This window comes from Rosa chinensis, chromosome 2, assembly GCF_002994745.2.
Source record: "Rosa chinensis cultivar Old Blush chromosome 2, RchiOBHm-V2, whole genome shotgun sequence".
Lineage (NCBI taxonomy): Eukaryota > Viridiplantae > Streptophyta > Magnoliopsida > Rosales > Rosaceae > Rosa > Rosa chinensis.
This window is the reverse complement of record NC_037089.1, coordinates 38546591-38618399: the sequence shown is the minus strand read 5'-3', so window position 1 is coordinate 38618399 and position 71809 is coordinate 38546591. Positions and strand designations below refer to the sequence as shown.

At 38.1% G+C, this 71809-nt stretch overlaps 5 protein-coding genes and 2 pseudogenes across 11 annotated transcripts; 6 read left to right on the top strand and 1 right to left on the bottom strand.

The window, feature by feature from the left end:
• Nucleotides 1-179: 179 nt before the first annotated feature.
• Nucleotides 180-4018, top strand: LOC112183409 (annotated as a pseudogene).
• A 14019-nt stretch (nucleotides 4019-18037) lies between these two features.
• Nucleotides 18038-19468, top strand: LOC112184266 (UPF0481 protein At3g47200). The gene has a single exon (XM_024322534.2). It carries the CDS (start codon nucleotides 18038-18040, stop codon nucleotides 19466-19468), a length of 1431 nt encoding a protein of 476 aa, XP_024178302.1.
• A 692-nt stretch (nucleotides 19469-20160) lies between these two features.
• LOC112189564 (lycopene beta cyclase, chloroplastic) lies at nucleotides 20161-22311 on the bottom strand. Its single transcript, XM_024328910.2, has 2 exons — nucleotides 22154-22311; nucleotides 20161-21948 (listed from the first exon to the last, which is right to left on the bottom strand). Exon 2 carries the CDS (start codon nucleotides 21845-21847, stop codon nucleotides 20354-20356), a length of 1494 nt encoding a protein of 497 aa, XP_024184678.1. The 5' UTR covers nucleotides 21848-21948; nucleotides 22154-22311; the 3' UTR covers nucleotides 20161-20353.
• Nucleotides 22312-22483: 172 nt separating this feature from the next.
• LOC112190625 (bidirectional sugar transporter SWEET3a-like) lies at nucleotides 22484-28271 on the top strand. Of its 6 annotated transcripts, none has more exons than XM_040514010.1 (8): nucleotides 22484-22734; nucleotides 23781-23843; nucleotides 25034-25097; nucleotides 25886-25947; nucleotides 26508-26639; nucleotides 27259-27331; nucleotides 27778-27897; nucleotides 28130-28271. In XM_040514010.1, exons 3-8 carry the CDS (start codon nucleotides 25080-25082, stop codon nucleotides 28133-28135), a joined length of 411 nt encoding a protein of 136 aa, XP_040369944.1. In that variant the 5' UTR covers nucleotides 22484-22734; nucleotides 23781-23843; nucleotides 25034-25079; the 3' UTR covers nucleotides 28136-28271. The 6 variants fall into 6 exon arrangements, with proteins under 6 accessions (XP_040369944.1, XP_040369942.1, XP_040369945.1 ...); XM_040514008.1 differs by having other exon boundaries at nucleotides 23718-23843; XM_040514011.1 differs by having other exon boundaries at nucleotides 22484-22809.
• Nucleotides 28218-29571, top strand: LOC121048864 (annotated as a pseudogene).
• A 1251-nt stretch (nucleotides 29572-30822) lies between these two features.
• On the top strand, nucleotides 30823-33253 carry LOC112184265 (UPF0481 protein At3g47200-like). Of its 2 annotated transcripts, none has more exons than XM_024322532.2 (2): nucleotides 30823-32358; nucleotides 33023-33253. In XM_024322532.2, exon 1 carries the CDS (start codon nucleotides 30921-30923, stop codon nucleotides 32337-32339), a length of 1419 nt encoding a protein of 472 aa, XP_024178300.1. In that variant the 5' UTR covers nucleotides 30823-30920; the 3' UTR covers nucleotides 32340-32358; nucleotides 33023-33253. The 2 variants fall into 2 exon arrangements, with proteins under 2 accessions (XP_024178300.1, XP_040371430.1); XM_040515496.1 differs by lacking the exon at nucleotides 33023-33253 and having other exon boundaries at nucleotides 30823-31788; nucleotides 31993-32574.
• An 18791-nt stretch (nucleotides 33254-52044) lies between these two features.
• On the top strand, nucleotides 52045-54628 carry LOC112189946 (ganglioside-induced differentiation-associated-protein 2). Its single transcript, XM_024329344.2, has 3 exons — nucleotides 52045-52393; nucleotides 53568-53832; nucleotides 54086-54628. The coding sequence occupies exons 1-3, from the start codon at nucleotides 52132-52134 to the stop codon at nucleotides 54318-54320; spliced, it is 762 nt and encodes a 253-aa protein (XP_024185112.1). The 5' UTR covers nucleotides 52045-52131; the 3' UTR covers nucleotides 54321-54628.
• The last annotated feature ends 17181 nt before the right edge of the window (nucleotides 54629-71809 follow it).

The following is a 71809-nucleotide window of genomic DNA, read 5'->3' as shown; positions in this document are numbered from 1 at the left end:
AAATTGTACAGTCTGAGCCCTATTGGACAAGGCCGTTCAAAATAACTTAAATCTCTTTAGTTCTCCCATAATAATCCATTTGAACTATTAATTGATGCTAGTTGTGAGGCAAGTAGCTTGGCAAAGTAGCTCCCTCGTAGTGAGTATTGGATATTTTACACGCTCACAACGAGGCAAGTAATTTGCCATTTTGTCAACAGACACTCCACATTGATGTTCATTACCGTCTTAACCTATATATATCACTTGGGATTTCATTTGGATCAAAATGCATGGTGCACTTTTTTCCAGTCTCTTTGCCTATATGGTTATTATGCAACATCATTGTGATGTAATGAAGATTCTCTTTGCTCTTGCCTTAATGGGAAGGCCCCCAAACAAGCAAATGCTCTCTCTAAGTTGTTTATGCACGCCAAAACAAAATGTTGGGTCTCTGGCATTTGCAAGGTTGGTAACTGAGGCCTTCACAAACATCATTGAACTACTATGGTGGTCAAGTAATGTTGAGTTGATTGAGTGACCTTGGGAGTCCAAAATGTCCCAAGACCCACACAGCTAGGCAATTAGGTCTCAAGTACCTATTCCAAAACGCCACCTTCACAACACTCGAGTCGCCACAGCATAAAAAGAAAGTGAGATAAAAGGTGTTGAAAACTTTTTCTTTCGTTATCCCGAAACAATGGAGGCGCTACCCATCCCGACGGAGACCTACAAGCATGGGTTCATCGGAGCAGGTAAACTGGCGGAGAGCATCGCCAGAGGAGTCATCCGATCAGGCATTCTTCGGCCAAAAATCGCATCACTACCTGCCACTCCAGCCCCATTCGACGCCAAGCCTTCGAGTCCTTCGGCGTCCACCTCCTCCCTCGCAACGACGACGTTTGCCCCCTTCCCCTCCTCTTTCTTCTTCTTTTTCTTTGTCTCTCATCATGTCTGTAATCTGCACCTATCTATTTCTTTGGACTCGTGTTCATAATGATATTTGTATGGTGATAACAGGTGGTTGAAGAGAGTGATGTCATCATTTTCGCGGTCAAACCTCAAGTTGGTATGTATGCCCTTTTATGACAGAAACGTTTCTTGGTTCTGGACTTGATGATGTTGTGCTTGTATAGTGAACATTTGTGATAATGGTTTATGCAGTCAAAGATGTAGTTTTGCAACTGAGGCCATTGCTTTCCAGAAAGAAGCTGCTTATTTCAATTGCAGCTGGAGTCAAATTGAAAGATCTCCAGGTCTCTCACTCTCACCATCCTAATACTCTTATCTGCATTCAATCTCCATTGTTGTTGCAACTTTCGTTATTAGGTGAATTATTAACGAATGGTTGTGTTTCATGTGAAAAAAATAAAAGACAAAAAGAAAAGAAAAAGAAGACTAGTTGTTAAGCATCATAATGACTTACGAGGCACACACTATTAGTTGGTTGATGATGACTGTAGTAACTGTGCTCTCAATACCAGGGAAGGCCTGATCCAGGAAACAACTTATGTTGATCAATATGTTATGCATAAACATTGTTGTCATCTTCAGCTTTTGAAATCATAACATGAAAGAGTATAGCTGCTCATTGTTCCTTCCTGTTTGCTCATGTTTTTGTGCATTGATTTCTACCTGTACGAGTAGTCTCGTGGTTCGTGCGTTTAATTCTATTTTTAAGTTTCGCATATGACTTTGAGCTCTCAGTCTTTCTTACAAATGTATGAAATTCAAGTCCTTACCCTTCAGGCTTGTTGTATTTTGCTAACCAATTTATTCCATCTTCCTAAGGATTGGGCCGGTCACAGCCGATTTATCAGGGTAATGCCTAATACTCCTTCTGCTGTTGGTGTTGCAGCATCAGGTACTTTAACTATCTTTTTAATGATGTTTTTTTTTTTTTTTTATCATTTTATTTTAATGATGTTTCAAATTTTTATCATTTTATTTTAAATCTGAGGCTTAGGCTCGATAAAACCAAAAATGTGTAATACTATTATTTATAAATTATTTGTAATCTATGAATAGTAAAAGGATGCTGTTTTAAATTCATTAGCTTCCAGCAAAGGATATGTATAGGGGCAGAACAAGTTGTCCTTTGGAGAACCAATCTCTTATATATATAGTTAATTTGTTTGTTTATGAGGATTGGTTCATCCAATCAGCTTTTCAGTTCTTATGTAATGGAAAGCATTAAAGGTAATTTTATGTCTACTAGGTTGATAACATTTCTAAAGCCTATATCATGGATTACTCCAGCGGCCTTCAGAACTCTCACAATATCATAAGGTAGCAGACTCTAGCATACTGAACCCTATTTCCTTTCTCATTGTATTTTCAACAAAAGCTTGCAATAAGAGAGCTCTCCACCCTAAAACATGCTGGTATGACATGTGACAGTGGTGAGAAGACTTCTAAAATGCGGATTTTCTTACTGTGTTTGGTTAAATGACAAGTTTATAATATGATATTGGAGAAAATTATACGTTTTATTGTCGTAAACTTCATGGTCCCTCATGGTTAGCATATGAGTTTTCAAACTGTTGCCTCTCGTTGTTCTAATTTGCTTTGCCCTTTTATATTGTTTTTAATATGGTGTTGAAGGTTTGTATAAATGGGATGAATATGGTGAAGTTCTTAATCCTATGTTCAAACAGTTTTGAGCTTGGGAGGAGCTGCAACAGAACAAGATGGAGACTTAATAGCTGAATTATTTGGATCAGTAGGCAAGATTTGGAAAGCCGATGAAAAATTGTTTGATGCAATTACTGGCCTAAGGTATGTAACTTGAAGTCATGAAATAAACACATACTGATTCATACTCTACTGTACAGTATCTTTACTTTATCTCTTATTGCACCTACACAACTTCAAAAATAAGTGAAATGATAATTCAGTGTTCCTCTTTCCGTGCATCTTTCAGAGAATGCAATGTTTCTCATTCAAGCCTTTTGAGTTTTAAATTTTGTTTTAATTAATATATGTTGGAAATTACAGCGGCAGTGGTCCTGCATATATATATTTGGCTATAGAGGCTTTGGCAGATGGAGGAGTTGCTGCAGGTCTACCGCGAGAACTTGCAGTGGGTCTAGCATCTCAAACTGTAAGTCAAATGACATACTAAAGCAGTCACGTAGTATCACACCATCGTGTATATGTGCGTGCGTATGACATGTGCCTGTTATATTTCTCAAAATTTTGACAATGCAGTTGCACAAAAGGGACATGTTGCATGTAATACATCCTAGTTATAAATCATGCTTTAAGAAGTTAAACCCTATTAACTGCACACAAAAAGTAACTAAAGAAGTGAATTTTCTCTTTCTTTTTTAAATCTCAACTCTTTATGAACATTCAGTGGCTTTCAAATCTGAAAGGTAAATCTTAAATTTTTATTTGTTTTCAAGACATTTTAAAAATATTTGCACGTTTACAGTTTCTATAGTAATGATGTCCACTTAAACTTCATCGCAATTTCCATTGATTCTTCAGGGCATTACTCATTATGCAATTTCCATTTATTCTTCTTGGATTCTATGTTGTGAGGAGCTCTGATTGTTTATATTGTCTTTTATTTATTTAGGTATTAGGAGCAGCATCTATGGCTACTAGTTCTGGGAAGCATCCAGGTCAGCTAAAAGATGATGTAACATCACCTGGTGGAACCACCATTACTGGCATTCATGAGCTGGAGAAGGGTGGATATCGTGGAATATTGATGAATGCAGTTATTGCTGCTGCCAGGCGCAGCCGAGAACTTTCACAGAACTAGTCATTTCGATATTCTTGTATCAACGCATATTACTGGCTAAGCAATGAATTCACTTTTTTTTGGTACCCATAATTAGTTAGAATTATGTCCTTATCAAAAGTTGGTTCAGAGACAAGATTCTTATATGTTGTCCTTTTGGACGGTCGGTTGAAGTACAAGATTGATTGAATGTTGAAACACTTTCAAGGATGGATTGTAGGTATATATGATGCTTATTGTGGCAACATTTATTTATTTAGAATAAAATATTCATCTTGTTTATGTTCATTTACCATACAAGTCTTGGTAGTCTACCAGGTTATCGCAAACTTTTTGTTTGCTCTAGTTGTCTATGATCAGATATTGCTTTTTCATTCTTTTGAGTTTAATAAACGACCCCAAGTAATATTAGTCGGTTGGATTTGTGGGGTTTGAAGTTAATTGAATCATCAGGTAGAGTGTAGGGTTTGTACCAAAGATGCTCCCTGCTAGATAGGGAATAAAGTTAAAGGAGCTCATTCTCCAGCTCCTTCATCATAATCAGTGACTTGAGATGCACTTAAAGTGCAAGTTTTCGTCATAAGACTGTCTACATATAGTACCAAGCTTCATGTGCAGATTCTGAGCAATGTGCATATTCCTACCCTATATGTTTTCCATATGTTTTCCTAATGCACAAGTTAATGTGGCATGTCTTAGTTCTTACTATACAAGCAAACACTAGAACTAGTACTCAGAGCGAAAGTTGTCCTAGTTATAAGTCGCTATACTTTTAAGAAGTTAAACCTTATTACCTGCACACAAAAAAGTAACTAAAGAACTGAATTTTCTTTTTCGTTTTTAAATCTCAACTCTTTATGAATACTCAGTGGCTTTAAATCTGAAAGATAAATGTAAAATTTTTATTTGTTTTCAAGATATTTTTAAAATATTTGCACGTTTACAGTTTCTGTAGTACTAATGTCCACTTAAACTTCATCGCAATTTCCATCGATTCTTCGGGGCATTCCTCATTATACAATTTCCATTTATTCTTCTTGGATTCTTTGTTATGAGGAACTCTGATTGTTTATACTACCTTCTTATTTATTTATTGTTAGGTATTAGGAGCAGCATCTATGGCTACTAGTTCTGGGAAGCATCCTGATCAGCTAAAAGATGATGTAACATAACCTGGTGGAACTACCATTACTGGCATTCATGAGCTGGAGAAGTGTGGATTTCGTGGAATATTGATGAATGCAGTCGTTGCTGCTGCCAGACGCAGCCGAGAACTTTCACACAACTAGTAATTTCAATATTCTTAATCCGACGCGTATTACTAGCCAAGCAAAGAATTTCACTTTTTTGGTCCCTTAATTAGTTTGATATATGTTACGTCAGCATTTGGCCCTTATCAAAAGTTGGTTCAGAGACAATTGAAGATTCTTATATGTTGTCCTTTTGGTTTGTCGGTTGAAGTACAAAGATTGATTGATTGTTGAAACACTTTCAAGGATGGATTGTAGGTATATATGAAGCTTATTGTGGCAACATTTATTTATTTAGAATAAAATATTTGTAGAGAATTGAAAAAATTGTATTGTATTGCATTCAACTCACTATGAGGTTTATATAGGGTTACATCATGTATACAAAAGGCAAAACCTAATAACTATACTAATCAATCGCACATTACAAGTATGTCAATCGCATACATTACGAGTCTGTCAATCACATACGTTAAGCAATACCTATTGCATGAATAGTCATTATCATTTACAACACTCCCCCTTGGATATTCTATGTCAATAGTGTTGCCTCTGCTATGCGTTTCTAAGTTGCTTCGTCAAAAACGTTGCCAAGTAATAAAAACCCTGTGGGAAAAAACAACTTTGGTCGAAAGAGAAAAAGAGCACAACGCGCGTGAATGTGGAGTAGTCGACATCCTTCAACACTCCCCCTTGTGCTGCTCAAACTCGGTGATGACGCTTTGATCGTTTCCTCACTAAAAACCTTGCTAGGTAACAAAAACCATGTGGGACAAAAATAACCCTGGTTGAAGGGCAAAAAGAGCACAACACGTATTTCACTCTTCGAGATCGAACATGTAGACATCATGCCTCCCCCTGATGTCAAGGTCTCCACCTGATTTCTACAATTATGGGAGTTTGGATAACTTTCTTAATCTAATGCTCTTCACATGTTTCTCGAAGGTAGATTTAGGTAACGACTTGGTAAACAAGTCTGCTACATTATCCTCTGAACGGATTTGATTCACTTCAATATTTAGAAATGTTTGCTGTTGCTGATTGTAAAAAAACTTAGGCGATATATGCTTGGTGTTATTGCCCTGGATGAAACCTAACTTCATTTGCTCAATACAAGCTGCATTATCTTCATAAATACATGTAGGTTCATCTGTGGTAGACTTCAAACCACAAGTTCCTCGAATGTGTCTACTACAGACCTTAGCCATATGCATTCTCGCACGGCTTCATGTAGAGCGATAATCTCTGCATGATTTGAAGAAGTAGCAACAAGGGTATGCTTTGTAAGCCTCCAAGATATCGCAGTGCTTCCCATGGTAAACACATAACCCGTTTGGGAGCGACCTTTGTGAGGGTCAGAGAGATACCCTGCATTAGCAAAACCCATCAAGACATCGTTGTCATTTTGATGGAGGGGAGGAGGAGCACGGAAGATGGCGTTTTGCCTTGCGGAGGCCGATCCCACACTTCCGCTATTTCTTTTCTCTCTGTAGGGATAGAACAAGCCCATATCAATCATACCTCTTAAGTATCGAAAGATTATCTTTATGCCAATCCAATGGCGGCGTGTTGGGGCAGAACTGTGTTGAGCTAACAAGTTTACTGCGAATGAGATATCCGGTCTTGTGCATTGAGCTAAGTACAATAATGCGCCTATTGCACTTAGATAGGGCACTTCAGTCTCTAATAAGTCTTCGTCCTCATCCCTTGGACGAAACTGATATTTTTCAGGTTCAAGACTACGACCGATCATGGGAGTACTCACATGCTTTGCTTTATCTTCATTAAATCGCCTTAGTAATTTTTGAGTATATGCTGACTGATGGATCATAATCCCATCGCTACGGTGCTCGAGTTCTAGTCCGAGACAAAACCGTGTTTTCCCAAAATCTTTCATCTCAAATTCAGATTTCAAGTACTTAGCAGTTTCCTTTAACTCATCTAGAGTTCCAATTAGGTTCATGTCAACGACATAAACTGCCACAATTGCAAATCCGGAACTTGTCCTTTTTATAAACACGCATGACCATATTTCATTGTTCTCATATCCCTTCCCAATCAAGTAGTCACTTAGACAGTTATACCACATCCATCCGGATTGTTTCAATCCATATAGTGAGCGTCTTAATCTTATTGAAAACACATTCCGTGGTTTAGAGCCACTTGACTTGGGTAAGTGAAGTCCGCTTGGAACCTTCATATATATCTCTGAATCTAGATCCCCATAGTGATATGCTGTAACCACATCCATAAGCTGAATGTCAAGTTTTTTGGAAACTATCAAACTGACAAGGTAGCGGAACGTTATAACGTCCATTACGGGAGAATATGTCTCCTCGTAGTCGATTCCAGGGCGTTGTGAGAAACCTTGCGCCACAAGGCGGGCTTTGTATCTAACAACCTCATGTTTCTCATTATGCTTTCTAACAAAGACCCATTTATGGCCAACAGGCTTTATACTCGGGGGTGTCAGCGTTATAGGCCCAAAATACCTGTCTCTTTGTTGGTGAATCCAATTCAACCTGGATAGCATCTTTCCATTTAGGCCAGTCTGCTCTTCGTTGACATTCTTCAACGGAGCGAGGTTTGATATCATCGTGTTTTATAATTCCTTGAGCAATATAATATGCGAACACATCATCAAGGATAATAGAATCTCGATTCAACGTCTAATGTACACTAGGGGTCAGCGTTATAGGCCCAAATACCTGTCTCTTTGTTAGTGAATCCAATTAAACCTGGATCACATCTTTCCATTTAGGCCAGTCTGCTCTTCGTTGACATTCTTCAATGGAGCAAGGTTCGATATTATCGTGTTCTATAATTCCTTGAGCAATAGAATATACGAACACATCATCAAGGATAATAGAATCTCGATTCAACGTCTCATGTACACTAGTGTAATTCATGGAGATCTCCCTATTCCCTGGAATTGGTTATAACATTGGAGGGTCCCCCAATGATGTCTCTTGGACATAACCATAATCCCGAATATCTTCATGAGACGGGCTATTTATGTCGATGATTAATGGATCTTTCTGTGCCAAACTCGCTTTCTTTCTCCAGCGAGAATCCATCGAACCTTTGGGCCTCCCACGTTTCCTTGCTGGGAGTCCGGCCAAAACCACATTACCATCACTATTAGTGGTGGCGGCGCCATGCCCAATACCCCTAGGGGTGGTGCCATGTCCATGATTTTTAGGTACATCAATCCTTGCAGGCACGTTTACAACAGGTATATGTGATCTTGTCACTTTAGCGATATCAAAAAACGCATCAAGCATAGAGTCTGCTACATTCTGAAGATCGAGAATTCTCTGTACTTCAATTTCGGACTGTGTGGTTCGGGGATCAAGATGAGACAAAGTGGGGACAGACCACGACAACTCCTGTCGTTCATGTTGAACATTATTGTTCGTATCTCCCCCTAACGACGGGAACACTGTCTCATCAAAGTGACAATCCACAAATCTAGCAGTAAATAGATCGCCTGTCAAGGGTTTTAAGTAGCGGATAATGGTTGGAGAGTCATATCCAACATAAATGCCTAATCTTTTTTTAGGACTCATTTTGGTGTGTTGTAGCGGCGCAATTGGCACATAAACTGCACACCCAAATATGCTTAAGTGTGAGACATCAGGCTCATATCCAATAACCATCTGGGACATAGAAAAGGGTTGAGTGGCAGTAGGTCTCAAACGAATGAGCACAGCTGCATGCAATATTGCATAGCCCCAAGCAGAAACAGGGAGATTGGTGTGCATAACCAATGCTTTAGCGACCATTTGAAGTCGTTTAATGACAGCTTCTGCGAGACCATTTTGGGTGTGAACATGAGGAACAGGGTATTCAACCTCAATCCCAATGAACATGCAATAGTCATCAAATGTTTTTGATGTAAACTCTCTAGTACTGTCAAGACGAATTGACTTAATGGGATGATCAGGGTGGTGAGCCCTTAATTTAATGATTTGTGCTGGGAGTTTAGCAAATGCAGCATTTCTTACAGACAATAGCATGACATGTGACCATCGTGTCGATGCATCAACCAACGCCATAAAATATCTAAATGGTCCACAAGTTGGTTGAATAGGCCCACAAATATCACCTTGGATTCTTTGTAAGAATGGAATATTTTCCTTAGTGTCCTTTGCATAGGATGGTCTCGATCTTAATTTTGCTAAAAAGTAGGCTTTACAAAATGAAAAAGGGGCTTTATAAGCAACCAGGGAAGTATCCGGTTGAGCCACGAAGTCACAATTGACTTTAGAAGTAGAAAAAGGAACAAATGAGGTATTGGTGGCGTTAATACCACTTTTGGGCCGCAGAGGGTAGGCGACGCTAGCCCTTCCTTGGACCAAATTTCGGTTTTGACTTCTTTTCGTTTTGAAAAATGGATGTCCGTGTGAAGTTTTTAATATACGGATCATTATATCACGACCTGGGTGTCCCAAACGGTCATGCCAAAGCCTATATATTTAAGAATCCCATAAGTTATCTCTCATGATATGGTTGGATTCAATAATTAGAATAGTGGTTGCATACAACCCACTAGAGCGACACATAAGTTTCTCTTATATTCGTTTATGTCTGTAGTCATTAGAGGTGGTGCAAAGGAACTCTTGTTCATTCTCACAAAACCATTGGCTCTTATATCTTTAAAACTCAATAGGGTCCTTCCAGTCCTAGGTGTAATGTCCTAAACCTAAATTCACCTGTTTACTATTCATTTGGACGGTAAACGACAACTACTTTAACTTTTTACGTTGTTTCGATACTTTTAGTGGCCCTAAAAGTTGACTTTTTGTTCGGGTCAAAATTTGAGAAAATGTTCTTCATGGAAGTTGTAGATGACGTTAAACCGAGCGCGTGCATATGTGGTACATAAAAATCGGAATTCTTATACGAAAGTTATGCCTTAAAATGTGGAAGTTACTGTTCATGGTAACTTTCTATATATATAGAAAGTTACTGTGGTAGATTTCCATTTCTGGAAACCTATCCCGACTTTCTCTCTGTTCCTCTCCCTCTTTCCCCTGCGTCGGCCTCTCTCCTTCTCCCTTTCGTTTTGCCGCCGTCCGGCCACCAATCGGCGAGCCCAGGGTGACGGTCGACCCCTCTCTTCCTCTCTTATACGCCTGTGGTCGTGGGTCGTCGTGATTTGGACGGAGAAGCTCGAATTCAAGCCAAGAAGATTACTTTAGCAGTTTGTTATTTCCGACGATATCTTCCTATTCCGGCTGTCTCCGGCCACCAAACCAGCGTCGAAGGTGCGGTTTTTGCCAAGGATCATTTCCCCCCTAGCCTTGAGCCACGATTTGCTATGTGGAGGTCAAATCGAAGAAATTTCAAATCCTAGGGTTCTTGAATTTTCTAGAAATATTTTACCGGCCAAATTGGAGCTCTTCCAGGTAAAATTGGAACATGTTGTAGTTGAGAAAGAGGTTGGGTTTGTTGAGTAAATGGTGCTGCCAAATTTTGGTGGCCATCGGAGGTGGTTGACGGTGGCGCGTGGGGCCCACGCGCTGCCACTGTTGGTGGCCCGTAGAGGTGTGTAGGGCAGTGTTATAATTCCGGTTTTTAGCCCATTAAATTGTATATATGTTGTAGAGCTTGTATGTGAAGTTTGGTGATTTATGGAGGAGTTTGGAATTATTTGTGAATTTCCGAAGTTTGAAGTTTTGTGATTGAATTGTTGGAAATCCGGCCGTCGGATTTCCCTCGTTTTCATTGTGGAATATGTTAATTGGAGAATTGGTGTTGTCGGAGAGATTTGGGTTGAATTTGAGTAGTAATAGAGATAGGGATTTTCAGGTTTTGTTTAGGTTCGTAATTATTTTATCGGATTGCCGTTTACGGAAATATAATTGTGTACAGGGCAATGCCGCGAGCTACGGTTAAATGAAGGAACTCGTTTGCGTGGTCGCCCAATAGTACTGTGAGTGGACCTTATGGATGCATGCAAATATTTTTCTTGAATTAATGCTTTATTTAATTATCATATTACATTTTGAGCATATGATTTGAATTCGGAATTTGATTTCGATTTATCTCGTGGATTTGCTTTCAATAATGATTTTCATGAAGAAATTATGATTTATACCGGTTGTGAATTTCGGATATTAATTTGTTATGCTCCGATTCGAATTTATAATTTATGTTGAATTTCGACGAATTAATTTTCTAAGGTCATTTCCGGAATTAAGTATATTTCTATTCGTTGTTTTGAGATTTTGGAAAGGTTTTCGAAATGGGATTTCGATAAAGTTATTTCCTATTTATTTATCGACTTTCGGTTTTGGCATTGGGAATGCCTTGTTGATGATCTAATTATTCTTTTAGCGTGTGGGACACGCTGTCGATTTATGTGACTTTCTACAAGAGTTTCCGGGTACGGTTGGGAATCGTACCCGTGTTTTCTTTATTCTGGGGACTTATGGGGAAGCCTTATTGATTTTCGATTTTTGTATGATTTTAACCCACCATACCTAGGTCGTCATATTTATTGCTAGCTAGGCTATTAGTAATCCTCCCTGCTTACTATGTGTTCGTGGGTGAGTAAGAGCAGAGCATGGGATGCTCCAGAGTGTGGGACACTCCGACTCGAGCTTGGGAGGCTCCCTTCTTTCGTATGGTGAAACTTCTTCCCCATATTTTATCGTTGCTTGACTAGCAGGGCTAGTCCGATTTTCACTGTAGCCAGCCGGGCTGGTCTTATCTTCTTGAGAAACGAGATTTCGGTTTTACAATATAGTTTTTCGAATGTTGTGACTAGCGAGGCTGGTTGGTTTATCATTTTTAAATCCTTGGATTTAAAGCTAAATATGTTTTACCATTTGTGCATGCATCGAGGTTTTTAATGAAATAAATGTGGGAAAGTATGAAATCCTTTTTTCTTTTAAATTGTTTATTTTTGTCCACTCACGCTAACGTTTTTCTTCTACTTTCCCCTGGGCCTTTAGGTTTCTAATGCCCAGTTTGCAGGCGAATTAGTGGAGGTCTAGTGTACATGACATTTGAGGCATAGTTGTCACTACTTCCGCAGTGTAGGATCCCTTGATCCTGTACTCTTCTTTTATATCCCTGTACATAGTAGTATTGCTCTGATAACCTTTGGGATTAGTATTGTTGAGTTTTGTGTTTTGTGTTATGTGAAAGTAGAGTTGTTGGTAATTGGGAGCAGGGTGGCTCCAGGAGTAAAAGGTTGGTTTGCTTGAAGTGTTTTTGTGTGCTTTACAGGTTTTTGGGTAGTCCATTTTAGAGGTGACTCTGCCAAATTTTTGGTAGAGTTATCCCTAAGGTGGGCCCCACAGGGCCACCTCGGATTTCAGGGTGAAATTCGGGGCGGGTCCTGTCACTAGGATCATATAGAGCTTCGGTGACATTAATACTTGTGCCATTTGGCAACATAAATTGAGCTGGTCCTCGACCATGAATCAATTGTGATGGTCTAGCCATCGTAGTCACAGAAGATCGACTAGGCGTCATCCATAGAAATAGTTGCCTATGTCGCAATATAGTATGTGTGGTGCCACTATCAACAAGGTATTCCAACTCTCCAGGAAACATATTGAAAAATAATAAAGTTCGGAATTAAAACATGTCCATGACATCTAATAATAATACGATACTTTATTAATAAAGATAGCCAATGATTACATCAAAGGTCCCAAAAAGTCTAATCCAAAATAAAATCAAACTAAGACACATTGTAGTCACTCTATCCGTTTGGTAACTCCAATCAAATATGACCAGGAAAGAAGAGAGAGATGTTGGTGGAGCGAGGCTCTCTTAAGTACCATTCATCTCAATGACTTTCCTAGACATCATATTTCATTGGGTGCACCACATAAGAAAGAGTTTAATACAATTGTCATTTATTGACTAAGACATATTGCCATTACAAAAATTCTTGGAAAATAAGAGGACTAATCTAATCAAAGTTTGCGGCATCCTTGTGCACTTCATCGTCAGCTTTGAAGTCTCTATGGTGAGATGGACGTTTTCACCATTTTCTTCTGCTTCTGCAAGGTATACTTCTTGCTCCCTTAGGTCCCTGTATGCCCTGTATCTCCTGTATCTTGTAGCTAGTTGCTCGCTTGCCTTGCATTGCTTGAACCAATGCTCACTTGATCCACATCGATGACACACATCATTGTGGTTGCCTCTCTTTAATTGAGGTGCATGTTGTGCACATGCACGTTGTGGGCGTTCCCTATTGTGGTGGCCTCCCTTTAATTGAGGTGCACTTTGTGCACATGCACGTTGTGGGCGTTCCCTAGGAGGGTTGGTGCCACCACCACGGGCCATGACGCCGCCACCACGAGCCATGATGCCACCACCACGGCTAGGGTTGCCCCGACCCCCTCTCCCACTTGTGGCATTGCCACCACGTGTATCCGCATCAAACTTGCAGTTTTCTTCCTAGTTAGGGCGGTTATATGGACCCATACGTCCCTCATATCCCTTATTCTTAGGGTACCGCTCCTTGCGCCCTCTTTTGGGTGCATTACAATTCGCCTCATGAATGCTCTTAGTTCCAATGGGCCTTGAATTATAATTCCTCACGAGTATGTTATCATGTTTCTCAGCTACAGATATGAGATTGATAAGCTGATGAAACCTCGTGATCCGTCCAGTATTGACTTCAGTGCGGTATTGCTTTGATACCACAATGGCTGAAACAGGGAAGGTGGAGAGAGTTTTCTCAATTAGCTCTTGCTCTGTGACAGGTGTCCCCTCAACATGGACTGTAGGCGAAGAGTTTCTGAATTATATTTAGCAACAGACTTGAAATCAGCAAAGCACAGATTGTTCCATTGAACCTTCAAGTCAGGGAGGAGGGAATCTTGGATATTGCTAAAACACTCTTCTAGCGCTACCCATAGCTCTCTTGCATCTTTGATCGACATATAATCCAATCTGAGTGTCTTGTCCATATGGCATCGCATCAAGATAACTGCTTGAGCATGCTTTGTAAGTGTTCACACGAACACATGATCCGGGTTAGGTGTCTGGATTATGGGTAATATTCTCTTTGAAGAGAGGTGGTTCTCAACATTGGTTACCCAACTGTGGTAATCTGAGCCTGTTGAGTCAAGCATGGAAAAGTCGAGTCTAGGTTCATTTCGACATCCTGAAAATAAGAAGAGAAGATATATTAGTTTCAGAGCTAAACTTCCATGAAAACTAAAATAATAAGATTTCCGAGCTATGCTACCAAGAAAATAATTTCCAATAATCTCTTTTGGATTAGACCAAACAATAATGTTTTAATATAGTCACAATATGATGCTTACGGACGCTCTTAGTCCGAGCATTACGTACACTCTAAGTTCGTTAAGCGTGAATCCCTATAATTCAGTTTTATTAAAAACTCAAAATCCTGTTCATATATTCCAAAATTGTGCAAAAAATAAAAGGAATTTAAAATACAAGAAAGCAGCAACCTTAATTACAAAACTTACGTATTGAAATTCGGAGCAGATTCTCTTCTGAACAGCTTTCACTTTGATTATTGTATCGGTTTCAAAATAACTCCAATAAGGCTGAAATTCGGAGGTCAGATGGAAGAGACGGAGACGAACAACTCTGATGAGGAAATGATTTTGTTCTGAGGTTCCAAACTAGATGTTTAGGAGCCTGCAAGCAGACGAACGTGTACAGGAAAGGAGAAGGACGCAGTCAGTGTGCGTTGGTGCTGCAGGGATGCGTGCACAGGGGCGTTTAGGTGCTGCAGGGGCAGGTGTATAGGTGAGGCTAGCGTGGGCTAGGAGTTGGGGCAGTCAGGCTCGAAGGTGGCAGTGGCAGGTTTTGAAGAATTTTCTGGTTTGGTTTTTTTTCTTGTTGACAGGACCTGCCCCTGATTTCACCTTGAAATCCGAGGTGGCCCTGCGGGGCCCACCTTAGAGATAACTCTACTGAGAATTGGCCGAGTCACCCCAAAAGTGGACTACCCAAAACATATTAACTCACAATATATCATAGCCAAACGAAGAAGTGCGGAAGCTATTCATCAACTATGTCTCGAACCATGTACACTCGACCTCAACTAATAATGCCTGCAAACTGGGCATTAGAAACTGAAAGGCCCAAGGGAAAGTAGATGAAAAACGTTAGCGTGAGTGGACAAAAATAAACAATTTAAAAGAAAAAGGATTTCATACTTTCCCACATTTATTTCATTAAAAACTGATGCATGCAACAATTAGAAAACACATTTAACTTTAAATCCAAGAATTTCAAAACGATAACCCGACTAGCCTCGCTAGTCAGGCAACGATAAGATATGGGGAAGAAGTATCACCATACGAAAGAAGGGAGCCTCCGAGGCTCGGGTCGGAGTGTCCCACACTCTGGAACATCCCATGCTCTACTTTACTCACCCACGAACACATAGTAAGTAGGGAGAAGTACTAATAGACTAGCTAGCAATAAAATATGGCGACCCAGGTATGGCTGGTAAAAACCATTCAAATCCAGTAAATCTATAAGGCTTCCCCATAAGTCCAGCGAATAAAGAAAACACGGGTACGATTCCCAACCGTACCCGGAAATTCTCATAAAAAGTTACATACATTAACAGCATGTCCCACATGCTAAAAGAATAGTTAGATCATCATCAAGGCATTCCCAAGAAATAACTTCATCGAAATCTCATTTCGAAAATCTTTCCAAAAATCTCAAAACAACGATTAGAAATATAATTAATTCCGGAAATAACCTCGGAAAATTACTTCAACGAAATTTCGCATAAATCACAAATTCAAAATCGAGCATAACAACTTCAATTCGAAAATCCAATTGACATAGTAATAAAAATATTTAAATCCGTTTAGTATGCTCGATAAATTAAAACAAAAATTTAAGTCACTAATTCATTTCCCAAAACAAATCAAGACAAATAAACAATAATTTCCTGAAAGTAAAATATAATAACATGGATTAAAAAATTAAATAATTAATTCGGGAAAAATATTTGCATGCATCCATATTTAAAAGCAAAGGTCCACTCATAGTACTATTGGGCGACCACGCAAACGAGCTCTTTCATCTAGCCGTAGCTCACCACATCGTCCTGTACACAATTATATTTCCGTAAATGACAATCCAAATAAATAATTACGAACCTAAACGAAACCTCGAAAATCCCTATCTCCATTACTTCTCAAATTCAACCCAAATCACACCCACAACACCAATTCCTCAATTTACATATTCCACAACGAAAATGAGGGAAATCCGACGGCCGAAATTTCCCACAATTCAATCACAAAACTCCGAACTTCGGAAAATCACAAACAATTCCAAACTCCTCCAAAATTCACCAAACTTCACATACAAGCTCTACAACAATTCTACAATTTAATGGGCTAAAAATTGGAATTAAAACACTGCCCTACACGCCTCCACGTGCCACCGATAGTGGCAGCGCGTGGGCCCCACGTGCCGGCGGCCACCACCTCCGATGACCACCAAATTTTGGCAGCACCACCTACTCAACAAACCCAACATTTTTCAATACTACAACAAGTTCCAATGTTACCTTGAAGGGCTCTAATTTCGCCGGTGAAATTTTTCGAGAAAGATCCAAGAACCCTAGAATTTGAAATCGTCGATTCGACCTCCACACTGCAAATCGTGGCTCAAGGATAGGGGCAAAATGATCATTGACAAAAAGCGAACCTTCGACGCCAGTTTGGTGGCCAGAGACGGCCGGAATCACTGAAAATCGATGGAAATCCCGATCTGCTACAGTGACCGTCCTCTTCTTTTCATTGCTGCACCCTCCATAGTTTGGAATCAATCACCAAACCGCATAGAAATGAAGAGAGGGAAGAGAGCTTTCCAACGACATCTTATACGTCAAAATACGTTGCCGGATGAAGGAGTTATGGCCAGAAGAAGGAGAAGAGGTCGGAGAGGATGACAGAATCGGGGAGAGAGAAGAGAGTGAGGTCGGTAAGTTTCCGAAAATGGAAACTTACTATAGTGACTCGGCTGTTTATAGAAACTTACTATAAACAGTAAATTTAGTATTTTGGCCATAACTTTCGCATACGAACTCCGATTTTACATATCACATATGCACACGCTCGGTTTAACGTCCTCTACAACTTTTATGAAGAACTTTTTCTTAAATTTTGACCCGAACAAAAAGTCAACTTTTAGGGCCACTAAAAGTATCGAAACAATGTAAAAAGTGAAAGTAGTTGTCGTTTACCGTCCAAATGATTAGTAAACGGGTAAATTGAGATACGGGACGTTAAACTTGTGGTTAGGGCTCGTGCTGATAACGTGTTGTAGAGAATTGGAAAAATTGTATTGTATTGTATTCATCCCACCATGAGGTTTATATAGGGTTACATCATGTATACAAAAGGCAAAACATAATAGCTATACTAATCAATTGCACATTACAAGTATGTCAATCGCATACATTACGAGTATGTCAATCGCACATTATAAGTATGTCAATCGCATACATTACGAGTCTGTCAATCGCATACATTAAGCAATACCTATTGCATGAATAGTCATTATCATTTACAACAATATTCATCTTGTTTACGTTCATTTACCATACAAGTCTTGGTAGTCTGACAGGCTATCTCAAACTTTTTGTTTGCTCTAGTTGTCTATGATAAGATATTGCTTTTCATTTTTTTGAGTTGAATAAACGACCCCAAGTAATATTTGTCAATTGTCAGTTGAATTTGTGGGGTTCGAAGTTAATCGAATCATCAGGTAGAGTGTAGAGTTTGTACCAAAGATGCTCCCTGCTAGATAGGGAATAAAGTTAAAAGGAGCTCATTCTCCAGCTCCTTCATCATAATCAGTGAGTTGAGATGCACTTAAAGTGTAAGTTTCCTTCATAAGACTGTCTACATATTATACTAAGCTTCATATGCAGATCCTGAGCAATGTGCATATTCCTACCCTATATGTTCTCCTAATCCACAAGTTTCTGTGGCACATCTTAGTTCTTACTATACAAGCAAACACTAGAACCAATACTCAGAGTGAAAGTTGCCTTATTTAGACAGGAACTTTGAAAATGGCACGAAATGAAGACACTTCCATGAATGAAGCTCCATTCTGGAGCATCACAATTGATGACAAGTTATCCAGCGAGGAGTTGTTCAAACACATAAAAGGAGCAAAGGAAAGGCTAGCTCAGTTTCAAAGACCAAAACCAAAGATCCAAAGGGTTCCCTACACGCTTAGAGATCACAAAAAATTTGAGAAATACTATGAGCCAAGGGCAGTAGCAATTGGTCCTTTCCATCATGATAAACCAAGGTGTCAACTGGCAGAGAATTTCAAGCTTGCAATGGCAGAAAAATTTATCGAAGACAGCGGCCGTCAGGTTGAATATTTGCACAAGATCATTGAGGACAACATCAACACACTAAAGGACTGCTATGATGAGGAAGCAACAAGGTACTACACCGACGAGGCCCTCACAAACTTGTTATTCTTAGATGGGTGTTCAACCTTACAGTTCATATACTCATTTGTGAATAACCAGTTAGCAAATTTCATGATCAAGAGGGATCAGGTGGCTTTTGCAGAACAGGACTTGTTCCTGCTAGAAAACCAACTCCCTTACCAAGTCCTCAAGCTGTTGATGAGCGCAAGTGCCAAAGAGATGGACTTGAAGTCTGCAATCGATGGATTTGTTGGAAGGAACATCATGGCAGAAGAAAAAAAAGGGAAACGGGACGAACCCAAAAAATGTAGTCAACAAGGATATGGTGTCATAGACAAGGAAGAGCCCACTCATCTTCTCGAGCTTCTCCGGACAAAAATGCTAGGCCCCAAATCTAACAACAGCACGGAGACTCATCTTCTCGAGCTTCTCTGGACAAAAATGCTACGCTGCAAATGTGACAACAGCACGGAGAAAAAAGGCCAACAATCATTCCGCAACATACAGGAGCTTAAAGCAGCAGGGATCCATTTAAGGCGTAGTAAGACAGGGACTTTGAGGGACATATCTTTTACTCATCCTCTAGGGCTTCTAGGCTTTCAAGGATTCCTAAATCTTCCACCACTATCTGTAGATGACTCCATGGGGCCCAAGTTCTTGAATTTGATAGCCTATGAGATGTGTCCTGATTTCCAAAATGACTCTGGGGTCACCTCTTACATATGCTTCCTGGATTCACTAATTGATCATGCAGATGATGTTAAACAGCTAAGGAAGGCACACATACTACACAATTTACTTGGGAGTGATGAAGAGGTGGCTAAACTTTTCAATAAGATAGGTACTGATTTGGTGCCTAACAGTGAAACATACCACGGTGTCAAAGACAAATTAGAAAAGCACTACAAAAACATGTGGAAAACCTGGATGGCTCAATTCTGTCACGATCATTTCAGTAGCCCCTGGACTATCCTGGCTTTCCTTGGTGTTCTAGCAGCTCTAGGGTTAAGCGGCATCCAGACCTGGTACACAGTCAATTCTCCCTCCTCTTCCTGAGATGCTGTATGCGAGTACTTAAAGAAACAACTAAAATAGAGTGATACACACAAAATAAAGTTTGGTTCTTCCTAAAATTGTTTCTGCTTTTGGTTCGTTTGATTCCTAGCTTCAGCTCTCATTAGGCAGATATGAAGCTGAACATGTACTGTTATTTCTTCGCTTGGCTTAAGTTTTTGTCATAATGTAATTCAATATTCATGTGTGGAACGATGTAATTTCATATGATGAGTTTCTCGAGTTTAATCAGCACTTCTGACAAAATCAAGTCTGATGTTCTTCATTTTGCCTGACCTTAGCTTATATTGAATTTGTTGTTCAATTAAGAAGATCAAAATCAGACTTGAGCAAACCAGCCTCAGTTTGCTCAATTTTAAGAAAATGTAGCAGAAAAAATTTCAGATATCCATTTTATTTTTCAGGCAAATGAAGCTGAATGTATTCAGCCTGAAAATCAGTTATTAGGACTCTCTTGAACGTTCCAGACCTTTTTTCCTTACGGTTTTCCAGGCTTGAAGTCACCATATATCAGTCACAAATTTGGTATATCAGCATTCATAGCTTATTTCAAACTAAGGTTTCCTTTATGTCAGCTCACTTCCCTGTTTTTCCCTTTAGTGGTTGCATGTTGTGAACATTAAGTAATATATTTGAAAATTGAAATACTTAAAACTAATTTCAAACCACAAGAGTTTTTGTAAGCCAACTTTCTCACATATAACAACGTAGTGGCAGTACACATGGAATCTTCTTCTTCTTCTTCTTCTTCTTCTTCTGAAAAGTAGCTGATTCGTACTGATATTTTCCACATATTAGCTAGTGTAAGTATTTTGAAGACGCAAACTTCCCAAAACAATCTGCATTATACAAATAACATCAGTTATCCTAATCTCTATCCTGTATCAAGTTGTTGATCATCTTTACCAAGGGAATAGTTCCCTTTCCCATTATTTCTAATCTACTAGCATTTGAAGCATGAGAAAACAGTGAAAGCCCGAAAAATACAAGATCGGGAAGAAACAGTCGAGATGACAAGAATCCATGCCAATAACGAGGTTCTAGATCAAAAAATGCATTGAAAAACCTTCTTGTGGCATTCAAATCCAGCTTGAGCAGAATGGACATGCCGAAACAGAAGAACTCCCTTTGTCTCCTCCTTTGTATGGGCCATAAATCTTTCCAAACTTCTGCTGAAAGTTCATTTCCTGAAAGACTTTTATCAGAACCAAGGTACTGAACTATGGCATTTGCAACAATAGGAGCTGCTGCCAGAGTCCTCGCAACCATATACCCTGTTGAAGGGTGCACCATCCCAGCTGTACCGCCAATTCCAACAACTCTTTGAGGGAGCACCGGGAGGGGCCCGCCCATTGGAATGACACAATGCTCATCCTCTTCAATGCTCTTAACTTTTATGCCTAGGTGCCTCAATCTAGCAACCATCCTTTCCTGGATATCTTTCATGGGTAGTCCAGGCCGAGCAACTAGAGAGGTTTCTTCAAGAAATATCCTGTTGGATGAAAAAGGCATTGCATATAGAAAAGTAGGGATCTTACTATTTCTCTCTTTCAGTTCAGGACTATTCTTCAAATGCGAATCTCTCCAATCCATGAAAACCATCTTATCCACATCAAATGGATGCTCTTCGACCTCTGCCAAAATTCCATACGCCACTTGGTAACCTGGATTGTAAGGCTTATCATACTGTACAAGGCATCTTGAAAAACCTGTTGCATCAAGAACCACAGAAGCTTGAATTGTGACGCCATCATTGCAAATCAAGAGCGATTTTTCCTCCTCGTGAATAACGTTATTGACTTTAGCTTGATGAAACTTGACACCATTTGAAATGCATTTCTGCAGCATTTTGGACTTGAGCTGCTTCCTATTAACTCTCCCATAAGGCCTGTCAAGATCCTTCTTCGATTGCTCATCTATGAACACAACAGCACCAGACCAGGTAGTGTCGAGGCAATCAAGCAGATCCATGGCCTCAAACTCATCCACCCAAACACCATAATTATTGGGCCAGATTAACTTGGGAGAGGGATCAATCGAGCAAACAGATAGCCCTGCCTCGGAGACTTGCTGTGCCACCGCAAGCCCTGCAGGGCCGCCTCCCACGACTGCAAGGTCCACCACAAGACCCTTTGATTGGTCATACAAGGGAAGCTCAAAGTCGAGATTCTCCTTCTTGGTTTCAGGCACAAGCTCCAGAAGAGCACTACTACTAGCCTTAACACGACCAGTTCTATAGGACTTCCGGAGACCACATCGAAGCTCCTGCCTCGAAGAGTTCCAATTACTCACTTTCTCTGAAAACCCATGAAGTGGGTGCAGAAACTCGAGCTTGTTATGTGTTTTGAGTAATGTATCCATGAAATTCCAATATGTCTGACAATTCCCTCAAAACTTCAAACCGGAGCAGCCACAAATTTCACAATTCCTCGACTGAGAAATCAATTTCAGGGATGGGTTGTCTGGAAACACACAGAACACGAAGTGGGTCTCCTTAGAAAATTTAAAGTTCACATATAGATGAAGCAACTAGAACAGTGATACTAAAGCCGGAATAGACTTGAAAAATTGTAAACAAGTAAGGGGAATTTACGAGGAATTGAAATATGAAATTCTACTGGTAAGCAGTGAACTACTTACAGAGTAGAGAGAAGATTGAATGCTTACCGAAGACGGGAGAGAGGAGAGAAAGAGAGCATCACGCATTATGAATGTCTCCAACTGAATCCAGCAGATTGGTGAAGGTGAAGCTTGTGTGGCCTGCATCCTCCACGACAAACTCAACTCATGTGGTTTTGCCCTCTTGTGGACAATCCGCGACTATCCGAGTAACAAGTAAACAGCAAGTCAATTATATTATATAGTACACATGTATAAAAGATGAGTTAACTGTTTCATTCCTTTTCACTGTTCATTGGGAGGCGAAAAGACGATTCTGCCCTCTCACTTGAATTTTTTATTGTTTTTTTTTTTTTTACGCCTCTGCCACTGGCCCCCGGACGGCGAGACCGACTGTTTTTGCTCTCTCTCTCTCTCTGTTCTTCCCTCTGCCTCCTTCACTCCCTCAGACGACTACCTCCTCAACTGTGGCTCTTCCTCCAACCGCATCTTCATTGGAGATTCCGATTCCAATTCCGGGTCGGGTTTTGTCTCTACTGGCCGGTCCACCTCCAAACTCACCCTCTTCTTACAACACAGCAAGAGTTTTCACCACTGCTTCAAGCATCAAGAAAATCGGAACTCGCTTGGTATGTTTTCGGCTCAGGGTTTTGATTTGAGAGCAGCAAACTTTACCTTCCCTTTAAAGCTTTTATTCAATGAGTGTACGTATCTCTCTCTATTCTGCAAACAGAGATTATTGACTGCTTGTTTTTGCTTCATCCTTTTTCTGTATATTCTACTTTGCCCTCTCAGTTCTCCATGGACCTGCTATCCCTGTTTAAAAAAAAAAAAAAAAAGATGAATAAAAATGGCTTAGGTAACATCACATGCTTGCTAGAGAACCTGCAATTCAACTGGAGTCCAAAGTCCAGAGAAAAGACAAATGAAACAAGACTAGAATTTCCTTTTTCTTTTTTTTTTCTTCTTTTAATTAATATGGAATGAAAGCAGTACGGCACTGAAAACATTATGAAGTATGGGCAAGTCAGGAAGGTGATGCAAACTATAGTTGCTTTCTGTCGTCTAAAAACTTTGGAACAAATTATTGCTTGCAGAAAGGAGATTCCCAATCACCTATGACTTGACCCTACACATACAAATATCTACACTATCTACATTAGCCTTTTCTGGCCTAATATCTTAACAAAGCTTACAAAGTGCTCTTTGAGTATTTATAAGCCCATCATATTGAGACATAGCAATTATTCCAAGCATTGGTTGAAGCATGTTCTGTTTGTATTGCTGTTGTCGGAATTTGATCGACCTTTTTAAGTTTTAGGGTTTAGTATTCAGAAGTAAAAAAATAGAAGGCATAATATACAACTAAATAACATGAATTTGGATATAAGTACATATATCACAAATTTATCAATAGTTACATAAGTACATAACTACAAGAGATCAGTACTTATCAGATGAATTCACATAGGATGCCAAAATATCTGTATAGTTCCTAATTGGAAGTTCTGATACAAATATTTGAACAAATTTGCTTATATACGTTAAGTTTAAGGTCTGAAGCCATCAATGAGATTCATCACACGTCTTACTTTTACCTTTACATCTGCAGCTTCAGTCATTTCACCTTGCATCTGCTACACCATCATTTATTTATTTTTGCTCTTCTCATTAGATCTTATTTGAGGAGGAGACTTGGCATTTCATTGACTCGGTTGTAAAATCCCGGCAAGCGCAAGTATTCTAACCTCTCTCAGGCATATCTTATGTTTTTTCATCTGTATATGTATATGTCTGTGTGTATATTTGAGCTTCTGATCAATCAGTGATTGAATTTCTTTTTGTTGGTTATGATTTGAAGGAAGTTTTCCAGATTGCTAATAGATATTTCCCATTAATGCAATTTTTTTTTTTTTGCATTCTTTGTTCTTTTTTATCTTGAACAGTTGCTGGGTTTGTTTTTTAATTTTTATTTTACGAATTGGTTCTCTTGGTCAGGATGTAATGACAATATTGTAATGAGAAGCAGAAATTGGTCACTGATCCAAATGGAATATAGGTTTCTATAAAAAAAAAATTCCAAACACTCAACTTTACTATACTGTCAAACATACACATGAGTGCACAGACAGATAAATGACAGTATCAAGGCCCAAGTGATTGATGTGTTCGATAAATTTCTAAAAACAGAAAGAGAGAAATAAAGGGGAAATATGAAATTCCTAAAAATATAAAAAAAAAGGTTGGTACCTCAAAAACGCTGTTTTTCAGAGTGCAGCATTAGTTTGCAAAAGCAGATGGTACCAAAATTAGATAAACTTCTTCTGTTATAAGCAAAACACCCTATCATGGTCTTTCGTTGGCTGTATGAAAATATGAATGTGGATCTCAATTTTTAGATTTTCTTTGTTTCAGGAAAAAAAAAATGTGGTCTTATTGAGGTCTGTAGGTTGAGTAATTTAATATATAGAGGAAATCTGTATGTAGTCTTTTGTTGGCTGTATGAAAATATGAATGTGGATCTCAATTTTTAGATTTTCTTTGTTTCAGAATAAAAAAAAATGTGGTCTTATTGAGGTCTGTCGGTTGAGTAATTTAATATATAGAGGAAATCTGTATGTAGTCTTCCATGGTATTGGTTAGTGTTTGTTGTCACTATCTACCTAAATAGATTATGATCATACGCGGGTTTAGTTTGTAGTTTGTTTATTGCACTTGATACATTATATCATAGCATTTGTATTTTATCTTTGCTGTGATATATGGCATATAATGAATGATTGTATTAAAAAAATGCCAGATTACATATACGTTTTATCAATATTGGAACGCTATTTGTGAAACAATTTTTCTTCATAGTAATGCTTTGATACAGGCGATAATACATGTTAAACGAAATACTAATTACCTTTTATTTTATCTGGACAGGTTGGACAGCGTTTTGAAGTTCAAGTTTGAGGTCATAAGCTTTTGTATGGTGCAATTTCTAGCGGTTTGTTACCAATTTTTTGAAATTGTAAATAAATAAGTCTGGCTTAACTTTTACTTTGGATTTCCACTTTTATGATATGTAATTATACAAATTTGGTAAAAATATCAGCTTTTGAAATATGTAAATGTACAATAAATGCATAAAACTTATCAAGCAAACAAACAAACCCGCGGCATCGCGCGGGGAATTACCTTGTGAATCTTCATATATCACTTAACATCATATTGATTACATATCCGTATTCAACTCATATGTAATAGCATTTTTCTTTTTTTGGATATTCTCGGCGGTGTTAGAGATTTTTTTTTTTTTTGAATAGGTGCTAGAGAAGTTTTTTTATGTAATCGAAAAATATATGCAAACACTAAAGCCAAAACTGTTCTGTATGGATTTCTCATTTATCACACCAAGATATGTACCTCTATATATTAGTGAATTATTATATGAAGAACAAAGGTATGAGATCTGTTTGAATACATAGTGGGTCGTTGTTTTTGTAAATTTTGAAAGGTTTATCATTCACTGTATTGTTTTATTCCTTTCTATGTTTTTTGGTTTTCCTTTGATTTTTTATTGGGGTTGGCTATCAATTGCTGTGCGCTTTGATGTTTTAGGGGTATTATTTGTTTTGGAGTTTGGGATTTGAGTGATTGATTGGAAGAGGTTCGAGGTGAGGTTTTGATTTTGGGTGATTGCAAGACATTGGCTTTGAGCTAATATGGGTTTTGATTTTTTCAGTGTTTTCTTTGTTTTGGAGTGCTGATAATTGTTTTGTTTTCATTTTGTAGGTTCTATTAAAAACCAAAGAACCAAGTCTTTACTTCTTTCGGGAAGCATTGGTCAAAGCCGGGTAAACTTTTCTATTTGATCAAACATCATAAAACTCCTTTTGTTTTCCAGTATCACCGATCTTATTCTCTCTTTCAAAATCAATCGATTTCACGCTACACTTTTGTCATTTGCAATCTTTCATTAATATTGATCTGAGACTCTCTAATCCGATTTTGTTTCTAAAAATTCGTCAATTTCAAACTTTGTTTTCGCACCTTACATTCATTCATTTGTATTGATCTATCCGTTAATCTTTCGCTTAGGACAGAGATCAATTTATATAATTTTTTTTTTTTTGAGTTAGTGTTGTGTTTATGATTGAAACAATAATTTTGATACAAATATTTGAAGTAAACATTGATACGTTGCTGGGGTAGTCTCTCGATATTTCTATATTGCTTGAGTTTGTATTTCAGTCTAGAGTAATCATTTAAGTCTCTTGCCCCATCAAAAGTATATCATTAGAAAGGCAGTTTAGCTGATAGCAGTATAAATAATCAAGTTTTGTGCAAGTACTTCAAACATATACACAGGAGACCTAAATGGCTTCTACTGAGCCTCATGTTCTTTACATTCCAGGTCCACCTCAAAGCCACGTAAAGGGAGTGCTCAAGTTTGCAATACTTTTACACCACAAAGATTGTTAGACGACAAGAAGAAGCAGAAGAGAATTCAAGCATCGTTAAAAACACCACCGGTTTTGACTCTCAGGTGACTTTCTCTTTCTGAGCTTTTTGTTGTTCTCCCTCTCACATTGCTATGCTTTGCTTTAATTGGATTAGATTTTATATGTCTGTTGGAATATTTTGGATAAAAAATTCAATATAGTATGCATGCATTAGTGGTAATACAGTAAGTAATACATAAGATAATTTTGACTATCCATATCATAGTTGTCCAATGTGATGCCAACTGTACAATGCAATATTTTACATACAATCAGAGTGAAACCCATGCCAGTTCTCCCTTATTATCTACCTGGCCTTTGATATTTGAAAGATCATGTTGCCACTGGAGTTGTTGTCTGTGTATTTAGATTGCTGGTGCTCTTTTGTTTAGATTGTTGTTTTTGATATTGCGTAATTGGTTGATTTGTTGTTTTGCACAAAGAGTAATTGATTGTTTAAAACTTTCAAGATCAATAGCTATTATGTTCTCCTAACAATGCTTTACTTCTGAATTTGATGCAAAACCCGGTACCTCAATGCTATTATTTTTATGGGCACACAAATTTGGATGCCAATGATGTTGGAACCAATAGTGAATACTGTTAGTGTTTTTATGTTCCTCCATGTTTTTCCTGTTCATTTTCACCTTACTTTCCTCACAGATGTTGTGTACTCCCTAAAAGCATTCAACTTATCGCAAAGCATTTTGGCCTCCCTTCTCTTGACTCCTTTCAGGTACTCAATTCTTTCTGCTCTAAATTTCAGAACATTGCAGAGTTTCAATCTTTTACATCATTGAATTTCCAGCTATTTGTCATAATGATGATGATTCTTTCATGTACAGATTGATTGGTCATGTGTGATATTTACTGGGTTTCATTTACTTTTTCTGAATTCCTTGGTTCTGTCTATTAGATTATTTCTTTGCATGTAATCTGGGTCTCTCTTAGGATGTTTGGATTAATAGTCTTTGTGAGCTTAAGAGTTTTACACTATGATGGAAGGCAAACATTTATCAGATATGTGTTTTTTCACTCATCTCAATGTTTACTTCACAGCTGTTTATAGTAGTAAATTCATCCAAACACATCACTTTTAACGTCCTTTCACACTGCAATTTCTGTGTTGCTTTAATTTCACATTAACCACACATGTGATTTAACATATATCCATTATTTCAGAAATTAGTGATCAAGACAAGGAGCATCGAGTTCATGCCATTCTATCTTTCTCTTGAAACCTTGTTGATGAGTCTTTCTTTCTCTGCATACGGACTTTTCAGAGAGGATCCATTCATATATGTAAGTATTGTGTTTCCTGCTGACAAAAAGAAATTTTCAATTCTAAAGTGTAAATTTCAGCAGTTAAATTATCACGTCAGGCAGCAGACACATCTCACTTTATTTTATTTCTTGGCAACATTCTACATTTCAATTGGCAAAACAAATATACATTTACAGTTCATCATACCTCCACTGATAACATATCTGATTCACATTTTCTATAAGTCTGATTCTCTGGTTGATTATCCAGGTTTGACGAATCTGTGAATGTCAAGCAGCTTGAGAGCATATTGTGACCCATTTCAACTTCCACTATCAGATACCCTATCCGCAGAAAAGCGCGAGCACGTTTTCTAGTCAAAATCCAATTTCACCATGGGGAAGAACGACTTCCTCACGCCCAAGGCAATCGCAAACCGAATCAAAGCCAAGGGGCTGCAGATGCTCCGGTGGTACTGCCAGATGTGCCAGAAGCAATGCCGCGATGAAAACGGCTTCAAGTGCCACTGCATGAGCGAGAGCCACCAGCGCCAGATGCTCATCTTCGGCGAGAACCCCAACCGCATCGTCGAGGGCCTACTCTGAGGAGTTCGAGACCAGTTTCTTGGAGCACATGAAGCGCAGCCACCGCTTCAGTCGCATCGCCGCCACCATCGTTTACAACGAGTACATCAACGACCGCCACCACGTGCACATGAACTCGACGGAGTGGGCACGCTGACGGAGTTTGTGAAGCATTTGGGGAGGACCGGCAAGTGTAAGGTGGAGGAGACGCCGAAGGGGTGGTTCATTACTTATATTGCTAGGGATTCGGAGACTCTGTTTAAGGAGAGGGAGAAGATGAAGAGAGTGAAGGCCGATTTGGCGGAGGAGGAGAAGCAGGAGAGGGAGATTAAGAAGCAGATTGAGAGGGTTCATCAGTCAATGCCGAATGCGGATAATGTAGGGAGTTGGGAGTTGAAAGTGGAGAGTGGTGTGAAAATCGGGTTTGCGCTTGGGGGATTGAAGAAAGAGAAGGGGGAGAAAGGGGAGCGTTCGAAATTGGTGTTTGAGGAGGTGGAGGATGAGAGGAAGAGTAAGAAGTCGAAAACCTAGGTTGGTAACAGTACTGGTACTGGTGGTGCAGGGGGTTTGGCATTGGAGGAGTTGATGAGGGAAGAGGAGAGGAAGAAAGAGATGGTTAATAGGAAGGACTATTGGGTGTGTGAGGGGATCATTGTGAAAGTTATGAGTAAAGCTTTGGCGGAGAAGGGTTACTATAAGCAAAAAGGGGTTGTGAAGAAAGTGATTGACAAGTATGTTGGGGAGATTGAAATGCTTGAAAGCAAACATGTCTTGAGAGTTGATCAGCCGGAGCTTGAGACGGTGATTCCTCAAATTGGGTGCCTTGTGAAGATGGAGAATGGCGCGTACAGAGGATCGAATGTGAGGTTGCTGGCAGTGGACACGGATAAGTTTTGCGCTAAGGTGCAGATAGAGAAGGGCGTATATGATGGTAGGGTGCTTAAAGCTGTTGAGTATGAGGATATTTGTATACTTGCATAACGTGTTTGCATAACTTATTTCACGCAGAAACTATATCACAGTGTGCTCACTTGTGTGTTCGGTGTCGTCAGTGTATTTCAAATTTGGGAAATTACATGTCACTTTTCTTTATATATCAAACTTATACTACCGTAAATAATTGCCAAATTCAGATGTATCATTAAGATGTTAGTTTTCATTTTTCACAGAGAGATTTGATGTACTGCAACCAAAAAGAACATTTAGAATACAAACTGGGAAAGCCTTACTTCAATGCGGACAATTAGTCCAAATAATTGAACTCAGAGAAAGCTTGTACAGAAAAATCGTGGTAAAATAGAACAGATTGTACAGAAGGTAGTAATCAATAAATTTTCCTTAGTAGTGGTCCTCATTAGAAGGACTCGCAACATGTAGTACCTAAAGGAAATATTGTACAATTAGAGCACGTAGCATTGCCTGCTTTGAGAATGCTTTGCATACAAGTTAACATTTGAGAATGCTTTGCACACAGAGTTTCATATCTGAACAGCTGGGAGAGGCAACGCAATGGGCTTATGCGGAGAGTAATGAATGGCAGAGGTGTAATCAATTAAAACACAAATACCATTCTAACCAGAGCAACGGGGTTAGAGCACAACAGTTAACATATTGGGCATTATTAAACCCTATTGTACACAAACCATTCATAATAAACTCAAATGACTTGCAGATTTATGTGGATGAGCTGAAAGAAAAGATGAGAACTTGAAGAAGTAAAGAGGGGTCTTTGGCTCTTTGCCACATAATTACCACACATAGAACAGTAAATAAGGACATACCATGCACAAAATAGGATACAAATTAAGACCCACTATCAATGACCAAAGAAAGCTGAAATCTTTACGGAGTTGCTCAAAATCTAGAAGGCTTTGAAAACTAGATCGAGCGCATTTTCTGGGGTTAGGTTTTCACTCCACACAATCCCTTCAGAAACTCCCAATTCGATTCGAAATTTACAGCAACCTCTATTCACAGCAGTTTGACGGAGAGACGCTGTCACCTAGGCGCCGACAAACGGAGGCCACCAGTGCAAAAGCAGCGTATCCCGTGATTCTTGTCGTCTATGATAAGATATTGCCTTTCATTCTTTTGAGTTTAATAAACGACCCCTGGTTTTATTAGTCATTTGGATTTGTGGGGTTTGAAGTTAATCGAATCATCAGGTAGAGTGTAGAGTTTGTGCTAAAGATACTCCCTGCTAGATAGGGAATAAAGTTAAAGGAGCTCATTCTCCAGCTCCTTCAGCTAATCAGTGACTTGAGATGCACTTAAAGTGTAAGTTTTCTTCATGACTGTACGTTTACATATAGTACCAAGCTTCATATACAGATCCTGAGCAATGTGCACATTCCTACCCTCTATGTTTTCTTAATCCACAAGTTTCTGTGGCATGTCTTAATTCTTACTATAAAAGCAGACACTAGAACCAGTACTCAAAGAGCCAGAGTTACCTTATTTAGACAGGCACTTCAAAAATGGCACGAAACGAAGACATGGCTTCCATGAATGAAGCTCCAAGTCGGAGCATCACAAGTCTTGAACAGTCATCTAAGGAGAAGTTGTTCAAAAACATAGAGGAAGCAGAAGCGAGGCTATGTCAGTTTCAAAGCTCGAAACCAAAGATTCAAAGGGTTCCCGACATGCTTCGAGATCACCCTAATCTCGAGAAATACTATGAGCCAAGGGCAGTGGCACTTGGTCCCTTCCATCATGATAAAGCAAGATGTCAGCTGGCAGAGAAGTTCAAGCTTGCACTGGCAGCAAAGTTTATCCAAGACAGTGGCCGTCCAGCTAAAGATTTGCACAAGATCGTTGAGGACAATATCAAGACACTAAAGGACTGCTATGATGAGGAAGCAACAATGTCCTACACCAACGAGGCCCTCACACACTTGTTATTCTTAGATGGGTGTTCAACCTTACAGTTCATATACTCATTTATGAATAACGAGTTGGCAAATTTCAAGATCAAGAGGGATCAGGTGGCTTTTGCAGAACAGGACTTGTTCCTGCTAGAAAACCAACTCCCTTACCAAGTCCTCAAGCTGTTGATGAGCTTAAGTGACAAAGAGATGGAATTGAAGACCGCAATCGATGGATTTGTTGGAAGGAACATCATGGCAGCAGGAAAAAAATGGAAATGGCACAAACACAAGAAAACGAGTCAACCAGCAGATATTGTCGTAAACATGGAAGAGCCCACTCATCTTCTCGAGCTTCTCAGGACAAAAATGCTAGGTCCCAAAGAATCTATCGACCCCAAGAAGAAAAAACCTAAAGATCGCCGACAATCATTCCGCAACATACAGGAGCTTAAAGCAACAGGGATCCATTTAAAGCCTAGTAAGACAAGCACCTTGAGGGACATATCTTTTACTCATCTTCTAGGCTTTGCAGGATTCCTATATCTTTCACCAATATCAGTAGACGACTCCACGAGGCCTAAGTTCTTGAATTTGATAGCCTATGAAATGTGTCCTGATTTCCAAAATGACTTTGGGGTCACCTCTTACATATGCTTCTTGGATTCACTGATTGATCATGCAGATGATGTTAAACAGCTAAGGTCGGCACGCGTACTACACAACTTACTTGGGAGTGATGAAGAGGTGGCTCAACTTTTCAATGAGATAGGCACTGACTTGGTGCCTAACAGTGAAACATACCGCAGTGTCAAATCCAAATTAGAAAAGCACTACAAAACTAAGTGGAAAAACTGGATGGCTCAATTCTGTCATGATCATTTCAGTAGCCCCTGGACTATCCTGGCTTTCCTTGGTGTTTTAGCAGCTCTGGGGTTAAGCAGCATCCAGACTTGGTACACAATCAATTCTCCCCCCTCTGCCTGCGATGCTGTATGCGAGTACTTGAAGAAACGGCTAAAAATAGAGTGATACACACACTCACACAGAGGTACAAAATCAAGTTTGGTTCTTCCTAGTATGGTTTTTGCTATTGGTTTGTTTGGTTCCCAACTTCAGCTCTCATTAGGCAGATATGAAGCTGAACATGTACTGTTATTTCTTCACTTAGCTTAAGTTTTGTCATGATGTAATTCAATATTCATGTGTGGAACGATGTAATTTCATATGATGAGTTTCTCGAGTTTAATCAACTCTTCTGACAAAATCGAGTCTGATGTTATTCATTTTGCCTGACTTCAACTTATGTCGAGTTTGTTGTTCAATTAAGAAGGCCAAATTCACACTAGAACAAACCAGCCCCAATTTGCTCAATTTCAAGAAAAATGTAGCAGAAACAATTTCAGATATCCATTTTGCTTTTCGGGCAAAGGAAGCTCGCTTGAATGTATCCAGCCTGAAAATCAGTTATTAGGTCTCTCTTGAATGTTCCAGACCTTTTTTCCTTATGGTTTTCCAGGCTTGAAGTCACCATATATCAGTCACAAATTTGATAGGTATCATTAAAAGTACGTGTATCTCAGCATTTGTAGATTATTTCATGAACCTTAGATTTGAACAACTTAAGTTCTTTTATGTTAACTCAGTTCTGTGGTTCTTTGACTTCAATCAATTTCTCCTTTATCAAAATCTGACACTTCACACATAATCTACAGGTGATGTCTCCCCCAGTGCAACAGTAATTTTTTCTCTTCTTTTTACCTTTTTTTCCCCAGTGACCATCATGGGCAAACTAGGAGTGCCGACAAGTATCCCCTTTAGTGATTGCGCTACATCAACATTAAGGGGGGTGTATTCATTTAAGAGTCTACAAGATTTTTTTTGTATTTTGAAAGTCTATGGGTATTCAATTGAGATTTTAAACAATCCTTTAAAATCTTGATGTATTCAATTCAGATTTAAAATTATCCATTCAAATATGCAGATATTAAAAAATATACGGATTTTTAAGAATTTCATTAAATGTTGGATTTTGGAGGATTTTATAGTGCTTTTTATACATATCAAAACTCAAAAACAATCCAATGTTAAAGTAAATTGAGATTGGAAATTGGTCTACTCATTTCATTTCATAACCCCTTTATATAGGGAGAGAATTACAATGGAAAGAACAATTACAATGATGACATTAACTACTGATTGGTTCGTAATCCATGCTGATTGATATTAATCGGTAATTGCTTGATTCCCTCTCTGTCAATCACTTTGACGAAGGCACACAATATGTTTTTCCTTTAACACTCCCCCTTGTGCCAAGTCAAAGACGAAATGGTGCATGAGTTGTTGCCTCACTAAAAACCTTGCCAAGTAACAATAAAAACCATGTGGGACAAAAATAAAATTTGGTCGAAGGAAAAGAGCACAATGCACCTTCTACATTTGAGAATGACATGTGTGTGTTAGACTCCCCCTGACATCTACATCTCCCCCTGATCATTACATTAATCAAGTGAGCTTGGAAAGTCTTCGCATTCCTATGCTTTTCACATGTTTCTCAAATGTGGCCTTAGGCAGTGATTTGGTGAACAAATCTGCCACATTCTCCTCAGACCTTACTTGATTCACTTGAATCTTGAGGAGGGTCTGTTGTTGCTGATTGTAGAGCAACTTTGGCGATATGTGTTTTGTGTTATCACCCTTAATACAACCTAGCTTCATCTATTCGATGCAAGCTGCATTGTGTTCATAAATGCAAGTAGACTCTTTAGTGGTAGAACTCAAACCACTAATCCCTCGAATATGTGCAATGATAGTTCTTAACCATACACACTCACAAACCGCCTCATGTACAACAATGATCTCTGAGTGGTTCGAGGAGGTAGCCACAAGGGTTTGCTTGGTTGATCTCCAAGATATCGCCATGTTCCATTGGTAAATACGTAACCAGTTTGGGAACGACCTTTATGTGGGTCAGAGAGATACCCAGCATCAGCAAAACCAACCAAAACATTATTGGCGTCTTGGTGTAGTGAGTGGCACTTTCGCCATCAATATTTTCTTCAGGGATTGCAGTTCCATCTGCGGTCCCTCTTGTCTCTCTGTAGGGAAAGAACAGTCTAAACTCAATGGTTCCTTTTTAGGTACTGAAGATGTTCTTGATACCATTCCAGTGACGCTGCGTTGGCGCTGAGCTCAATCTAGCTAACAAGTTCACTGAGAATGCAATGTTTGGTCGAGTAAATTGGGCTAAGTACAATAATGCGCCTATTGCACTTAGATAGGGAATTTCAGCTCCCAACACTTCTTCGTCATCTTCCTTTGGACAAAATTAATCTTTCCTTGCATCCAAACTTCGACCGATCATGGGAGTGTTAGCAGGATGTGCTTTGTCCATGTTATATCGCCTGACTTTTGGACATATGCAGACTGGTGGATTAATATTCCACAAACTCGGTGTTCTAGTTCAAGGCCTAGATAGAATCGAGTTTTCCCAAGATCCTTCATCTCAAATTCGGATTTCAAGTAGCTCGCGGTTTCTCTTATTTCATCAAGAGTACCAGTTATGACATATACTACTACAATTGCAAATCCGGAACTTGTTTTCTTTATGAATACGCAGGAGCATAATTCATCGTTCTTATATCCCTTCCCAATCAAGTAGTCACTTAGACGGGTATACCACATCCGTCTGGATTGTTTCAATCCATAAAGTGAGCGTTTCAACTTAATTGCAAACGCACTCTGTGGTTTAGAGTCACTTGACTTGGGTAATGTAAGGCCATTAGGCACTTTTCATATATATCTCTGAATCTAGATCCCCATAGAGATATGCAGTAACCACATCCATGAGCTGCATTTCCAGTCCTTCGAAAATTACTAAGCTAACTAAGTAGCGGAACGTTATAACGTCCATTACGGGAGAGTTTGTCTCCTCGTAGTCAATTCCAGGGCGTTGTGAGAAACCTTGCTCCACAAGGCGAGCCTTGTAACTCAGGACTTCATTCTTCTCATTACGCTTTCTGACAAAGACTAATTTATGTCATACAGGCTTTACACTTGGTGGGGTTAGCACTACCTGACCAAATACCTGTCTCTTTGTCAGAGAATCTAATTCTACTTGGATTGATTCTTTCCATTTAGGCCAATCTGCTCTTTGTTGACATTTTTCAACAGAGTGTGGTTCGATATCATCGTGCTCTATGATTCCTTGAGCAACAGTATATATCATCAATGTGTATGGAAGATCTTTCTATCAACTCATACGCACTTTCGTAATCCTTTGAGATTTCTTTGTTCTCTGGAATCATTTCAAACATCGGAGCGTTCTCCAGTATTGATTCATGGACATAACTATAATCAGAGATAATCTCATGAGAGGGATTCTATTCATTGATGATTGGTTTGTACCTTACTCGCCCTCTTCTTCCTTGGGTGAGTGTCAATCGAACCAAGTGACCTCCCCCTCTTCCTTGGGGAGCCACGGCCTCAACCACACCTCCACTAAGTGCTGTTGCAGTGCCTCTATCTGCGACACATTGCCCCTTGTTGGGGACTTCTAACCTTGCAGGTACATTTGCAGCTGGTATATGTGATCTCGTCACTTTTGCGATATCAGTAAACGCATCAGGCATCGAATCTGCTACGTTCTGAAGATCAATTATTCTTTTCACTTCATTTTCACATTGTGAAGTGCGGGGATCAAAATGAGACAGAGTGGGAACAAACCATGACAATTCCTGTCGTTCCCTTGGAAAATCATTTTTCCTATCTCCCCCTAACGACGGGAAGACTGTCTCATCAAAGTGACAATCCGCAAATCTAGCGGTAGAGAGATCGCCTGTCAAGGGTTCCAAATAGCGGATAATTGTTGGGGATTCGTATCCAACATAAATACTTAATCGTCTCTGAGGACCCATTTTGGTGCGTTGTGGGGGCGCAATAGGCACGTATACTGCTCAACCAAATATGCGTAAGTGTGAAGTGTCAGGCTCATATCCAGTTACCAACTGGTACGCAGAAAATGGTTGGCTAGCTGTGGGTCTTAAATGAATAAGTAAAGCTACGTGCAATATTGCATAACCCCATGCAGATATAGGCAAGTTGGTGCGCATAACCGATGCCCTAGCCACAATCTGTAGCCTTTTGATGGTGGCTTCTGCGAGACCATTTTGTGTATGCACATGGGGTACAGGATGCTCTACATCGATCCAAATAGATATGCAATAATCATCAAATGCTTTTGATGTAAACTCTCCAGCATTATCAAGCCTTTATAGACTTGATAGGGTGATCAGGGTGGTGAGACCTTAAACGTATAATCTGTGCTAGGAGTATTGCAGCATTTCTGGTGGATAATAAAACGACATGTGACCATATTGTCGAAGCATCCACCAGAACCATAAAGTACTTGAATAGTCCGCATTCTGGATGGATAGGTCCACAGACATTTCTTTATATCCTTTGTAAGAATGGAATGTTTTGTTTTGTATCTTTAGCATAGGAAGGTCTCAATCCTGTTTTTGCTAAAGAGCAGGCTTTGCAAAACAAGTGATGTGCCTTTGAAATAGTCAATGAGGCATAATGGGAGGGAGGTAGTGCTTCTGGTACTTCAGAAGGCAATGACTGCATTTGAGCAATACTAGAACCGACACCTTGCAGTGTGGCGGATTTTTCTCCTATTTTTCACTCGAAAGAAAGGATGTCCGTGTGAGTTCTTTAAAAATACGGATCATCATGTCATGACCTCGGTGCCAAAGGCGGTCATGCAAAAGCCTGTATGAGTCAGTGTCCCACATTTCATTGTTGGTGACAATATAGAATTCAATGATCCGAATCGCAGTGAGGTACAGTCCACTAAATTGACTCATAAGTTTCTCTAAGATGTGTTTCCTTCCACAGTCATTAGATGTAATATCAAGGTATTCATTTCCATTCTCACGGTGTGTTTTTACATGATAACTGTTGGCAGAAATTTCTTTGAAACATTAACAAGGTTCGATTAGCTCTTGGTGCATATAGAGCGTCTGTGACTTGAAATGTTGCGCCATTAGGCAGCAAAAATTTGGCAGTTCCTCACCATTTTATTAGTTTTGATAATCCAATCATCGTAGTCACAGAGGAATTTGTAGGCTATTAGTTCAATGAATAATTGCCTATTTCTTCATATTCTGTGGGTAGTCCCACTATCATCTAAGCACTCAAGTTCTCCTCCATTCATTCCTACAAATAAATGGGAGGTATTTAGAAAATATAACTCATATTCTTTAGAGTATTTCTATTTGCGTAGAATGGTATTCTTTTCATTCTAATAATTTTTCTTTTTTCTAGATGTATTGCTTTACATTTTTATAGTGCTATTTCGAACCATGTAAATATGTGTATAGAAATAAATTTAAATAAATTCAGTGCTTCAGAATAAAATTTAAAATTTATTAATAAGCCAACAATAAGCAAATCAAAGGTCTTTGTTCAGAAATCTAATTCATCAAACCATTCTTTAAGACCAAATAATAGTCTAATTAAAAATGAGGCATTATGCCTTCATAACTATCTTTGGAAAATAAAATGAATAAAGCAGATCAATCAAGATTGAGAGCATCCATTGACTTAGGAAGTTCCTCTTTGCCATTGAAGTCTGCAATTGTAAGGTTGACGTCTAGGTCATGACCTCCTTCTTCCATATAGTGAGCCTCTTGTTCTTTAGATGCTCTATACCTCTTGTAATTGGCTACTACTCTGTTGTTTGCTTGGCAGTTTTTGTACCAATGCCCAATGAATCCACACCTATAGCATGGTTCATTGTCAACTCTTTCCTTTGGCATCTTGTTTCCATGATCCCCATGTCCCTTTCCACGTGGTGCATTGTTGCCACGTGGGTAGGGATCAGCACGTCTAAACCCCCTTGCATTGGAGTTATTTCCACCTTTCATTTTTCCATAATTAGCCTCGGGAATTTTCTTTGTCCTAGTGGGCCTGGCATTGTTATTCAAGAGAATCTTATTTTGTCTCTCAACCACTTGCAGTATGCTTATCAACTTATTGAAGGTTGTGATTCTTTTGTTGTCATAATCCAACTGATACTGGTTCGCTAGTATAAAAGCTGAATTAGGAAAGGTGGTAAGAGTCTTGTAGATCATATCATCTTCTGTGATTTCCCTTCCACAGAAATTGAGAAGTGCCTTTAAGCGCAACATGTCCTTGTTGAAGTAATTGACCTTTTTATAGTCAAGCAAGCGGATTCCATTCCACTGAACAGCCAGTCCTGGGAGCAAAGTATCGTGAATGTTCCCAAAACGTCCTTTAAGGGAATCCCACAGTGCTTTGGGTGTCTTCAACTGAAGGTACTCCCAGCGTAGGCTAGGATCAATATGTCGCTTCAGAAAAATTAAGGCATCTGCTTTCACCTTATTAGATAGTTCATCATCTTTGGGATCAGTAATGGTGGCAGTGTAGTCTTTTGCCACAAAGGCAGTTTCCATATCGGAAACCCAACGATGGTACTCAAGTCCTTCTGAGTCCAAGATGTCAAACTCAGGTCGAGTTGGATCAGCCATCTACATAAAACAAGAGAGAAGATATAAATTACGCAGTCATAAAGACATCCACGTAAATTATTTTCCAAAAATATGAATTAGATTTCAAGACCAAGATTCTTAATGGTCACATTTTTTATTTATTTTGTCGATGCTATGTGAAAATACTTTATCACAGTAAGTGAGTGTATAATGCGCATGAATTTTCATTATCATGGCCAAACGGTATTGATATGTTGCATTAAAAATAATCATAGTACATTTAAATATATCATATAAAAATAAGCTACATTGCATGCTCAAATTTCACAAATATACAACAAATTATATACTACACATAATAATAGCAATAATATATCATGCGTATAATAAAATATAAATAATAGCATAATATAAAGGCATGCTTAGGAATAATTATATAAGAGTAAATAAAATTCACAAAACATGCTCACAATTGCATAAATAATATATAATAAAATATATATGGCATGTTCAATATAAAGTATAAACTATAGCATAATTAAAACATGCTTAAACATAATTATGTAAAACATAAATATGAAGGCATGCTTAAAATGATTAAAATTATCTAATCAAACATGCTTAATAAAAAAATATAATAAAAGCATAAACAATAAAGTATAAAGCATGCTTTGTTAAAATCATAAAATAAAATAAAGAAAACATACTTGATTTCGATAAAACAATTCTAGCACACGCGCGTGTTGATGCAGGCGTGTGTAGCGATGTTTTTGAACTTGAGAAAAACTGGGCCGCTTCCTCTTTTTCAGTAATGGGCCTTGTTTTTTTTTTTTTTTTTTCTGGGCTGGAAGCCTACTTTTTCTTTTTTTTCTTGTCTGGGCCGCAGGGCCTCTTTTTTTTTCTTTTCTTTTTCTGTTTTTCTTTTCTTTTCTGGGCCTGCAGGGCCTGCTGCTTTTTTTTTTCTCTCGACCTGGGATTCCCCCTTTTTTTTTTTTTTTCGACCGGACCTTTTCTTTGGGCCGGTTGACTTTTTCTTTCCTCTCCTTTTTCTTTCTCTTCTTCCTCCTCCTGCTTTCCTTCCTTCTGGTTTGCTGATGTGTTGGGTAGATCGATTGGGGTGAGTGGTGATGACAGGAACTGGTGGGAAATGGGAAATTGACTGGCTGATGGGCTGACGCCGGGAACTGGTGGGCTGACGTCAGTAACACCTTGAAGGCGGGCTGCTGGGCTGCCGGATTGGGCAGCGATCTGCGTTGCGAAAGCTGCGGGGCGGGGCTGCAGGGCTGCCGGATTCTGCAGCGATCTACACTATGGGCTAGCCACGTGGGTAGGAGGATGGACTAGGCTGGAGCATGTGATGGAATTTGGTGCAGGTGAGACCGGTCTGTGTGAAGGTTGATTGAATCCGGTCTGTGTGATGTGTGAATGAGGCAGGTCTGTGCTATTGAAGAGCACAAGGGGCTGTGTGATGTGCAGGCGGAGGTGAAGCGCGGCCTGGTGTGCTGCAAGGGAGATGGAGGCCGGACGATCTGGTCTGGGCTGTGTTGGAAGTTGCAGCGCGCGGCTGGTGTTTTTTTTTTGTTTTTTTTGTTTAGGGCGGCAGAGGAAAAAAAAAATATATTTTTTGTTTCTTCTAGGGTTTTTTTTCTTTTCGATAGAAAGAAAACTAGAAAATGATGATTTTTTTTCTATTGGCTATTGGCTCTGAGCGTGCTGATAACGTGTTAAAGTAAATTGAGATTGGAAATTGGTCTACTCATTTCATTTCATAACCCCTTTATATATGGAGAGAATTACAATGGAAAGAACAATTACAATGATGACATTAACTACTGATTGGTTCGTAATCCATGCTGATTGATGTTAATCGGTAATTGCTTGATTCCCTCTCCGTCAATCACTTTGACGAAGGCACACAATATGTTTTTCCTTTAACATCCAACCATTTTCCAAGAGATTTTGATAGATTATTTCTCACTCATAAAATGAGGAAGCTCTTCACCAAAAAAAAAAACAAAAGAGAAGAAGAAAAAGAAGAAGCAGCTCTCAATAGGTAACACTCATCAATTTTGTCTTAGACCTATATTTCCACTATCCTCTTGTACCTCTGCCCCAAATCTCATCTAATAATTTTTTTTTTTTTTACTATAGCTCTGGAAGCCTTAGTCCTTCTAGATAATTAAACTCACTTTCAATGGTATTGTTAAGATGATACATACACACATGTTTCTTTTTTTTCTTTTTTTTAATCAAACTCGAAGCCGGGTGCCGATATATATACATATATTCATCTAAAACCATAACAGACCGTTACATACACACATGCTTCTTTTGTAAATAAGATATGAAATAAATTATGTCATTAGTTTACTACTTTATTTTTTGTATAACATTTTGGTTGATTAGTTTTCTCTTATTATTCATATATCATTATACACAACATAAAGAATGGTTATACACACACACACACACACACACACACATACAGATCATATCTAGAGCGGAGCTCCGCTTTGAAAATTAACATGTGAAGTTCGAGTTTTGGGTCACTTTTCGGTGGTATATCCACATCTCGACCGTTCAGTTTTTAGGTACTAGTGTATAGATCGTCTCTGCAAATTTTCAGCCAAAATGATGATCGTTAAGGCATTGATAATTGCCTTAAAACTAGTATGGTTCAAGTTGATAGATTCAGTCCATCCATTGGTTTAAGCGAGTTAGATATCTTAACGATCATCAATTTGGCTGAAAATTTTTAGAGATGATCTATACACTAGTATCTAAAAACTGAACAATCGAGATGTGGATATGCAATCGAAAGTGACCCAAAACTCTAACTTTACACGTTAATTTCAAAGTGGAGCTCCACTCTGGATAAAATCCATATACATATATACTTTTTTGTCTAATAGTTGGATCCATACATCCATTGCTTTTAAAGAAGAAGAAAAAAAAAATTTAACCTACCAAAAACATCATAAGGACTTGTAAAATCTAAACAAATACTAGTAAATTAATCTATTGGAATCAATCAGAGTCCATATAGAATTTAAACAATCCGTGGATTAAGTAAATCCATGAATTATAAAAACTCAAACAAAATCTTTTAAAATCTGAATTGAATACACCCCCCTAAGTCATATATTTGAAAATGGAAATACATAAAACTACTTTCAAACCACAAGAATTTTTGTAAGCCAACTTTCTCACATATAATAATATAATGGCATTAGACATGGAATCTTCTTCTTCTTCTGAGAAGTAGCTGATTCTTAATGGTTTTTTCCACAATATTAGCAAGAGTAAGTATTTTGAAGACGCCAACTTCCCAAAACGATCTGCATTATACAAATAATATCAGTTATCCTATTCTCTATCCTGTATCAAGTTGTTGATCATCTTTACCAAAGGAATAGTTCCCTTTCCCATTATTTCTAATCTACTAGCTTTTGAAGCATGAGAAAACAGTGAAAGCCCGAAAAATACAAGATAAGGAAGAAACAGTCGAGATGACAAGAATCCATGCCAATAACGAGGTTCTAGATCAAAAAATGCATTGAAAAACCTTCTTGCAGCATTCAAATCCACCTTGAGCAGAATGGACATGCCAAAACAGAAGAACTCTCTTTGTCTCCTCGTTTGTATGGGCCATAAATCTTTCTAAACTTCTGCTGACAGTTCATTTCCTGAAAGACTTCTATCAGAACCAAGGTACTGAACTATGGCATTTGCAACAACAGGAGCTGCTGCCAGAGTCCTCGCAACCATATATCCTGTTGAAGGGTGCACCATCCCAGCTGTACCGCCAATTCCAACAACTCTTTGAGGGATCACCGGAAGGGGCCCGCCCATCGGAATGACACAATGTTCATCCTCTTCAATGCATAACTTATTTCACGCAGAAACTATATCACTTGTGTGTTCGGTGTCGTCAGTGCATTTCAAATTTGGCAAATTACATATCAGACTTTTCTTTATATATCAAACTTATACTACCGTAAATAATTGCCAAATTCAGATGTATCATTAAGATGTTAGTTTTCATTTTTCGCAGAGAGATTTGATGTACTGCCACCAAAGAAGTCATTTTTCACAAAGAACATATTTAGAATACAAACTGGGAAAGCATTACTTCAATACGGACAATTAGTCCAAATAATTGAACTCAGAGAAAGCTTGTACTGAAAAATCGTGGTAAAATAGAACAGATTGTACTGAAGTTATTGATTACTAAATTTTTGGACAACCACTTATAACATTTAGACCACCATGCTAGAAACTATGATGATATACGTTGAAGATTATCATAAGCGTCCTGACTAGCATTTGCTTTTGTTAATGGTTGAAAACGGTCTAAGCATGGGAGGGAGCAAAGAAGAATGGGCGGAGGCATTGTTGGCTCATCTGCAGGAGAAGTGGGAAAGATGCAAGAATGCTTGAAGATCTTTGCGGCTGGAGGTAAGTGAATTAAATCCACGGGCCATTGTGTTGTAAATGACCTCTTCACCCATCACCTCACATCCTTACGATTACAGTTGGTAGAGGAAAATTGATTCAACTCTTATAAAAATGCTAGGAAGGAGTTTGATGAAGAACATTATGTTGGCGTGAGTCATGCCATGTAATTAGCATTGTGAATTTTGTGTTTTATTCGGATTATTCTGTTGTAATTAGTTTCCTAATAGGTCTTGTAATTTGTTTCCTAATAAGTCTTGATGTATCTTGTATATATACTCCGTTCTTGGAGAAGGTAAATCATATCAGAAAATTTTCAATCTCTTATTCCTTTGTTCTGTTTGACTTGGTATCAGAGTCGAGTTCCATTCGGACTCGGTTTGTTCTTTTCGCTGCGAATATAGGGTTCTTTTGATTCAGTCCTGTTTGATTTGGTTGAATTGGTTCTTTTGGTCAGTTGATTCTCTTGCCTTGGTTCTTCTTGTCGAATTGGTTCTTTTGCTTCTGCAAGTCGTGAATTGGTTCTTTTGCTTCTACAAGTTGATTTCATCCTTTGTCCATCAGGTCATCCTTTTTTTGTTCTTGTGTCCGTCCATATCCATCCTGGTTCTTTGGTATTCTTTTTGTTACAATTTGTAGGGTCTGAAAAAAAAAAAAAAAAAAAAGATGGTGGATTTGACTCTTACCGACGGGAATACTGGAGGATCTCAGAATGGAGGGGTGAACTCTGTGGCCCGTGAGGTTGTGATTGTTCAGAATGTGACAGATAATTCAAGTTTTGGTGTAAAGCTCGATGGCACCAATTATCAGTTATGGCAGAGGCTTGTGAAGATCCATATTCAGGGGATTGGAAAGTGGAGTTATGTTACCGGTAGTGCAGCAAGACCTGCTGCAGGACCAAAAGCCGATGAATGGGATACGGCAAATACTAATGTGATGGGAATTCTTCTCAAGGCTATGACTCCGGAGGTAATGAGATTATTTGCTAACTATGATTCTCCCAAAGCAATTTGGGATTCTGTTGCTGCTACGTATTATGATGGGAGTGACTTTGCTCGTGTTCATGAATTGAATGTCAAAGCTTTCAAAATAACTCAAAGTGGACAGTCTGTTGCAACCTTTTATGCGAATTTGAAGACAATTTGGCAGGAGCTTGATCAGAGAAACCCTAATCCTATGACTTGTGAAGTTGATATTAATTCCTATCGGACTGAGCAGGACAAGATGTGTGTCCATATTTTTCTTGCTGGCCTGGACCCTCACTTTGAAGGGGCAAAGAATGAGTTATTGCGTCTTGCAACTCCACCTACATTGGAACAAGCTTTTGCCTATATCCGAAGAGATGAAGGTAATAAGGCTGCCGCTCAGAACCTTCATACTGAAATTTCTAGTTTAGCAATCCATGCTACACCTCCACCTCCACCTCAACCTCAGATTGGGAATTCTACCCTAGTTCCATCTCAGAGTCAGTATCAGCCACGAAATCAGGGATATCAGCAGAACCAGAATTATAATCAAATGGCTTGCAACTATTGCAAGGAAGTTGGCCATTTCAAGAATCAATGTCCTAAGTTGCGAAGGTTTAATTACAACAACTCTGGTTGGAGAGGAGGCAATAATACTGGAGGACGTGAAGGACGTGGTGGTGGTCAAAGAGGCAAAGCGGCAATCCAATTGGTGCCAGAACCTGACTTCTACGGCATTCCAGGACAAGATCCCTCACAGGGTAATGTTTCCTTAACTAAGGGAACTCGAGGTAAAATTGGTGTTGCTTTACATGTTTCTGACTTTACTGGTAGTGATACATGGATAATTGATTCTGGTGCGTCTGACCATATGACCTATGATAAGTCCTTCTTTATGTCTATGTCATCCCCTTCTATATCCCATGTTTCTAATGCTAATGGTGCGTCTTTTCCAGTCTTAGGTATTGGGTCTGTTCAGGTTACACCATCCATTGTATTGCATGATGTGCTTTATGTACCCTCATTGTCTCATCATCTTTTGTCTGTATCCCAGTTGGGGTCAAAAAATAAATGCTCTATAACTTTTTATCCAATGTATGTTATTTTTCAAAATCTGTGCACGAGGGTGATCATGGGCAAGGGAGACATGAGGGGGAGACTGTTTCACTTGGATTGCATGTACGCAGAGCCAACACAAGCACCGGAACAGCCTTTAGCCCTGACATTGAATTCTGACAGATTAAGTGAGCTATGGTTGTGGCATAGGCGTTTGGGTCATCCATCTTTTGGAGTTATGAAGAAGTCCATGCCTGCATTGTGAAACTTGTGCTTTGGCTAAGAGTCATAGGTCTAGTTATCCTTCGAGTTTTCATTCTAGTACTATGCCTTTTGAGTTAATTCATTCAGATGTATGGGGTCCTTCTAAACATTCTACCCTTTCTGGAATGCGATATTTTGTGTTATTCATTGATGACTTTACTCGATTATCCTGGGTGGTTTTACTTAAGTCCAAAGATTCTATTTTCTCTGCTTTTACAGCATTCCATAAGCTTGTTCGTACTCAATATGATGCTCATGTTAAGGTCTTTCGTTCTGATAATGGGGGTGAATTTGTCAATCATTCTTTTCATGAATATTTCCAACACCATGGCATCATACATCAAACTTCATGCCCACAGACACCTGAACAAAATGGGGTGTCTGAACGGAAAAATCGTCATCTTCTGGACATGGCTCGGTCTCTTCTACTTAGTGCTAACATGCCTAAGTATCTTTGGGGAGAGGCCGTATTGTGTGCTTCTCATCTAATCAATCGTCTTCTGTCTGCCCCTCTTCAAGGTCGTGTCCCACTTGAGGTCCTGTCTAACTATGTTTCTATTCCATCTTCTAATACTCTTCCTGCTCGTGTCTTTGGTTGTATTGCTTATGTTCATCTATATAAGAATCAGAGGTCAAAGTTGGATGCTAGAGCCCTTAAGTGTGTGTTTGTGGGGTATGGTTCTCATCAGAAAGGTTACAAATGTTATCATCCTCAATCCCAGAAGTTTTATGTCACCATGGATGTTACGTTCAGTGAAGATGCATGTTATTTTTTGCCTCCTGTGACTCCTCGTCAGGGGGAGAAGTCGTGTTATTATGAAGATTTGTTTAGTGGGCAAGATGGGAGACTAGCATCCGAGTTCTCAAGGCTGGAGTGTTTTGGAACGGAACTTGAAAAAGAAGACAGCAGCCCACTGAATGGAGAAGAAAATTTGGGTAGTCAGCTACTAACCAGTCTACCGGATCAGTCTAACCGGTCGGTTGAAGAGGAAGTTTCTAATTCTGTTTCCGATGAAATTCCTGATGTCACCAATGCCGTTTTGAACAGTTCTTTTGTCTCTCCCTCTCCTTCAGTGGTCTCGCTTGCTCAATCATCACCCGAGGTATGTTCTAATCCTTCTTTATCTAATACTCTTTCTGTGTCAACTAGTGTTCCTTCTTCTGTGTCAGATATTGTTCCCACCAAAACTCTGCCTAGTCGTTCCACCTGTGGTCAACCCCCGAAGCACTATGTACCTACTCTAAATGCCAAAGTTGAATACCCCGTTGCTAATTATGTGTCGACCCATAGGCTATCTAAACCGTATGTAGCCTTTGTGAATCAATTATCTTTTGTGTCTCTCCCTAGTAAAGTGCAGGATGCAATGAGGAATGAGAAGTGGATGCAAGCAATGACAGTCGAAATGGATGCTCTTGAGAAGAATTGTACGTGGGAGCTAGTATCATTACCACCCGAGAAGAAGACAGTTGGTTGTCGGTGAGTGTATACTGTGAAACACAATTCAGATGGATCGGTGGATAGGTACAAGGCAAGACTAGTGGCTAAAGGCTATACTTAGAAGTATGGAGTGGATTATGATGAGACATTTGCACCAGTGGCCAAAATTAACACAATTCGGGTACTTCTTTCGTTAGCTGCTAATCTTGATTGGCCTTTACAACAGTTTGATGTTAAGAATGCATTCTTGCATGGTGATTTACATGAAGAGGTTTATATGGATTTGCCTCCTAGATATGGTACTTCTACTGGAGAGCAGGTGGTGTGCAGATTGAAAAAATCTCTTTATGGTTTGAAGCAGTCTCCTAAAGCTTGGTTTGGCAGGGTTCACCAAGTTCATGAAGAAAATTGGCTACCGGCAAAGCAATTCAGATCACACCTCGTTCCTTAAACATCGGTATGGTAAAGTGACTGCCTTGATTATTTATGTTGATGACTTGGTTGTGACAGGTGATGACTTTGAGGAGATTCAAAGGTTACAAGGTCAGTTATCTTTAGAATTTGAGATGAAAGATTTGGGTAATTTGAAATATTTCTTGGGAATTGAAGTTGCTCGTGGGAAGGATTGTATTGTGTTGAGTCAGAGGAAGTATGTTCTCGACTTGCTGGCAGAAACAAGTATGCTTGACTGTCAACCTGTTGATACTCCTATTGAGCAAAACCATCAGTTAGCAGAGTACTTGGATCAAGTACCTACAAATAAAGCAAGATACCAGAGGTTAGTTGGCCGGTTGATTTATTTGTCCCACACTAGACCAGATTTAGCCTATGTTGTTAGTATGGTGAGTCAGTTTATGCATAATCCCAGTAAGACTCATATGGATGCTGTATTTCGTATTTTGCGGTATTTAAAGTCTACTCCAGGGAATGGATTACTCTTTTCAAAACATAGTCACTTGGATGTTTCTGGGTACACTGACGCGGACTGGGCAGGTAATATTACAGATCGCAGGTCTACGTCGGGCTACTTCACATTTGTGGGTGGTAACTTGGTTACTTGGAAGAGCAAGAAACAAAAGGTGGTGGCTCGTTCTAGTGCAGAAGCAGAGTATAGAGGAATGGCCCAAGGACTTTGTGAGTTGTTGTGGTTGAGAAATTTGTTGAGGGATTTGGGGTTCAGGCAGAAAAAGGCTATGCCGCTTTATTGTGATAATAAGGCTGCAATTGAAATTGCTCACAATCCTGTTCAGCATGATCGCACGAAGCATGTGGAGGTAAATCGACACTTCATTAAAGAGAAGCTGGATGGACAGATCATTATGTTTCCCTTCGTTCCTACTGAAGAACAGTTGGCGGATATTCTTACAAAGGCTCTCTCGAGTAAAGCCTTCTATGACTCACTTGACAAGTTGGGCATCCGTGATCTGTATGCACCAACTTGAGGGGGAGTGTTGGCATGAGTCATGCCATGTAATTAGGATTGTGAATTTTGTGTTTTATTAGGATTATTCTATTGTAATTAGTTTCCTAATAGGTCTTGTAATTAGTTTCCTAATAAGTCTTGATGTATCTTGTATATATACTCCGTTCTTGGAGAAGGTAAATCATATCAGAAAATTTTCAATCTCTTATTCCTTTGTTCTGTTTGACTTATTATCTTACACAATGAAATAATATATTAAATCAAGGACATTTGAATACTGGAATCCTTTGTAGTAGAGTTAAACTAGCAGTAATGGAAATTTGTCATGCAAGATCCATTGCTTGCTGTATTTATGCTTCAGAATGAGACTGGACTAGCATGTGGAATGGAGACTAGCACAACATCGTTGCATATCTGCTCGATCTATTAGATTTAGCCTAGGCTTTGACACAGTCATTGAAATAGTTCTGATTCTAGTGTAATTCGACTAGTAGGAACCCTGGATTGAAGCAAAACTTTTCTACTTTATCTTTACTACTTCATAACCATCTATACAATTTTGAAGCAAGCTAGGGTCCTTTTGTTGTTTTTCATCATTAATAAGTCGAAGATGAGGCTATCCACACCTCACCTGGGACGCATTTTACTCCCCGTTCCGTAGAACTTGAACTCTTCCAAACTGTGATTCAATGCATTTCTTTTTTCTCCACTCTGATACTGCACAGATAAATTCTTTACTATAATAATTTCCTACGAGGCCAGGGGAGAAGGAGAACGGGGCTTCCAGACTATTTACATTCAATTCAATGTCACCATTTCCACATTCACATTCACTAAAGCTTGCTAGCTAATTTGAAAGGTTTACTAATTGTTACCGCACACAGGTCTTGTAAGTTTATAACAAGAAAATGGCATCCATGATCTACATACCAACAGAACTTCAAAGAGAGAGGTCCTTTTCTAGAAATTGATTCATTCCTCCAAACATGTAGGTTTGACCTGGCAGTTTGGGAGGCGCATGAGTTTGGGCTACGGGGGTGGATGTGGGATACAGAGAGGAGAAGTCTGCAGAAAAATAATCATAGTGGTGTGGTGAGAGTGTTTTGAGGTTGCAGTGGACTAAGGATCTAAGAGTACATATGGCTTAGGGGAACAACTCTTTAGACCATCTCTGGTTGAATTTTGAACTGGAAAGATTTCTTCCTCGTATCAATCAAATTATCCGATATTATGAAAATATTAAAAAATTTACAAATTATGGAAAGAAATTTCAATAAATTGCAATTATAACCATAAACATCACACACTAACACATTACAACTAAGTTCAGAAATGAATAAACTAACATCCTCACTTGAAAGAGAAGATATTGATTGTTGCGAAACCATAATTTTTGATCGACATCCCGTATGTAACCTTCAAACAATCAATAACTTTAAATAAATAAACTAATATAATTTGAGTCTGACATCCCTCTTTCTATATATGCAAACCGAAAGATGCTGAAATTAATATCAAGCAACAATACAAAATTTCATAATCGATCAATGGGTGGAGTCGTGCAGAAACATTAATATAATATAAAAAAACATTAATATATATACATATTTTGTTTTAAAAAAAATAAAATCTTTAACTCGTCCTATTTTTATATATGTTAGTAAGAATCGAATTCATGACATTTATAATATTAGAATTATAACTAACCAACAGGTCACAACTCACCGACACATTTTATATTACATTAGTCATATTTTAGAAATTATTCAATTATCTGAGACCACACGTGTTTGTTTAAAAAAAAAATGGTCCTTGATCTAAAGTACCAAAATAACAAAAAATTATCCCACTTACCCCAGCAATAGATTTTTGTTCCCACATACACAATTTAACACAAAATGACCATAGTACCCTCAACTCAATTAAATAACTACAACCACTGCCACTCAATATCAATCTCTCTCTCTCCATCCTTCCCCACTTCCTACTGACCTCCGACTCCGACGCACGAGCCAGGCCGTTTCTGGCTCCGGCGCTCGACCCACGCAGCCTACCTCTCTCTTCCAGACTCCGGTGTCGATGACCAACCCGCCGGTGTTGCGCATCTCCCGCGTTCGATCCACTCCGCCGTCTCCTTGGCCTCACCGAGCATTCGATCCACTCCGCTGCGCGTCACCGACGTTCGATCCACTCTGCCGTTGCTCTGGTGTCGTATCCTCCAATGTTAAATGCAGGCCGGTGGCAGAGGAGAAAGGAGAAAGATGATTTGGCCAATTTTGCAGCTCCGGTGCCCAAATCAGGACGTGGAGTGGAGGAGGAAAGCCTCTGGGATGCTGACCTGTCGTGACAGAAGTTGCCGCACCGGAGGATTAGAGGTCGCGGGTGCCCAGATTAGTTTATGGGTGCACAAATCAGTTTATGGTTTATTTGTTTTTTTTTTTTTTTTTGGAAAAATAGAAAGAAAGAACAAAGAAAAAAAAGGTTTTATTAGGGGCTAATAAACGTCTATTGGGGGCCAATAGACGTCTATTCCGGGCAATAGATGTTTTTTTTTTTGAAACGGGCAATAGATGTTTTAAATTGATGTAATCTCTCATTTTTTTTCTTTAATCAAAGTTTTATTTCTGTAATTTTAAGAGATTAGTTCACATTTCAGTAATCGAAAAGTCTATTGGGGGGCAATATACGTCTATTGAGGGGCAATAGACGTTTTGAATTTATGTAATTTCCTCGTTTTTTTTTTTTAATCAAAGTTTTATTTGTATAATTTTAAGAAGATTGGTTCCCATTTCGGTAATCGAGACGTCTATTGGGGGCAATAGACCTTATTGCTCTTATATTGGGGGCAACAGGTGTATATTGGGGGGCAGTAGACATCTATTAAGGAGCAGTATATTGTTGGGGCAATAGAGGTCTGTTGCTCCTCTATTGGGGGGCAATAGAGGTTTTAAAAAAAATCCGGTTGGTGGCAGCCGGTTACCGAATTTCGGCAAAATTTGGCCGGAATCCGGCGACCGGTGACCGGATTTCGGGACCGATGACCTTCTTCGGCGAAGTCTCCTATGGTTTCTCTCTCTTCCATTTTTTCTTTGTCTCTCTCTCTAAGTAATAAATGGGTGAGAGGTAAAATGGTATTTAAAAAAATTAAAAACAAAAAAAAAAATCTTAATGGGGTATTAGGGAAGACTCCTTTAGAGTGTATTTGGTAAGAGAGAATTAAAAAAACTTAATTAGGTTAGTGGGAAAAAAATCTCCAGAAATGGGATAAATAAACAAAAATCCTAAAAATGTGTAGTCTTATCTGACTTATTTTTTTTCTCCTACATGCATATATTAACGTCCTAGTCATGGGAACCACGGACTTGTAATAATTCCCGAATAAAGATTTTTGCCCCATTCCGTAGAACTTACAGGAATCGATCTTTTCAGGAAAAAAAAAAAATTAGAGGGATCGAAGTGTAATTTAGGCTTCTTGAGGGCTTATCCGTTTAGACACGATCGATAAGTGGGTAATCATCGTGTGTATCATAATTTTGGTAACACCACCGCGTCCCACTCTGCCACGGCAACATCCGGCCCACTTACCGTATCACCTATTCCCACGTGTCCAATTCCACGGTAGTAGCAGTAGCAGACTTTCAATACCTCAAAGTCCTTGGTATCCTAGTCCCCCAAGCGCCGAGCGAGCGAGGGAAAGAAAAGCAGAGAGATGGGGAGCTCACCAAACGACTTCTCGGTGGTGGTACTGCCATCGGACTATGGAATCGACGCGAGGCCGTTCCTCACGAACCAGGCGAGAGTGTCCTCACAAGAAGAAGATGGAGAAGACCAAGACAATTGGCACGACTGTCCTCAGCACCTCCCTTCCGACGAGGACTTCTCCGATCTCGAGCTCTTGCAGTTCTTTCGTCCCCAAGGCCGTGACAAATCTGGAAACCTGATTTTCCGTATTGTCGGAAAATACTTTCCCGGTAACAATCCGATCTAACACCTTCCTTATTGCTCCATTAAGGAGAATCATATGCTATAAATTCCGTAATTACAAGAATTCGGCTGCTCGGATACAAAATTTTTCATCTGTTATTTGAAAGTTGAAACTGATCTCTGTTTAACTGATAATAAACATGTCCTTATGTATCTAGCCTAGTTACCATAAACAACCCTAACATTATGGTTTTGACTGTACAAGGAATTGAAAAGAGGCAGACTGATGATTTCCTTAAGGCTAGGATCGCTTTATGAATTTTTGCATAGAGTTTATTGTTTTTGGGATGTTTGCAGACAGAGAACTTTTTAGCTGGGTGATGGCAGTGAATCTTATTTAAGAATGATGTGCGAAAAGCTTTAAAAGGCTCTGTTGCCCTGGTTTTTTAATATAGCAGTTGATAAGAGGATGGCTGGGAGACATAATGTCTTGTTAGTTTAGTTGCTTGAGTCCGAGATTGTGGATATTTCGACATTTGATCTTTATACCTGAATGTAGTGGTGCTGTAAATAATGATGTGAAGTTTGCGTCTTAATACAATCACAAGTTGAGTTCAGCTTACAACAATTTATATTGAGCTTAGAAGACTCTGTAGGACTTAGTGATTCTTAAAAAAATTTCATTTAAAAATTGTATTTTTTGTTTGATAAATAGTGGATTGTGGTTAAGTAACAATGTCTTGGAATATATTATGCGTGCTCAGTTGTTTATGGATAATGTCTATTGATTTGCATTTAATTTTGTAAAGAAGATGGTGTCTTGCTTCCATTTAGTTTGGCTCAGAACTTCTAGAATTTCATATAGTTAGAAGAGACCATAATTTTGGATCCATTTGATAACTTATTTGTTTTATTTTCAGTTTATTTTTGGTTAAGGGAGATGGAGAAGAGGAGAGAGATGAACAATTTGAGGGAGAGAATGGAATAGTAGATAGAATCAGTCAAAATACAAACTTACAGACTAGAAATCGATTTAAATGGCTTTTAGTTAAAGTCTTAAACTTCTCTAGCTCTTATTCTCCTCATTTTTCATATCTCATTGACTAAAAAAAAAGAAAAGTAAAGATGTAATCAAACACACTTAAATTTTCTTTATATCCTAATTTTAGTTAGTAGAAACATGACATGAATTATTTTGATCTATTTATGCTCTTTCTGCAGCTCCAGTTGTGAGTGGGGATAGGCTAAAGAAGTACATATGCAACAAACTATGCAGTGACTCTCCAGAAGGGCCATACTGCATTGTTTACATGCATAGTACTGTGCAAAAGGAGGATAACTCCCCTGGAATAACTATCTTGAGGTGGATTTATGAAGAACTTCCTAGTTGTTTGAAGGATAGGCTCCAAGTTGTGTACTTCATTCACCCTGGACTTCGCTCAAGGCTTGTCTTTGCCACTCTTGGCCGATTTTTCTTAAGTGGAGGGTGAGTGATTTCATATATTTAGAAACCAGTTATCTAATATTTAATTAACAGTGAATAGTAGTAGTAATAATTATAAGAATCTGTGGTTCAAGTATTTTTACAATAGTAACATTCCTCCCTACTTTTCTTTCAACCCACCTCAAGGTTTGAAACAACATCATACCATGTAGTCATCCACATTATGTCTGAGTATCAAACAAAATGACTGTATTTCAAATCTTTGATATTTTCTAAGTATTCTGTTTCTTTGCAGCCTATATTGGAAAATCAAGTATGTAAGCCGCCTGCAGTATCTTTGGGATGATATAAAGAAAGGAGAGATTGAGATTCCCGACTTTGTAAAAAATCATGATGATGTTCTTGAGCATAGACCATTAACAGATTATGGGATCGAACCAGACCCTCTTCACATGATTGAGGTGCCATCAACTGCATATTCATTTGGAAGGTATGAGGAGAGATGGGCATCAAGAGAATATACGTCTTAGGCGCTATATAAATAGCAGATTCCTGGTAAACTGAGATTTATTCTCTTATGTGGGTTGAGATGCGCGACCATATGTGTATGCCTGCTCTATACATAGTTATATTAAAGTTATCTTCTGTATCCAAAGTTAATTATTGAAGTCCTTCATTGGTAAGTAGATGTATGTACTCTATTTGTCCAGTTTTAGCTTAGAGACACTTGCGTGTATTGAGTATTAATGTGCTTTCTAAATCATGGTTTACATGGATGTATTTGTACCATGTATTCGTAACTCGGTTATATTCAATGGGATCTCAAACTCTCAGAACATTTTACAAACGTTCCTTCCAGCATTTTAAAACAGCACCTAAGGGGAGTATTTCCAAAGTTGACATGAACGCACCATGCTGTCTTGTGCTTCCGCTTTTTATTATTTTTATTTATTTATAATAATTAGTTAATTAATTTTAGTTTTAAAACACAGTGAATCAGAAGCTGCATGGGAGACTGTGGTCCACCATTAAAACAACTCGACCTTTCCACGAACAACTAAAAATCAGATTGTACGCCCAAAACAGTTTGTGTAATTTAGGATTCCTTTGGTGTATCTGTTTTACACCTAACTCAATTTGGTGTTGCAGCGCAAAATGATGTAAATGTCATAAAATAAGATGAGGAACTTGCTTAATTATAAACAGTGGTGGATTGATGATGTTATATCTATTCAGGAGCAATGAAAAATAGACCAAAAAATTTAGACAAGAAAAATAGAGACAATTATCTATTACTAATGACAGTCTCAATTTCATAAGATAGACTCACAGAATAAAACTAGTTGTTGTAATTCGCGATTGTTAATGTAATAGAAAAAGAGAAAAGAAAAATGGAGACAATTTGTGGTTCAAGATAATAAACATGGAATATCATATCTATACTTGTCAAAAAAAAAATTATAATCACGGCTTCATATTAACAATTCGTGGCTGGTATCATAAGCTTGAAGGCCTTGGTGGAGAAGGGGATGAGCAACAAAGTTTTCAATGAGTCTAAATATACACTCAAGTCAGTAATAACAATATAAAGAAATGAAGAAATCAAGGATGTAAGTGATAATGATAAAGTTAAAACAACCTGATTTTTAACTTACTATTTCAAATTTAAATAGATGATAAGATTAAAGAAGAAACTTAATTTAACTTTCTACTATCAGAAGGGCATATTAGATATACTCTCTCTAAGCAGCGCTGCTAAGGTTTGTGCCACCCCTATATGTGATGAGTATGTCGTCCTCCAATGATCAAGAATGCTACAAGGTAACGTTTAGATATGGAATTGCCGTGGAATCGTCTGCAACGAAACTCAATGAGCCCTCGTTGACCTACCTCAGTTAAAGAAGCCAAATTTGATTTTTTTGGTTGAAACCCTAGCCAAATCAATCACATATTGCCTCACTTGCCAACAAACTTGGTTTCATTGGCCACATTTGCTACCCATATGAAGATGGTACTTTGGGCTTATCTCTTCTCTGGAATGGTGAGATTCATGCTGATCTTCGAACAAAGTCTCCCCATCACATTGATGTGGAGATCAAAGAACCAGGTATCCCTGTTGTGTATAGATTTACGGGAATTTATGGTTTTGCTGCCCGGGGAGAAAGGAACAGAACATGGGATTTGATTCGTGCCTTGGCTACGAAAAACTGTGATCTGCCATGGCAGATGGCCGGTGATTTTAACAAAATCTTTTGCCAAGCTGACAAATCAGGCGGAGCGCCTCGTGCTGCAGCTCCTATGGCTGCCTTTAGACACACTATGACTAAATGTGGATTACTATGTAACGTCCCGAACCTGAATTCACCTGTTTACTAGGCATGTGGACGGTAAACGACATTTACTTTCACTTTTACAGTCGTTTCAGTACTTTTAGTGGCCCTAAAAGTTGACTTTTTGGTCGGGTCAAAATTTGAGAAAATGTTCTTCATGAAAGTTGTAGTGGACGTTAAACCAAGCGCGTGCATATGTGGTACGTAAAATTGGAGTTCGTATGCGAAAGTTATGAGCGAAATACGAAAGTTACTGTCTATAGTAAGTTTCTATAAAATGTGGAAGTTACTGTGGTAAGTTTCCATTTTCGGAAACTTACCAAGTTTTCTCTCTCCTCTCCCCTGATCTCTTCCTCCTCTTCGGCCCTGTTTTTCCTCCTCCGGCCACCCCACAACGGAATCCGGACAGCGGCAAGTTCGCCTCCTCCTCCTTGTCACACCTGCGGTGGAGGTTTTCGATGAATCGGCCGGAGGAGCTCAGATTTGAGCCGTGAAGCTCACTGTAGCAGTTTGGAAGTTCCGTCGATTTCCGGCGATTCCGACCGTCTCCGGCCACCTAATCGGCGTCGAAGGTGGGGTTTTCACCAAGGATCATTTTCCCCCTATCCTTTGATAGAAGCATTTTAATGCGACGTTTTAACTGCTATTTCCCTACATTTCCTGCGTTATTTCCTTAAAGAATCCCTATTTAGGAAAGTTTCCATTCTTCGATTGGGAAAGTTCCTAATTGTAGAAAGTTTCCGTTTTGTAGTTTCAATTTTTCATTTTTAGAAAGTTTCCCCTTTCAGTTTAGGAAAGTTACCATTTTTTTTTTAGAAAGTTTTTATTTTTGGTAACAGTTTCTATTTTCAGGTCTTTGGAATAAATGAGTTGAAATAAGCCAAAAATTGATGCGCTCACAGCAAGCGCAATATTTAACCCTAAAAATATCATTAGTAGCATAAGCAAGTAGGGATCGATCTAATCCGGGGATTGAGGGTACACCTGTCAATGTAGGACAATTAAACAATTAAAATTAAAACAAAGTATATTATTTACAAAAATAAAACAAAGTATATACATAATTACAAAATTAAGGGGGGATTTAGGTTTTGGTTTTCGGAAATAAACTAAGTAAAGAAAACAAAGAAAACAATACAAACACAAATACAAGGATGAAATGAGAGAAACAAAGATCAAAACCAAAATTATAATCAAATTCGATTCAACCCTAATATTGTTCATATAAGTCATGAGAAGGGAGTTGATCATGTGAAATATTCAAAGCAAATAATTTCCCATATTTTACTTTTCAATGCTAATTAACGTAAGTGAAAGCACAAAGGCTAATCCTATCAAACATGCATTCAAGCTCTAGAAAGCTAGACAATCATAACATGTTTAACGCATGAGACACATAGAAAGACTATCAACTCAAGTGTGCAACTTAGTATGAAAAAGTCCACCTAATTGCAATCCTCTTCAATTAAATTCGGTTTTTGTCTGATACGCTTTGAGCAAGCGCATAATTTAACCCTAAAAATGTCATTATTAGCAAAAGCAAGTAGGGATCGATCTAATCCGGGGATTGAGGGTACACCTGTCAATGTAGGACAATTAAACAATTAAAATTAAAACAAAGTGTATTATTTACAAAAATAAAATAAAGTATACACATAATTACGAAATTAAGGGGGGTGTTTTGGTTTAAGGTTCCGAAAATTAACTAAGTGAAGAAACAAAATAAAGAAAATTTATAAACACAAATACAAGACTGAAATGAGAGAAACAAAGATCAAAACCAAAATTATAATCAAATTCGATTCAACCCTAATATTGTTCATCTAAGTCATGAGAAGGGAGTTGATCATGTGAAATATTCAAAGCAAATAATTTCCCATATTTTACTTTTCAATGCTAATTAACCTAAGTGAAAGCACAAAGACTAATCCTATCAAACATGCATTCAAGCTCTAGAAAGCTAGACAATCAAAACATGTTTAACGCATGAAACACATAGAAAGACTATCAACTCAAGTGTGCAACTTGGTATGAAAAAGTCCACCTAATTGCAATCCTCTTCAATTAAATTCGGTTTTTGCCCAAAACCTTTACTACCTTTCGATTCAAGTTACACAAAACAAAAAGTTGTTTCATGTTCTTAAATCTAGCATCATTCATATAAAAACCCTAAGTGTTTCGAACCACATAAGATTAAAATACAAAAGATATCAATTAAGCAAATTTAATCAAACAATTCTCACAAAAGCAACCAAGAATTACAATATAGAAGTTGAAATCCTCATTCAATTTTATAAATTTCAGAATTAAAAACCTTGTTCACACATCAATGTCAACTAAAACAAAACCAACGAAATTCAAACAAAGGTTACAAAGTAGATGTCGAATTACACCGTGGATGGAAGATGAGAATGGATGATTTTCGTTGGGATCCTTGAAGCTTGAAAGCAAGTCTTCAATGGTGGATGGTGGAGGAATATGTCACGGCTCCTTCTTCTCCCTTCGGCCTTGCTTGAATTCCGTGGCTTGCTCTAGAGGATGGGGAGAGGATGAGAGAAGCTCACGGCAACAATGTGTATTTTCTGAATTTTTCTAAAGTGTAAAACGTAAAGGAGAGGACCCTTCAACGTCTAGAATGAGATGTATATATAGGAGCACGGCTAGGGTTCACAAGGCAATCAGAAATTTCCACATCACTTCAACCAATGGTATGATGCCAAGTAAGCCCTTCTTTGTTGTTCAACCAATCACAAAATTCCAAATTAATTCCCTAAATTCGCTTAATATATCCTTGCCGAAATTTTATAAGGATTATTATGATTTTCTTCATGAATTTCGGCCAACATTCCTTTAGGGAATTTAGGGATGCACCTAGACACGTTTTGAGATTTTCCTTGGTGCACACATATTTTCCTTCCATAAAATCTCCCTTGAATCTCTCTTGGTGTCATCTCCTTGATTATTTCTGATTTTCACGTTGGCATCACACAAAATTAATTATCCAAGAATATTTTCCTTCCTTAAAAGTCTCCCTAGAAAATCTCATGGCTTGGTCTTTTATTTTCCATCACAATTTCCACGTAACTTTCCTTCTTTTCCTCTTGGATTTCACGGCAATTTAATCCCTAAGGAAAATGTATTTTTCTTTTATTAAAAACTCTTCCTTGAATCTCTCCTTGCTTTGGACAGCAAAATACAATAGGCATCCGAAAATATCACAAAACCCTAGCTCCTTTGGGCCTTCATCCATTTTTGCCGAAAATCCAAGTCTCTTGATAATTCTTGGGCTTCCTTGCGTCACCTTCTTGCCATTTCTTCTTCTAGAGTCTTCAAGAAGCTTCTCTCATGCCATGACACTTCATTATTTCGATTCCCATTCTTAGTTGGCTCAAGAGTCTTGTTTTGGCAGGGTTTCCTTTTCTGGACAGGGTTTCCTGGTTGAAATAGGAAAGCTTCATTGCTGCTCATTTATGCAGCCCTTTGTATCTCATCTTGTCTCCCTCCAACATTGGCCAGCTCCTCTTTCCATTTATGAGCTCATTTCAGCTCATTTATTCCTAGGACCTGAAAATAGAAACTGTTACCAAAAATAGAAACTTTCCTAAAATGAAAAGGCAGCTTTCCTAAACTAAAATGGGAAACTTTCTAAAAATGAAAAATAGAAACTACAAAACGGAAACTTTCTACAATTAGGAACTTTCCCACTCGAAGAATGGAAACTTTCCTAAACAGGGATTCTTTAAGGAAATAATGCAGGAAATGTAGGGAAATAGCAGTTAAAATGTCGCATTAAAATGCTCCTATCATTGTCCAAAACCTTTACTACCTTTCAATTCAAGTGACACAAAACAAAAAGTTGATTCATGTTCTTAAATCTAGCAACAATTATATATCAATCATGCATGTTTCGAACCACACAAAATTAACACATAAAAGATTTCAATCAAACAAATTTAATTAAACATTCTCACATAAGCAACTTAAGAATCCCAACGAAAATCATCCATTCTCATATTGAATGAGAATTTTCGATTCATATGCTGTGATTCTTAAGTTGCTTATGTGAGAATGTTTAATTAAATTTGTTTGATTGAAATCTTTGATGTGTTAATTTTGTGTGGTTCGAAACATGCATGATTGATATATAATTGTTGCTAGATTTAAGAACATGAATCAACTTTTTGTTTTGTGTAACTTGAATCGAAAGGTAGTAAAGGTTTTGGGCAAAAACCGAATTTAATTTAAGAGAATTGCAATTAGGTGGACTTTTTCATACTAAGTTGCACACTTGAGTTGATAGCCTTTCTATGTGTTTCATGCGTTAAACATGTTATGATTGTCTAGCTTTCTAGAGCTTGAATGCATGTTTGATAGGATTAGCCTTTGTGTTTTCACTTAGGTTAATTAGCATTGAAAAGTAAAATATGGGAAATTATTTTCTTTGAATATTTCACATGATCAACTCCCTTCTCATGACTTAGATGAACAATATTAGGGTTGAATCGAATTTGATTATAATTTTGGTTTTGAGCTTTGTTTCTCTCATTTCATCCTTGTATTTGTGTTTGTATAGTTTTCTTTGTTTTCTTTACTTAGTTTATTTCCGAAAACCAAAACCTAAATCCCCTCTTAATTTCGTAATTATGTATATACTTCATTTTATTTTTGTAAATAATATACTTTGTGTCTTTATTAATTGTTTAATTGTCCTACATTGACAGGTGTACCCTCAATCCCCGGATTAGATCGATCCCTACTTGCTTATACTATTAATGATATTTTTAGGGTTAAATTATGCGCTTGCTCAAAGCGTATCAATTTATATTGTGATCGTAAAAAAAAAAAAAAAAATCTCTTGTTAATTGTTTGTAATTCTCTTAATTGTTAGTTAATTAGTTAATTAATTACTTAGGTTGTTATTTATATTATTGAACACGACTTTTAATTGTGAGTTGTAAATTAAAGAGGAATAGGTGAAGTCGTGTTTATTAATATTGGCCTAAACCCCTTATTGGTACCTAGTTCAGGTCTCTTAAGGTTGAGGGCGGCCTTTATTAACATTCATTGAACTGTCTTCACACTTAGGACCTTTTTCATCCAAGTATAGCCTATGTGGGATGGTGTCTAGGAAGGGGACAACGTTCATGACGGGTTCTCGAATCCCGATGTGCTTACAAATGGGCCTAAACCACAATGTGGGAGTAGCTCATGCCAAAATGGATTCAGCCTCTAGTGGTCGCCCTCCCCTACCTGGCCATTTCAGTAAGGTTGCCCAAAGGATGTATGAGGGACTTGGTGTTTAGACGACTATACTTGGGCCGCACATCCACTTGATTTACCGCTTGGAATTATATTTGATATCAATGATATTTATAACAAAAGAAAATGTTGTGATACATTAAGGTATATTGGATTAAACATAGTCTTGAAAAGGGTAGCTGTTTTAGTCTCATTGCACATCGAGACTCCCTGTTCCCGTACCTAAGTGTTGAAAATAAGTGTAAAAAAAAAAATATTTTGTGACGTTTGTAGTTTGTTGCTTGCGTGAAAACTTTGTACAAAATGTGTCTAATTTTACTAAAAAAAAAAAAAAGAGTAAAATTGTTAAAAATTGATTTATGAATGTTGTTAAATACTTGATTGTTGTAAGTGTGTAAAATCGTATGAGTAGATAAGGGCCCTTTTGTTAATATTGGCCTTAACCCTTCATTAGTGCCTTTCTGAGGTCTTATGAGGTTGAGGGCGGCCTTTATTAGCATTTGGAGAACAGTCTAACACATGAGTTATTTCCCAGCTGAGTAAGGGGCGTATCCAGATGGTGTCTTAGGTTGAGACCCTGGGTGATGGGTTCAATTGAATCTCAGAGATACTATAGAATGTGCGTAAACCACAATGTGGGAGTAGCCGACAGGGGCCTAAACCTCAATGAGGGAGTAGCCTCCGTAGTGTCACCAAAATGAGTCCTCCCTCTCACTTACCTCTTAATCTGGCCATCTAGCCTTTTGAAACAAAGGAAAGAAACTTATGTCTAGGCGACTATCCCTAGATCGTATCTCACCAATAGTAGTGGTTTCTATTGGGCTCGATGACGAGCTCAAAGCAGCACGCAATTTAACCCTGAAAATATCGTTAGTAGTATAAGCAAATAGGGATCGTTCTATCCGGGGATTGAGGGTACACTTGTAATTGTAAAACAAATAAAGAAAAGTATTATTTACAAAAATAAAATAAAGAATATAAATATATACAATTGTATAAACAAATAAAGAATTAAAATAATAAAGTATTATTTACAAAAATAAAATAAAGAATAAATATATACAAGTAAACACAAATAAGGGGGGATTAGGATTCTTAAAATTAAAATTAAAATAAATAAAATAAAGAAAACGTAAAAACATATATACAAGGGTGGATCGCAAGGAACAAAGATCAAAACCACATCCATATGTAAGAAATCCAATTACAATTCCTATAGTTGATTTTAAATGTCATGAGAGAGGAGTTGATCATGTGAAACATTCGAAAGCAAATGATTTCCCATATTTTACTTTTCAATGCTAATTAACCTAAGCGAAAGCACCTAGATTAATCCTATCAAACATGCAATCAAGCCCTAGAAAGCTAGTCAATCATGACATGTTCAACACATTAGACATAGAGAAAGGCTATCAACTCAAGTGTACAACTTAGTATGGAAAAGTCCACCTAATTGCAATCCTCTTTAATTAAATTCGGTCTTTGCACAAAACCTTTACTACTTTGATTCAAGTTTACACAAAACGAAAAGTCGATTTCATGTTCTTAAACCTAGCACCAATTATATCAAAACCCTAAGTGTTTGCAACCACATAAGATTAAAATACAAAAGTTTTCTATCATGCAAATTTAATTAAACAAACCCACATAAGCAACATAAAAATCAACATATAGAAATCACAACTTTATCTCAAAACATATAAACGGGCTTTAAACTTTGCCCTTAACATTATTTGTTAACTAGAATTCATAGTTTTACAAAATCAAACAAAGAAAACAAGAGAAAGGATATAATACACCTTGAAAGATGAATGATAAAGCCTTGAGACGAAGAACTTGAAGATCCTTGAAAGCAAGCAATCTTCTAGGGACGACACAAGGGTGGATGGCGGTTGGGAAATTGATGTATTGCATGGCTTCTCTTTCTCTTGGCTTGAAAATGAAGAACAAGAAAACTAGAGAATGGAAAAGAAATATGGAGAGGAAATGGAGAGACAAGGAGATGGAATGGATGAAGGAATTGGTGATTGAGAGTGAGAGGAGAAGGTGTTTAAATAGGGAAGAAAAAGAAGAGTGAAATGATGAGATGAAGAAAAATAATGAAAGTGGAGTATGAGAGTGGTTTGTAAAATATGTAAAAGATGAGGTAATGATGAAAGCAAAGCATGAAGGTGAAGAAATGTGGAAGTGATGATGATCTTTTAGGGTAGAAAAATTGTATCCAAGGAAAAAGAAATGCTTTCTTCATATGGGTGGGAAACATGAATATGTGGTGTTGAGCTGTTTTCAGGTCAGTTTCTTCCCCTTTATTCCTTCAATTATTTCTCCATCAAAACTTCAGAATGAGCCTTCGGCTTCTTCATAAAAAATGTTCCACTATGAGTGTATATCATCCTCACAAATTTTCAGAGCTTTATTCCATGTGGTTGGGCCGGAAATGCTGCTGGACCTCTTACAGGTCCAGTTTTCCGGTTTTGCTTCTGTAGAAAATTGGGCTGATTGTTTGAAGGCCTTCCACTCATATTTTTCTCTGGCTCTCTTCATAAGAAATGATCCTTTGGGTGTCTAGAATGGATCTGGAGAGTTTCAGCTCATTTCGAGTTCATTTGGTCAGGTGGCCGCTCCTTCTTCCTTGCTTGGCTCTGATTCTCCTAGCCGGAGTAAGAAAATATTCAAGGTTGACTTTTTAGTGCATTTTCATTCTTCTCCATCATTTCTAGGTAATTATGGACGTAACACTCATTTCTTCTTCATCTACTCCAATGTACCTAAAAATAGAAATTAAGTTAAAAATCGATTCGTTAAGGAATAACTAAGCAAAATGTGAGGAATTAACATTTAAAATATCACATTAAAATGCGCCTATCAAATTCCCCCACACTTAGCTTTTGCTAGTCCCTTAGCAAAACAAAACAAAAAAAATCCAAAACAGAACAAAGCAAGTAAATGACTCTATTGCTCCTAACTGTTGTCTCAGAGACTCCAAACTCATGGCTTTCACGTTAAACACTTAATCAAAATCATAAAGATAATTCCATGGTTAATAAACCTGTGACATTCATATGACTAAGCAAGATATGGAGAACTTAAGTTATACATTGAATGATAGCATGTTTCGAACAAGTCCAATCCAAACTCACAGGGCATACTCTCGATTTTTCTCTCAGAAATGGCTATGCTTAAAAGCTTCACACTCAAGTATATGCAAGAGAACAAATTGTAAGGCAACAAACAGCTTGCATATTTCATCAATAAACACATTTTGTGAAGAATTTTTAAAGACCTCATGAAATGACTGAGTGCACAAATGGACCTAAACCATAAGCTCGACTGCGTAACTGACTCCACTAACCAAAGACTGCCCATCTCAAGGATCAAGTCAGCACTTAAAACAGGTTGTAATGGGGCTAAGCTAGGGTTTTTGAAATGAAGATTAAGGATACAAAAAATCCTAAGGACCTAGCAGAACATATAAGGACCACCTTATGTCATCATTTTTGTAGACCAAATATCATTGTTTTGGGCCAAACCTTCACTCTAACCAACATGGGAATGGACAAAGGCATAATTTTCAACTTTGAGCCTTCTACAAATTTGCAAGTCCAAAACCACGCTTCAACATTTTCCCAAGAGTTTTTTTTTCAATTTTTCTTCTCTTTTGCCGCTTTTCTTTCTTTCTTTCTTTCTTTTTTTTTTTTCAAGGCAAAATTTTTTTTTTCTTGGATTTTCCCCACCCCATACTTGTCTTTCATCGTCACCCCTACATACTATGTCATGCTCTACTAAGTCCTTAAGACAAGGGTAGAGATATCCTGTACTAAGCTCATGGTAGGGTAGTGAGGGTGATGAAACAAAGGTTTTCAACGTAGGCTCAAAGGGGTTCATTCTAAGGAGTCCCACGACGGGCACAATTGGGGACACATGCTTGTTTGGCTATGGTGGTTACCCTAATGCCTTCTATCCTATCCAGGATCAATGCATATTATGGCATACAAGTTTTGACAGTCACAACAGCCGAGTTCTAGTACTCTCTAGTCCATTAAAATCTATGGCACATGATCATTGGATTTTCAAAGAAAGATGAGGTTTTGCAAATACAGCCATGAAATTCTGAAATTATCAGTAAACACTCAAAAGAAAGTATTTTAGCTCAACAGCTCACTTGGGTCAAATGAATCAGACTTAATCCTAGCATGCTTAATGAACCAAGTTACAATCCTATCTCAAATCTTCATACAAGCATCACAATGTCGATTAACCACAGAATTCAATTAAGTCCTATTTTGATTGTGAAAACCTTCAGCCATGAATTCGGAGACATGTTCATCCTAGACGTTAGGAGCATCCTAAGACTCAAACACACAAACAAAAACACTCTAAAACCAATAATTTTTTTTTTTTTTTTTTTTTTACAATTTAATTTAATTTCAACACTTAGGTATGGGAACAGGGAGTCTCGATGTGCAATGGGACTGAAACAGCTACCCTTTTTCAAGACTATGTTTAATCCAATATACCTTAGTGTATCACAACATCAATTAAAAACACAATCCAACATCAACTATTTTTGTTTTTGTTTTTTTTTTTTTTATATATACTAACTACTAAAAACACAATAAAGCAATAATCCGTCCCCCATACTTAATTCATGCATTGTCCTCAATGTATAACAAATACAAATCATGCAAAGCATAAATCAAGCATAGAAGAGAAAGTTAACACAACGAAACCTAAAACAACTTAAAATTCATGAAAATAAAATAGAAGGAAGAGTTCAAGAAAGCAAATCTGCGTTTGATGTCTCCTCCACAGCTACGGTTGAAATGGGTTGCCTCCCATGCAGCGCTTAATGTTTAAAGTCTCTCAGCCTAGACTTGTACCTCCATTTACTCCTTTGGAGGAGCGGTATGCGGGCGAGTGGCAGCCCTCTTGCTGGTTTCAGCCTTCGGAGGTGGATGATCATGTTGTGATGCAGTAGCGTCCTTGCGAGGAAACCCAGGAGGATAACTCTGCAAGTTATTGACTTCCTGAGCAAGCTTGTTTATTGCAGTGTGACAGCGGATCAAAGAGCAGTTCATCTCAGAGATGTAATCGATCATGCAATTGACTCTCCAATCTGTCACCATAATACCATCGCGGAGAGAGGAACGCAAATCATCAATCAAATCCGACAAGCTTTCCAGGGTGGCCATAGGCCGAGGAGCACGAGTAGCTGGTGAGGAAGAAGACTCTCCGGGATGCAGTCTGGGAGAGCGACGAGGCAGAGGAGGGGGACTGCGGGTACGCTCACGGATAGGACGATGGTCCCATGGACGAGTAAGCCCAGCTCTAGTGGCCGCTTGACGACCTTCTTCCTCCAAAGAGAGAATACGGTGTTGATTGACGCCCCTGCGAGGAGTAACCTTGGTTCGAGCCATGAGGAAGTAGAAGAAATTTGAAACTGCACGCTTAGACAAACCTTAGTAAAATCTGGAGGAGACAAAAAAGGATGTATATGTAAAGCACAAAATAGGGTACAAATCTCAACAGGCACACGGTTTTAACAAAGCTTCTCCGGGAAGGAGAAGAGTTATGATAGTTCACGGCCCAAGAAACTCCCCCACGCGTAAATATTCCTTTCTTTTCCTGGATTTATGGCATGCTTTCAGCTGTAGCTTGTCTGTCACAACTCCTCGAGAACCGTTTGGTTCCCCCACGCGTCCTTTCTTTTCCTTAATTTACGGCAATCATACCTGCTTTCGGCTGTAGCTTATCTGTCACAGCTCCTCGAGATCAGTTTGGTTCCCCCACGTGTCCTTCACGAGCCAACAGCTTTTCCGTGTTTTCGGGTGACTTTAATCCAACGCGTAGATTTAATCTCAGAGATCGTCCATCCAACGGTGGAGATCCGCTCACTCGTTCTATAAATAGGTGCATTCTGAGGGAGCGACTATTCACTCCAAAAGAAAATTCTTCCGAGTTCCAGCCTTTCTCTCTCAACCCTTCAGCCTTTCTTTCGAAACTCCAATCCTTTCTTCATCAACATGGAACCACGAACTCTGCAACTAATGGAGTTACAAACCCAGCAACAAATGGAATTACAAGCCCAGCAACCAACCGAGGAGGGAGGAAGCATCCAAGCAGCCGGGAGTAGTAACCGGTGGGCTCCCACACCGCCTCAACTAAGAATCCTCAAGGGCCTTTACTATGATAAGGGTTTTAAGTACCCAACTCCAGAGCAGATTCAAGAGATCTGCCTTCATCTGAAACAGTATGGGCAGATCGAGGACAAGAACGTCTTCTTTTGGTTCCAAAACCTCAAGGCTCGTGAGAGGCAGAAGTTGAAGGAATTTCGGAACGTTCCGGTTGGTGGATCTCTCGATCTCAATTTTGGATCCACTAGTTCTACTGATGATGGTAGATCCATTGATCTAAACTTTGGGTCACGTGTCGGCTATGGTGTTGATGGATCGATCATGGAACAACGAGGAGAATATCACCAGGAGATTGAAACCCTTCCACTATTCCCCATGCATGGTGAGGACATCTTTGGCAACATGAAGACTACTTCTGAGGGAGGTAGCGGTTATGGCGGTGGCTCTCGCATTTCCCTTGAGCTCAGCCTCAACTCCTACGGAAATGCAGACATAGCTTAGTATAGAATATTTTTATTATTATTTTTTTTTAAAATTTTTTTTTTTTTTTTGTAAATAGCTGAATTTAATAAGACTGAATGAATGCAGTTTTTTTTTTTTTTTTTTTAATTAATTTTTTTTTTATATAAAGGACTCAAAAAAATAAAAGACAAATATAAATATATATAGGACTCAAAAATGAAAGACAAAAAAAAAAAATATATTTATAGGACTCTAAATGAAAGACAAAAATATAAATCCCTTCCTCCACACTTAAATATTGCATTATCCTCAATGTAATCAATTAAAAGCATGCAATGAAATAAGTAAGCATAGATAGAAGACATTTACGAAAACAAATCCTAAAATAAAAACTAAAGAGAAAAATTGAAAAATAAAAAGAAATAGGGAAAGAGAAAGCAAATCTGATTATATTCTGAATTGGGTTGCCTCCCAAGTAGCGCTTGTATTTTACGTCTTGCAGCCAGACGGTACCTACATTAAATAAAGTTAGTAACTATAATTAACAAAGAAATGCAAAATAAAAACAAGTATAACTATTAATTACAAACTACAAGTATAAACAAGTATATTGTACACAAGACACAAGTTAAGTACTCAAGTGAGTCTAAAACGTGAAGAGTATTTTTACAAGTTTAAAGTGTGAAACAACAAAATAATTTACACCTATAGAGTATTCACAAGTATTTCTTTTATTATAAACATTATTGATATCGAATCAAATTCCAAGCGGTAAATCAAGTGGACGTGCGGCCCAAGTATAGTCGCCTAGACACAAACTCCCTTTCAAATCGTTTGGGCAACCTTACTGAAATGGCCAGGTGGGGGAGGACGAACACGAGAGGAAAAATCCATTTTGGCATGAGCTACTCCCACATAGTGGTTTAGGCCCATTTGCAAGCACTTCTGGATTCAAAAACCCGTCATGAACGTTGTCCCCTTCCTAGACACCATTCCACATAGGCTATACTTACTAAGATGAAAAAAGTTCATAAGTGTGAAGACAGTTCAACAAGTGTTAATAAAGGCCGCCCTCAACCTTAAGGGACCTGAGCTAGGTACCAATAAGGGGTTTAGGCCAATATTAATAAAAGAGACTTCACCTATTCCTCTCAATTTACAACCTACAATTAAAATTCATGTTCAATAATATAAATAATATTTAAACTAAGTTTTAAACAATTTATATACAAAAATATATACAATAAATGACACAATTTAGCAAGTGATTTTTCAATCCCCGGCAACGGCGCCAAAAATTGACGAGCTCAAAGCAGCACGCAATTTAACCCTGAAAATATCGTTAGTAGTATAAGCAAATAGGGATCGTTCTATCCGGGGATTGAGGGTACACTTGTAATTGTAAAACAAATAAAGAAAAGTATTATTTACAAAAATAAAATAAAGAATATAAATATATACAATTGTATAAACAAATAAAGAATTAAAATAATAAAGTATTATTTACAAAAATAAAATAAAGAATAAATATATACAAGTAAACACAAATAAGGGGGGATTAGGATTCTTAAAATTAAAATTAAAATAAATAAAATAAAGAAAACGTAAAAACATATATACAAGGGTGGATCGCAAGGAACAAAGATCAAAACCACATCCATATGTAAGAAATCCAATTACAATTCCTATAGTTGATTTTAAATGTCATGAGAGAGGAGTTGATCATGTGAAACATTCGAAAGCAAATGATTTCCCATATTTTACTTTTCAATGCTAATTAACCTAAGCGAAAGCACCTAGATTAATCCTATCAAACATGCAATCAAGCCCTAGAAAGCTAGTCAATCATGACATGTTCAACACATTAGACATAGAGAAAGGCTATCAACTCAAGTGTACAACTTAGTATGGAAAAGTCCACCTAATTGCAATCCTCTTTAATTAAATTCGGTCTTTGCACAAAACCTTTACTACTTTGATTCAAGTTTACACAAAACGAAAAGTCGATTTCATGTTCTTAAACCTAGCACCAATTATATCAAAACCCTAAGTGTTTGCAACCACATAAGATTAAAATACAAAAGTTTTCTATCATGCAAATTTAATTAAACAAACCCACATAAGCAACATAAAAATCAACATATAGAAATCACAACTTTATCTCAAAACATATAAACGGGCTTTAAACTTTGCCCTTAACATTATTTGTTAACTAGAATTCATAGTTTTACAAAATCAAACAAAGAAAACAAGAGAAAGGATATAATACACCTTGAAAGATGAATGATAAAGCCTTGAGACGAAGAACTTGAAGATCCTTGAAAGCAAGCAATCTTCTAGGGACGACACAAGGGTGGATGGCGGTTGGGAAATTGATGTATTGCATGGCTTCTCTTTCTCTTGGCTTGAAAATGAAGAACAAGAAAACTAGAGAATGGAAAAGAAATATGGAGAGGAAATGGAGAGACAAGGAGATGGAATGGATGAAGGAATTGGTGATTGAGAGTGAGAGGAGAAGGTGTTTAAATAGGGAAGAAAAAGAAGAGTGAAATAATGAGATGAAGAAAAATAATGAAAGTGGAGTATGAGAGTGGTTTGTAAAATATGTAAAAGATGAGGTAATGATGAAAGCAAAGCATGAAGGTGAAGAAATGTGGAAGTGATGATGATCTTTTAGGGTAGAAAAATTGTATCCAAGGAAAAAGAAATGCTTTCTTCATATGGGTGGGAAACATGAATATGTGGTGTTGAGCTGTTTTCAGGTCAGTTTCTTCCCCTTTATTCCTTCAATTATTTCTCCATCAAAACTTCAGAATGAGCCTTCGGCTTCTTCATAAAAAATGTTCCACTATGAGTGTATATCATCCTCACAAATTTTCAGAGCTTTATTCCATGTGGTTGGGCCGGAAATGCTGCTGGACCTCTTACAGGTCCAGTTTTCCGGTTTTGCTTCTGTAGAAAATTGGGCTGATTGTTTGAAGGCCTTCCACTCATATTTTTCTCTGGCTCTCTTCATAAGAAATGATCCTTTGGGTGTCTAGAATGGATCTGGAGAGTTTCAGCTCATTTCGAGTTCATTTGGTCAGGTGGCCGCTCCTTCTTCCTTGCTTGGCTCTGATTCTCCTAGCCGGAGTAAGAAAATATTCAAGGTTGACTTTTTAGTGCATTTTCATTCTTCTCCATCATTTCTAGGTAATTATGGACGTAACACTCATTTCTTCTTCATCTACTCCAATGTACCTAAAAATAGAAATTAAGTTAAAAATCGATTCGTTAAGGAATAACTAAGCAAAATGTGAGGAATTAACATTTAAAATATCACATTAAAATGCGCCTATCACTCGACTTACAACTTGGAATCAATTCAGATATCAACTATGTTTGTAATTCTAAAAAAAAAATATTATACATATATATATATTTATACTTGTACATAACCTTCACGTGTAAATTGTGTTGTTTTATACTTCTTATACTTGTACAAAATTTTTACGTTTCTCTTTCATAGTATATTTGTGAATTTTGTGAAAGTTGTGTACATATTACTTCTAATTATATTTGTGAAAAAAAAAATGATGAAAAAAAAAATGTGTATATATATAAGGGTTGTGAATAGTGACATGCATTTTTGTATAAACCATTAATTTGTATTTCTTTTATTATAGAGTTACTAACTTCTGTAATTGTTAATGTTGTTCAGGTTTCCATGAATGTCCGAGTCTTCTAAAATCCCTAATATACGAGAGATTGAAGAAAGACTTGCTCGTTTGAAGAATCCTCCCCAACTTGAATACAGAAGACCTTCTCCTTTGTAATTCAAGCCATACACATTCA

Bases quoted from the DNA above. Each gene is read 5' to 3' on its own strand.
- LOC112184265 (XM_024322532.2), top strand. From the start codon at position 30,921: ATGGCACGAAACGAAGACATGGCTTCCATGAATGAAGCTCCAAGTCGG.
- LOC112190625 (XM_040514013.1), top strand. The intron at 25,948-26,507 runs GTAAACTTTTCT...TTTACATTCCAG, and splicing joins GAAGCATTGGTCAAAGCCGG to GTCCACCTCAAAGCCACGTA. The intron at 27,332-27,777 runs GTACTCAATTCT...CCATTATTTCAG, and splicing joins CTTCTCTTGACTCCTTTCAG to AAATTAGTGATCAAGACAAG.
- LOC112189946 (XM_024329344.2), top strand. From the start codon at position 52,132: ATGGGGAGCTCACCAAACGACTTCTCGGTGGTGGTACTGCCATCGGAC. The intron at 52,394-53,567 runs GTAACAATCCGA...CTCTTTCTGCAG, and splicing joins TGTCGGAAAATACTTTCCCG to CTCCAGTTGTGAGTGGGGAT. The intron at 53,833-54,085 runs GTGAGTGATTTC...GTTTCTTTGCAG, and splicing joins CGATTTTTCTTAAGTGGAGG to CCTATATTGGAAAATCAAGT.
- LOC112184266 (XM_024322534.2), top strand. From the start codon at position 18,038: ATGGCACGAAATGAAGACACTTCCATGAATGAAGCTCCATTCTGGAGC.
- LOC112189564 (XM_024328910.2), bottom strand. From the start codon at position 21,847: ATGGATACATTACTCAAAACACATAACAAGCTCGAGTTTCTGCACCCA.